Source organism: Pan paniscus, chromosome 16, assembly GCF_029289425.2.
Source record: "Pan paniscus chromosome 16, NHGRI_mPanPan1-v2.0_pri, whole genome shotgun sequence".
Classification (NCBI taxonomy): Eukaryota; Metazoa; Chordata; class Mammalia; order Primates; family Hominidae; genus Pan; species Pan paniscus.
Window position 1 is genome coordinate 49605814 of NC_073265.2, and position 70677 is coordinate 49676490.

A 70677-nucleotide genomic window follows, 5' to 3' on the forward strand; every position below is an offset into this window, starting at 1 on the left:
AACAATTTGAGCAGCAAAAAAAGTAGTATTGGATTATAACCCAAGGTATAAAATAAATATCCAAAATATCCAAAGTCCATAGTGACATAATAACTGAATAAATAAATAAGAAAGAAATCTCTTGCTCAGAATTCCAATAATTTGTGTAGCTACTTCACCTCCAAAGAGGTGGATCATAACTCCCTTCTCCTTAAGTGTGGGCCGTACAGTGGCTTCCTTCCAAAAGGTACAGCATGGAAGAGGGACAGGGTTCCCCTGCAGTGGAGACACATGACAAACACTGCCTCAGCCAGATGACCAACATTAACTTCGCTAATGACAAATCATGTCAATAGGATGCCCCTTGATATAAGAGGATGAAAATGGCATTTTACCTCTGTGGTTTTCTTCCAAAAAACATATTACCCCAAGCTAATCATGAGATAAATGTCAGACAATTCTCAATTGAGAGAAATTCTACAAAACAGATCAGTAATCTTCAAAATGTCAATGTCATTACAAACAAGGCAAGCCTGAGAAACTGTCACAGACACAAGGGGCCTAAGAGACGTGACATCTAAATGTAGTGTGATGTCCTGGATATGATCCTCGATCAGGAGAAGGACACAAGGGAAAAACCAAGGACATTAGAATAAACCACGGGCTTCAGTTAATAATAGTGCATCAATGTTAGGGTATAAATTGTGACAAATGTATTATACTAATATACCATGTTAACAGGGAAAACTCGGTATAGGGAATATAGGTATTCTGTATTATCTTCACAATAATTTTGTGAATCTGAAACTTTTCTAAAATTCAAAGTTTAGTTTAAAAAATGATGCCGGGCATGGTGGTTCATACCTGTAATGCCAAGGCTCTAGGAGGCTGAGGCAGGAGGATCGTTCGAGCCCAGGGGTTTGAGGTTGCAATGAGCTGTGATTGCGTTGCTGCACTCCAGCCTAGGTAACAGAGCAAGACCCTGTCTCTGACATTCTCCAATTTGTGCATACAAAGCTAATGGGTAAATTTTCTTCCATTTTTATTAAAATCCTGGTGCATCCACTCTTGCAGAGATGTTGAAGTAGGTTTGGATCCCGCCTCTTACTAGCCATGTGACTCTGGGAAAGTCACTGAGCCTCAGGCCTCACACCAGTCAAATGGGAATTCAATACCATGAACTATATCAAGCATCAGTGCCTGGCACCTCAGAACATGTAACCTCAGAACGTTGCTTTTATTAGCTAGCTCATGTGGATTGGACAACAAAACAAATGTCTGGGTAGTAAATCAATTTAAATAGAAAACTCAGAATGTACAAAATTCCTACACTGAGTTCTTCATCGTGGATGAGAGAATAAAAAATTCTTATCTTAACCCATCAAGCTCCAACATCAGCTCCAGAAAAATATTCAAACCATTATTTACTCCAAGTCCAAACAGTATCTTTCAATGAACAGAAAATCCTTCTAGTGGAAGAGATTTGAGAGTTTCTTCTCAATCTGCTCAATCTGACTCCTGGGCTGTCCATACAATTGGGGTCTTTAGAGCCTGGCTCTAACTTTGCCCTGAGGCCAGCCCTTGGAGAAGGCACTTCTCTTCCTTTCTCTCCATCCTTGCCCTTGTGCCTTTTTTTTCTTTGAGACAGAGCCTCTCTCTGTCACCCAGGCTGGAGTGCAGTGGCATGATCTCGGCTCACCGCAACCTCCACCTCCCAGGTTCAAGGGATTCTCATGCCTCAGCCTCCTAAGTAGCTGGAATTACAGGCACCCGCCACCATGCCCAGCTGATTTTTGTATTTTTAGTAGAGACGTGTTTCACCATGTTGGCCAGGCTGGTCTTGAACTTTTGACCTCAAGTGATCCACCGGCCTAGGCCTCCCAAAGTGCTGGGATTACAGGCGTGAGCCACTGCGCCCAGCCTCTTGTACCTTTTTCGCTCTGACTTTCTTTTTTTTTTTTTTTGAGACAGAGTCTTGCTCTGTCACCCAGGCTGAAGTGCAATGGTGCCATCTTGGCTCACTGCAACCTCTGCTTCCTAGGTTCGAACAATCCTCTTGCCTCAGCCTCCCGAGTAGCTGGGATTACAGGCACGCACCACCACACCCAGCTAATTTTTGTATTCTTTTAGTAGAGACAGGGTTTCACTATGTTGGCCAGACTGGTCTCAAACTCCTGACCTCATGATCCACCTGCCTCGGCCTCCCAAAGTGCTGGGATTACAGGCAGGAGCCACCACACCCGGCCTCACTCTGTCTTTCCTATGGCTCCTTCACGCCTCCTCTTCCTGAATCCCCTCTATATCTCTCTCTTCTGATATAGATGGATCGGGCATTCCCTGTTTCATCTCTGCTCCAGATTCAGGTTCTGAGGAGGCGAAAATGAAGTAGACTCAAAGACAATCAAACTCTATCCCCTGAGAAGATTAATGTCCACTAGCAAGCCTTCTTCTTACTTGCTGTTAGGCTAAGAGGGTATGTGTGCCCATCTGTGCCTTGAGGCCAGATTCCAGGAAAAGAGGAAAGCAGAGATACAAGGAGGGAGAAAAACCCATCACTGTACATGTCACATCCCGAAAATATTTTATGCATAAAATTGAGGCATAATACCTGCACACATATGATTAAAATTTCCCACTAGCAAAACTGCTGGTTTATATAATAAATATAAAATGGATCATTATTCTGTGATGTCCCCAGAAGTGAATGGCAGGGACTTAGTCACAGAAACAAGTGTGAGAAGAACTGCCTGGACCTGTTGGGTGAACATGTCCACGTGGAAGAGAAACTATACAGCCCAGGCTTCCTAACCTTCCTAGTATCTTCTAATATTGTGGGGCCAAAACTCCCCTGAATGTAGCTGGCTCAATGTTTCCTACAGTTTTTGTTACCGTTGTTTAATCACAGTCATAGTTACATGGCTCCAGGAAGTGAACTTTTATCCTCTCCCTCAAGGAACTGCCCTGTGTTAGGTAACCAAATTAATTGATTTTCAGGAACAAGAGGCACTGGACATCATGAATATTATTTCTCACCCATCATCAGACTACATACAGTCATCAACTTCATAAGGTCCAAAATTGATGGAAACAAAAAAACCTGCCTCACTGCCAAGAAAATAAATGATGTTGCTGTATAGGCAACTCATTAACACCTCCCCTCACATCACCTAAGGTCGAAACACTCTGTACGCTTCCCAGAGGGCTCGCAGAGTCAGGTCTTGTGGTTCACTGACAGAGAGAAAGGCGGCAGGAGGCACATCCGAGGCTATTAGACAAGAGAACCAAGGAGGTTGAATCCCCAAATGGAAACAGGCCCGAGAAGGAGATAAGCCACAAGGCATCCCTGGAATGATTGTCCAGTGTCCTGCTGGATTCTGCCAAGGCCAAGCAGCGCATAGCAGGAAGAGTCTTTCCTAGGTCCACGGGGCCCAGTCTCTAATCGTACACTACAATATGACATATATTATAGATGTGGTAATATATTACATGTATTTATTTGTTTTAGTAAATGCTTCCTTTATACTAAGAACTATACCAGTGACATTACATGTATTGCCTCATTTAATCCTCACAACAACCCTACAGAGTAGATACTATTATTCCCAGGGGAGCAAAGCCATAAGGAACACTAAGTGGGGAGACCCTAGGGAAAAGATTCAGCTTAAGAGAACTCCCAGGCTTCCACTGGGGTTCAAGGGTAACAGCCTTTGTTGCAGGTGAATCCAACCCAGAGACAATCATCCTGACTGTCCTATGGCCTCTCACTGGGGACTTATAGCCCCACAGGTGGTCCCAGACCCTGTGGGGACCCTGCTGGTCTTCGACCCAGCAGGCTAACCACTGAGCACCTTTAACCCTATAGGCTTTATTTGGTGGAGATAGGAATTGATTGATTTATGTATCCCTCAGAGATTTATGTATCTCTGAGGGAGAGTCCCTCAAAACTTCTAGTATCGAACCCAGAATTACATTATAAAATACATCCAAAGTACATTAATGACCCACCTTATCTGGCTCTTCCAGTTAAATGCTTACTTACATTCAGCCTCCGGTTATGCTACACACTTTCTCATACCCTGTTCAATAGTCCCCGCCCCACGTTCCCTTCTTTAAGAGCCATATTCTCTGTTGAAGAAATGATAAATGAATATAAAATCAAGTATGCTAAAGGACTGATGGATCACCCCTTCCAATTATTTTTTTTTTCCTGAAGACAAATCTTAATGCCAAGACCAATGTCAAGGGGGGAGTTTCCGGCAGATATGGATGGATGGGGGAAGAGAGGACAAGGTTGTTATCTGGTCTTTGGACTTGCGTAGCACATTCTTTGTGCCAAACAAACAACTTGTGTCATCATCTCTGAATTCATCAGTGGCAGGCAGGTTATTTATAATAAGGTGAGGCAGGCAAGGGGTTGCAGCAAATGTTCTAAGTAGGAGCAAAGAGTCACCAGCAATGATGGAAAGACAGCAGAGGTCCTTGGATAAAGTGATGGGATAGTCCAAGCACCGGGGCAGGGCCCACCCTTTAAGAAATTGCTGTCCCTATTGTGCAAACACTCCTCCAAGAGGGAACTGAGCAGAGCAGGACAGGGAATGACAGGAGGGGTTCTGGGGCATGGGGAGAAGGGTGATGCAAGAACAGGGCTTCCAAGTAGCTGGGAGATGAGGTCAGCTCCCGGGGCATAGCAGTCTCAGCCCCAACATGACCGGGGTTATGAGAGGGGGAAAAAGCATGAGCCCCAGGCACAGCTCACCCCTTCCCTGAGGGGTAAGGAGGCCAACAGAGTCTCGGGAGCAGCAGGAGGCACAGCTGAGTCAACATTCCATGCCCAGGCCGGGATGAAATGAGGGAGGGCCAGGACTGAATTTCTATGTGGAGTTCTGGAGGCCTTGGCCAAAGGAAGAAATAAACAACACACAGGCTAGGAAGAAGGCTAACATACCTTACCTTACTCTGTGTCTGTCACTATGAGAAGCCAGGTGTCAATTACATGGAAACCTCATATTACAAAAGAAATGGCTGCCCCCCCCCTCCCACGCTAGTGCACACCTGTAGTCCCAGCGACTCAGGAGGCTGAGTGGGGAGGATCATTTGGGACCAGGAGTTTGAGGCTGCAGTGCACTGTGATCATGCCTGTGAATAGCCACTGCACTCCCTCCTGGGCAATACAGCAAGACTGTGTCTCTAAGGAAGAAGAAAAACAGAACTGGCAATTATGTCACTAAAGAGCTGAAAAGTTTTGATTCTACTACCTCTTTCTTTGCTTCATCTATGCTCTGAAATCATTTTCTGTGATTTCTTTGTTTTCACAGCAGTTCAAAATACAATATCTGGGTGCAAACTTCATTTTCCTTTCCTCGTTTTATGACTCTGATGGGAACCTGTGTTCCCTACTGATATATAAAATTGCATTAACTTAGGCTCTTCAAAGCACAAAGTTAGCTCTAAATTATGGGGCCCTGAGGTGTCTGAAATACTTACTATGATTTGTCTGGGAAACATATTGTAGGTATAAAAAGTCAAAAAGAAAACAAAGTCAGGGGGTACCCATAAAAAGATTCCCTTCCAGCTTCCCATCGTGGGATGTGGGCTGTTCTGGTAATGCGAGAAGAAATGGTGTCAAATCAGACTGAGACTGGAAAATAGGCTTTGACATTGAGCAGGACCTCATTCCCCATTCTCAGGCCCAGTCAAGAAGACTTTTCCAGGGGTACCCAATACTGCTGTGGTCAGTTTTTGATCTCCTGCAAACACTCGACTTCCCAATCAGCGGTCAGACACTCCGGGTGATATGTAGGGGCTGGGCACCATTTCCCATCACCTGGGAACTTCCTCTTTCCATCTCTGGAAACCCAGCTCTCCCAGGGAAAGGCTGTTTGCTTCTCTCTTTCACCCCAGAGCCCACTCCTTTGAGATAATCCAGGTATATATCCTGGATTGAACTAGACATTGAAAAACCAAAAGCCACCTTAACTCTCCCATGGGGCGAGGAAGGCCTGACTGTGGCTGCCTAAACACCAACTCCTCTTTGAGAAGGGGGAGGAAAAACTGCCTCTTGTTCTTTCTGATGAGCTTTCTGTCAAGGAAACAAGAGCTGATTCCCAAATGGGTCATCTTGCCAATTATATTAATAGCAATCCGTTCCAACTGGGGTTTCAGGTGATTTCCGTTTTCTTCTTCACACTTTTCTGTGTTTTCCAACTTTCTGCAATGATTATATAATCCTCTTTTAAGAAAACCATACCAAAAAAACAACAACAAAAAAATCCAGCTTTATGGATTGCCTCCTCATGCCTGTAATCCCAGCACTTTGGGAGGCCGAGGTGGGTGGATCACTTGAACTCTGGAGTTCGACACCAGTCTGGGCAACATGGCAAAACTCCATCTCCACGAAGAAATACAAAAATTATCTAGGTGTGGTGGTATGCACCTGTAGTCCCAGCAACTCAGGGGACTGAGGCAGGGACAGCTTGAGCCTAGGAGGTCAAGGCTGCAGTGAGCCATGTCCACACCACTGCACTCCAGCCTGGGTGACAAAGCAAGGATTTGTCAAAAAAAAAAAAAGAACAAAACAAAAAAGGATTGCCGCCCCTAGAAACTTTCCAGGTGCTTCTCTTGGATGCAATCAGCTACTCTCAACCCCCAAGTGCCTGTGCTTTTCCCAATCACAGCCCTTGTCATTCTGCTTGGCTGGCTTTGCCTTGTTCTTACTCTCTCTTATCTCCATATCCCTAGTGCTTTGTTCAGGGACCAGCACATAGGAGGTGTGTCTACTGAATAAATGAAGACAATGAATGAATACATGGATTACTGAGGACCAATATTACCTGCAGAACTATAGACTTTAACAAATCTTCATAGTCATATATCCACTCATGTCTATTCAGACAAAGGCAATTCATTGAGACCAAGATGGTTCTCCAAAACCCAAGACTCCATGGTAAAATTTGAAATCTGGCGATCTCGGAGTAACAAAGACTTGTTTCAAACATTTCTCTGTTCCTAATCCAAACTCCTTGTTATTTCTTGGATTAATTAATCTTTAGACATTTACTTGAAAGCATAATTGCCTTGGGCTATATATTAGTTCATTCTCACACTGCTATAAAGATACTACCCGAGACTGGGTAATTTATAAAGAAAAGAGATTTAATTGACTCACTGTTCTACATGGCTGGGTAGGCCTCAGGAAGCTACAATCACGGCAGAAGGTGAAGGGGAAGCATGGACCCTCTTCACATGGCAGTAGGAGAGAGACGTGCAAGCAGGGGAAATGCCAGACAGTTGTAAAACCATCAGATCTCATGAGAACTCAGTCACAGGAACAGCATGGGGGAAACCCACCCCTGTGATCCAATCACCTCCCTCCCCCAACACGTGGCGATTACAATTGGAGATGAGATCTGGCTGAGGACACAGAGCCAAGCTGTATCAGGCTGTAATGGATTACAGCTGAGAAAGTTCCAATTTGACCTCACCTACTGTTTAAAAACATCAGCCACCCTCACAGCCAGGTTCCAGTGGCATTACATGTTTTTTCTGGTTTGTTTCTTATTAGTGGAGACCTGATGGTTCAACTACAGGTCAGCAAGGGGGTCAGGGGTGCGTTGGAGGAGGGCCACGATCATCCGTAAATATTTAGCTCATTTCCTTCACTGATTTTAGGGGCACAAGAAAGTCCTCTTGTACCCCAACCATTCATTTCCTAACTCTTCTCATGCCTGTACTAGGAGGACAAAACTTCCATTCCAAGATGGAAGATAGGGTGGGTCCTGCAGACTCATCCCAGGGAAAAGGACATGGGCTAACAGCCATACCAAGGAGTAGCTGGGAGATGCCCTTCCCAGAGCAGTAAGGAGGCCACCAGAGTCCTGGGAGCAGCAGGAGGCACAGCTGTCCTACAGACCCCGTAAGGAGACCAGGAAGACTTAAGTCTACCTTTGACTCCCTCCCAATTTTGCCCAGAGCTTGCCTAGCTTTTGCACCGAATGCAGGCTATTTAAAGCTGGAATTGTTGGGTTTGGATTTCTATCAGAGATTTCTATCTGGTTCCCTCTCCTCTAACACTCTACTGCGAGGAACAAGACCGAGAGGCCTGATTAGCGACACAGAGCTGGGAACAGCACAAATGCAAAAGAGGACTGGCAAAGTGTTTTTGTTTCAGGGGAAAGTGTTTTTGTTTCAGGAAACCTGCTGACATAGGGAATGCTTCTGTTTTTCTGCAGAAATGCTGCCTTCAGTGGACAAAATTCAGCCGCAATCAAGCTAATTGAGTGCACAAATGTAATATTTTTCCAGGGCACCTCCAATTTAATGCTTGATGAAATTGTGTCTTTCGCATATATTTACAAAAGCTTTTCTTCATCCAGAAATGTCTGTTAAAATTGCTTATAGATGCTGAGATAGCAAATCACTCTTCTAATGTAATGAGATAAGTCATCTCTATAAACTTTGCTTGCTCAAATGTACTCGCATAAAAGAAATCAGGCTACAAGCTTTTTTCAATAAATAGAATGAACAACTAGAACTTGATGGCTGTAGCATGTTCTGCCTCATTGCTAAGGGATGTTTAAAATTGCTCGCACTCTCTCTCCTCGTTCTCGCAGCAGAGTTTTCATTTTGGTAGTTGATGGAAAAAGGAGGTCAAATAAACCGATGTGGATAAGAAGCCAAAGCCGTTTGTCAAAACACAGGGAGAGGACTGGAGGCGGGAGTCATTTAAAAACTAAAAATTGATTTAAAAGATTTCTGTCCTCAAATCATTTGTCTTGCTAAATGTAGCCAATTTGTGAGCCTGGTTTTCCCCGCTGTAGCTATATTTACTAATAGTTTATACCATGGGAACTTCACATACTGGGGAAGATTCATATATACAGCCATTTGTGCATAGACCAGTAAAACTGGTCTGAAGATCAAGTCCATGGAGAAGTCAAGACCTTTCGAGGTTCACCCATTTGTTTCTCAATAAGATTTGCCTTCTAACTTTTTTAACTGGAAAGGCAACTCTGTAGCAAAAGGCGGAATAGACCATCTCACACACACCTAGGTCACAATACAGGGCTGTCATGTATGGCTGCACAGGTTGTGCACTGCACAACACCAAGGGAGATATCATTCACATAGACTACAACAGGATGAGTGTTCTCTGGGGTTGTGCAACATGATGGCTCTGCCCAGCCCCACCAAGGCAGGGAGAAAAAAATCATGTTCTTGATCACAGTGTTATAGTACAATAAGTTTTCGTAGCTACATTGCATCAATTACCTTTTATTCCTCAAAGAATAAAATCAAAGTTCTTGTTACCAACTCACAGCCTGCCAGGTACCCTTTTCCTTCTCTTTGCAAAGTAAAATTTCTGGGGAGAATAAGTCAAACCTCCAGATGGTTCTCTTTATTCATGAAACAGTTTGGACAGCTTGACTGAAGAGGACAGGCTGAAATCCAGAAGAAAATGGGACCAAAATTCAAGTGCCCTGGCTGTGAGTTTTGGAAAACACTGGACTGCCATTGCTTTGTATAGAGGAAAGACAGTAGACAGTGTTTGAAACAGTTCTCCAAGCGCCTGTCCTACGTTGGCCTGCCCTTTCGACTTTCCCACATACCTGTTGGCCACACCAGTGGCCAGACTGTCCTGGGCACAGTGGGAGCATAAGTTTCCCCACATTCACCCCATGGCCTTGTCTGCTCCACACCACTGCTCCCTTTGCAGCCTGAAACACACGTATGATTGAGAGGTAACAATGCCTAAATGTTCACTGATCTGAAACATTGCTCCTGACAGCCTCTGCCCAGCCCTATCAATTCTGAGTTCAATATAATTTGGGGTTAATGAGAAAGGTCCTGCTTCTTAGGCAGTTCCTTGAACTCTGCCCCAAGCACACAGAACAGTATATTCTGTGATTTGGGGCATCCATTTTAATATGTATAGGCAGGACACATTTGATAAAATACCTGATTTTTGCATAACCTGCTTTTTAAGGACTATCTCAGGGGCCTTTCACGTACGTTATGGGCCACTAGTGACCCAAGAGCCATGCTCCATCCAAATTTCCATCTAAAGTTTGCCAAAGGGCCAAAATAGCAGCCAATCAGCTCACGGATGTATTTGGTTTGGTCAATGCCATGTTGTTACGACTGTTGTTTGAATTGAATTTGAATGCCTCAAGCAAAGCAGGCATTCCCCATTTTCCCCAGATTCCCCACTTCTGTCCAACCTGCCCATTTCATACATTCATTTCCATTACCTACCTAGTCCCTGCAGATGACTGAGTGGGCCCTGCATCAGCCAGGTGCCAAAAATGAGTAGTTGACACACCCTACACTAAGGAGAAGGGTTAGGAGGAGGAGTCAACTTCCCCTCACTCCCAGCCCTCTACCCTGCTTAGGGGGAGCACTTGTATAAAAAGGAATCTGCAGAACCCAGTACCAGCAGCCTGGGGACAGCACCTTCACATTTATGAACACAGATAGATACATATATATACATGCGTATGCAGTCTATCCATGAAAATGTACTGGAAACCAGGCGACTCCAGGGAAGGCCACTGGCTAGTAAGGGAGAGACATAACTTTCACTGTACAGAAAGAAGTCTCTGAACTTTTTGACATGTGTACCATTGTATCAGCGACCTGTCATTCATTCCCAGACCCCTAAGAACCTGCATGGAGTGCTTTCTCCCAGCTGTAAAACCTCACCTTAGATTTTAGTGTGCAGCTCAAATGGTTCCTTTTCTCTATCATCTTTCTCAATCCTCCCAGTCAAAAGAAATCCCTTCTCCGTGCTCCCCATCGGCTTGTGTTGGATCTCCTTTGCCAGAATGCTGTAGCCTGCCCCACCCTGCCCCACTGCTCTCTCCAGTTTGTGGCTGCCCCTGATGCTTATTTTCACCTAATTAACCTGTAGAAAGATAAGCAGATGAGGGGTCCCTCTGGGATCCGTTTTCTCCCCCATAGGTCCTCTCATGCCCTGGGCATGTACTGCTGCCCAACAGAACTTTCTATCGAAATGTTCCCTACCTGCGCTGTCCAGATATACTAGCTGCTGACCACATGTGAAAGCTGAGCATTTGAAATGTGGATTGTGTGACTCAGGAACTGATTTTATTTTATTTTATTTCATTTAAATTTAACTTAAATAGCGACGCTTGGATAGGGGCAACCATACTGTACAGCTCAGTCCCAGAGCTTTCTTCCTACAGGGACAGCCTCACCAGCTGAACCCCAAGCACGTTTAATTTTCAAACAATTCAGTTGAAAGCAGGGCCACAAAGTACGTGTTTCTAAAGTACAAATTCAGTTTATTCATCTGTTTATGACACAGTACACAGGAGGCAAAGTGTTTCACATCATAGACTTCACTTCCAACTCCTTGGAATGTTCATTTCTTTGGCTTACAGGAGAGACTAGACAGGAAGGCCAGGCAATGCTTAGGCAACTAAAATGAGGTTGGGGGTAATGCTAACGTCACCCTCACAGGGATGGCCACAGGGACTGTTATTCGCAAGCTGGTTTTGTAGACCTGTTAGCTGGAAGCATGGTGAGCACCATTTCTGGACGCTCAGGCCGTGTCGGGCTTCAGTCGTCTCCACCACACAGGTACAGCAGCGCTTTCTGGTAGTCGCCCTTAGTGTCTTGCTACAATGGCCCAGGAAAGAAAAGAAACGCGGTATCAGAAAAAAGCCCAGACTCCTCAATAACACAGAAGTAGCCTCAACGCACAATGAAGCTTCTCCCATGACAAAGAGAAGACTCTGCAGGAGACCTGCCCTGACACAAAGGCCTGGAAGGCCACACCCAAACCATTGCCAGGGAAGCCTCCAGGAGTGTGGTCGGAGGAGGTGCTGGGGAAGACACTCAAGGCTCCTTAGGACTGTGGGGTGGAGGGAGTGCTGAGGATTGACATAGGTTAGTGACCAGGGCTGTTCTTACTGCAGCAAGGTCCTACAAACACCCCAACTTTCCTCTCTCGTCCTCGTCTTTCCACAGAAAACAGGGTACTTTCCTAGCTCACTCTCCTATTTCCTGCATTATTAAGGTCAAGTGGAAATAAGCTGGTGAGGTGAGGAACAATTACTAAGAGTCTAACTGGTCCTTTGACTTTAAACATGTGCCCTAATAAACCTGGCTACAAAAAATCCAGCTCTAACTTCATCCTTGCTAACCATGGGCATGCCTTTGGACATCTGAGGAACTTCTAGAAATGGGAGTTGCAAGGGCTGTCTGAAATCTACATAGTGGTACCACTGTGAATGCGATCACTTCCTTACTGCAAATGCGACATCACATCAAAACAGACAGATGCTAAACTGATTGGAGAGATGGGAGTTCTGAGTAACTGAAAGTTGTTAGGCCTATCCCAGAGGATTTTTCAAGGAATCAATGCATAATAAAAGTAAAATGTGGCTGGGCGTGGTGGCTCACGCCTGTAATCCCAGCACTTTGGGAGGCCGAGGCAGGCGGATCACGAGGTCAGGAGATCGAGACCATCCTGGCTAACACGGTGAAACCCCGTCTCTACTAAAAATACAAAAAAATTAGCCAGGTGTGGTGGTGGGCGCCTGTAGTCCTAGCTACTTGGGAGGCTGAGGCAGGAGAATGGTGTGAACCCAGAAGTTGGAGGTTGCAGTGAGCCGAGATTGTGGCCACTGCACTCCAGCCTGGGCGAGAGAGCAAGACTCCGTCTCAAAAAAAAAAAAAAAAGTAAAATGTAACTGATCTTCCAAGCCTCTTCGGGATGTCAGCAAGCCTTGCAGGATCATCGTCATGAACACCGATGATCATTGTAGAGTAACAGATGTGAAAAATATAAAACATCTGCCTGATTCTACAAAGTCCAGGACAAATCACAAATGGTGCTTTCAAAATAAATCCCTGATAGTTGATGACTAGCATCTCTTCCCCAGAGAGTCAGAAAACAGAAAATCGCCATTCTGTCATCATTCTGCCAGGCCACCTGCCGGGGCCCGGGGTGCTCTGGACGGCAGGGCAGGCTGACACTGCACCTCGGGCTTACCTGGATATAATAGTACAGGGACTTGCCGTACTTTCTCTTGAATTCAGACCTAATTTTCAACATGTCCACTTCACTGCGGGAGACCATGATTCTGATCAGGACCTTATCTCGCGTCCCCTTGCCCTGAAAATCAAGTTGATATTTGTTACATTCACTGAGAATGTTATCGTTAAAGAAAGCGTCTACAGGTTGAGCATCCCTGATCTGAAAATCTGAAATCTAAAATGCTCCAAAATCCAAAACTTTTTCAGTGCCGACATGATGCCACAATGAAAAATTCCACATACAGCACTTAACACAAACTGTTTCATGCACAAAATTATCAAAAGCGTTGTATAAAATTACCTTTAGGCTATGTGTGTAAGGTCTATATAAAACATAAATGAATCTCAAGTTTAGACTTGGGTCCCATCCCTAAAATATTTCATTATATATATGCAAATATTCCAAAATCAAAAATAAATCTGAAATATAAAACATTCCTGGTCCCAAGCATTTTGGATAAGGGATATTAGGGCACAGTGTACACTGCCTGGGTGATAAGTACACCAAAATCTCAAAAATCACCACAAAAGAAATTATTCATGTAACCGAACACTACTTGTTTCCCAAAAACCTATAAGAAAGGAAAGACATAGAGAGAGAGGGAAAGACAGAGAGAGAGAGAAAAAGAAAGAGAGAAAGAAAGAAAAAGGGAAGGAAGGAAGGAGAGAGAAAGAGAGAAGAAAGGGAAAGGGAAAGGAAGGAAAGGGAGGGAGGGGAAGGAAAGGGAGGTAGGGGAAGGCAGGGAGGCAGGAGAAGGCAGGGAGGCAGGGGAAGGCAGGGAGGGAGGGGAAGGCAGGGAGGGAGGGGAAGGCAGGGAGGCAGGAGAAGGCAGGGAGGCAGGGGAAGGCAGGGAGGGAGGGGAAGGCAGGGAGGCAGGAGAAGGCAGGGAGGCAGGGGAAGGCAGGGAGGGAGGGGAAGGCAGGGAGGGAGGGGAAGGCAGGGAGGCAGGGGAAGGCAGGGAGGGAGGGGAAGGCAGGGAGGGAGGGGAAGGCAGGGAGGCAGGGGAAGGCAGGGAGGCAGGGGAAGGCAGGGAGGGAGGGGAAGGCAGGGAGGGAGGGGAAGGCAGGGAGGCAGGGGAAGGCAGGGAGGCAGGGGAAGGCAGGGAGGCAGGGGAAGGCAGGGAGGCAGGGGAAGGCAGGGAGGCAGGAGAAGGCAGGGAGGCAGGGGAAGGCAGGGAGGGAGGGGAAGGCAGGGAGGGAGGGGAAGGCAGGGAGGCAGGGGAAGGCAGGGAGGGAGGGGAAGGCAGGGAGGGAGGGGAAGGCAGGGAGGCAGGGGAAGGCAGGGAGGCAGGGGAAGGCAGGGAGGGAGGGGAAGGCAGGGAGGGAGGGGAAGGCAGGGAGGCAGGAGAAGGCAGGGAGGCAGGGGAAGGCAGGGAGGGAGGGGAAGGCAGGGAGGGAGGGGAAGGCAGGGAGGCAGGGGAAGGCAGGGAGGGAGGGGAAGGCAGGGAGGTAGGGGAAGGCAGGGAGGCAGGAGAAGGCAGGGAGGCAGGAGAAGGCAGGGAGGCAGGAGAAGGCAGGGAGGGAGGGGAAGGCAGGGAGGGAGGGGAAGGCAGGGAGGTAGGGGAAGGCAGGGAGGCAGGAGAAGGCAGGGAGGGAGGGGAAGGCAGGGAGGGAGGGGAAGGCAGGGAGGCAGGGGAAGGCAGGGAGGCAGGAGAAGGCAGGGAGGCAGGGGAAGGCAGGGAGGGGAAGGCAGGGAGGGAGGGGAAGGCAGGGAGGCAGGGGAAGGCAGGGAGGGAGGGGAAGGCAGGGAGGGAGGGGAAGGCAGGGAGGCAGGAGAAGGCAGGGAGGCAGGAGAAGGCAGGGAGGCAGGAGAAGGCAGGGAGGCAGGAGAAGGCAGGGAGGGAGGGGAAGGCAGGGAGGGAGGGGAAGGCAGGGAGGCAGGAGAAGGCAGGGAGGCAGGGGAAGGCAGGGAGGGGAAGGCAGGGAGGGAGGGGAAGGCAGGGAGGCAGGGGAAGGCAGGGAGGGAGGGGAAGGCAGGGAGGGAGGGGAAGGCAGGGAGGCAGGAGAAGGCAGGGAGGCAGGAGAAGGCAGGGAGGCAGGAGAAGGCAGGGAGGCAGGAGAAGGCAGGGAGGGAGGGGAAGGCAGGGAGGGAGGGGAAGGCAGGGAGGCAGGAGAAGGCAGGGAGGGAGGGGAAGGCAGGGAGGGAGGGGAAGGCAGGGAGGCAGGGGAAGGCAGGGAGGGAGGGGAAGGCAGGGAGGGAGGGGAAGGCAAAGAGGGAGGGGAAGGCAGGGAGGAAGGGAGGAAAAAAGAAAGAAAAAAAAAGACAAGACAAGAAAAGAAAGAAGAGCATCTGGGAATTCCAAACACAGCAGGCTGTAGTCAGCACAGACTCCCACTCTATGCCACCATTCAATAAATATATACTGAGCACCTACTACTGCAAGGCTCAGTTCAAGCAGTCTGAGTTTCCATATGTAACAAGAGGTTCCTGACTCTTGCAGGCTTAGAGGGGAAATGCCAACACATTTCTATCATCGCTCTGTGCCATTTCTAATGATATGTGCAATAAAGACCACTGAATTTACTTCCAGAGCATCAGACCGAAGGCACCAAGGGGTGCTATTTGATATGGAACTCAAAGACAGATGGCAGAGGCAGTGCAGACAAGGGAGATGTTCCAGAAGGAAAATGCAAAAGCCTAGAAGCCAGAAAACACATGGCACATTTGAGGTGTAGAAAATGGGATGGGTCTACGGGAAGAGGTGGTTCGTTTAGGGAAGGGTTGTGGGGCTGTCTTTGGGGTCTGATAGACCCAGGCTCAAATCTGTCTGTGTAACTTCAAGCAGGCTGAGGTATTCTGAGCTCCATCTCTGCATTTATAAAGAAGATAATCATATAAGCCTCAGAGGTTGTTTTGCAATGATTTAAGGTAAAATAGTAGCACATGTCCACTGTATAGTGGGTGCTTAATAATCGCTCCCTTCCTCGCTTGTCTTGACTCTGGCAGTAACAGGAAGAAATCACTGAGAAACCTGAGCAGGGATCAGACACGACTACCATGTCGCATTTTCTCTCTCCCATGGCACTTTACTTTCTGTCTGTACGCAAATACGTGTTCAAGCAGCTGAGAGAGAGAAGACAGATTTGTGGTTCTCTCAGCTGTCAAATACAACCACAGCTGACTAGTGTGTTCCTGCAACCACACAGTGGGGTCCCCTTCCTCCATCCATGAATCAAGGAGACTCAATTTGGGACCCAAAAGAAGAAAAGCTGAGTGTGGAAACACAGCTCTCTCAGCCAGCTGCCCTTACCTTCATGGAGTCGTACAGCCGATCAGCAAAATACAGGGGCTTGTTCTGAATGCACTGAACTGTGGAGAGAAGAAAGGGAGTCAGGGCTGTAGCTACTCTGGTCTCTCCTCTACCAATGAGAGACGATGCCCTGGCCCTGGGCCACAAACCAGAAGTGACCTAATGCAATGGAAAAGGGCTGCAAAATAGGACAGGCTAAGGGAAATGTAGAAATCCTCTGCAATACTAAGTTCCACCACGGTTTTAAACCAGGGGTCTCTGAGGCCTGCAGAACCCAAGTGCATACGTGAGTTTCCACAACACACCCCTCTCTCCTCCTGTTCTCTTACTCCTCCCTGGCAGCAATCTGTTACCAAGTTAGGCCTTTCTTCAGTTTTATATTCTTAAATCTATACAATTAAGACTGTAAAACTATCCAAAGCATGCATAGAAGCCACACCTCCCAAACACATTTGGATTAAGAGGATGGCCATCTGTCACTTCTGCTCTGGTAGCTGATGTCTACCAGGAATGGGGGCCACATTCACTTACCCAGGTTCAGGAAAGCATTTTCCAGGTCTCCTTTAACCTCTTTCCTGATGCTTTCCAACATGTCATAAGGGCTGTAACTCTTGTACCTATCAAATACTGAGGAAAAACAACAAAGAGTTATCAGATCAGAGCCACTAGTCAAAGCTGTCAATGATCACCCACCTAATTTTATGCACCATAATTTTTTTAAAAATTGAGGATGATCATAGCATCCTAGGAGCTTAGAGGTTGCCACGGTGACGAGAGCCAACATTGGCCAAGTTTGTCGTGGAACAGCCATACCACCTGTCCTGAATGGCACTGCCCAGGCCACATATTTGGACCATCTCTATCTCCCCTGAGTGGAACCCATTCCATCCGAAAACCACAGGAAACAGTACAGAGCATGCACCAAAGTCCACTACTTCAACAAATAATAGCAAGACAAAATGATCATCAAACAAGAAGGAGCTGCAGAATAAAGCACCAAATGCAGAAACTATTTGCAAGAGAAAAGAATCCAGAATGGGAGAGAAAGGTGAGGGAAAATGGGTGAGCCTATGAGAGTGCCAAGCGGAGACAGAACCTCATTCTGGCAGACTCCATCCCAACATGGACATCCACCCAGCCGCCCCAGCCAGGGCCCCAAGGCACTGAGACTCCCTCAGCACAGTGCCCACCTTTCTGGAGGTGGGGCACGCTCCGCTCGGTCATGATGCTGATCCACTTGGGAACATCAGTTCCTTTCCTCTTCACTCCAGCGTCATAGAGATCCTACGAGTACAACCAACCAGGAAAAGTTAACTACACATCCAATGTAACGTCAAAAAAAATGTCATGCAAAAAAAACAAAAAAAGCTACACATTCAAAATGCCAAACGAGGAAAGATGATTATACTGCAGACATGGGCAGAGACCTACTATGTAGGTCAAAAGTCTTAATCACAAGCAGTCTTCCTTAGGCACAGATGGATACCACATGAGACTGCAGATAGTTCGTGAGGTCTGCTGTACAATCTCCTTCCTTGAATAAGAAAGGAGGGACCAAGAGCTTGTATTCATATAAAGAAGGACAAGTAAATGTTCATTAACACATCTGGCCCTCCTCCCTTTGGGCACATTTAGGGGCAGATAAGCTAGCAGATGTTTACTGGACAGCTACAGACCAGGCTCTCATTCCCAAGCTTCTCAGAGACTCAGGGAGTGATGGAGCTGGAAAAGGAGCCCATCTCATCTCATTTTCAGTTTCTGGAAAATTTAGGGGCTACAAGTAGCCCTAACAATGGCAGGGAGGGCAAGAGGAAGAAAGGCTTATGCAAGGGTAGATATTCATTCCGTGATCTTCCAACATCTAGGAATTGCAAAACCCAACTTCTATTACTTTATTTAAACCCTTCTCTACTACCTGCTAGAAGTGCCGTGTGGAATATATTGAATTTTAAAACTAACATTAATTTAAATTAATTTTTTTCTGCAGCTTTTATGACTTACTTTGAGATAATCGTTGTCCCTCTGAGTAAAGAATATAGTTCGTTGCAGTCTGAATAAGCTTAACAAATAGTTCTCAGAGATAATGGAACTAGAACTGGCAAAAGTCTTATTCAGCCAGAAAAGGACAGGTCTCTGCTCGCCTCCCTTTCTCCCCCACCACAACAGAGCAGTATGCCATCCTGTCCCTGGCTGTGTCTTCTCCACCTTCTTCTGCTTCCCACCTGCCTGCCTGATTGTTATGCACAGCCACATTACACTCTGCAGAAACTGAAGCTTCCATACAAGCAAAGCCTGAGTGAGCATATGTGAGTCACGTATTGATTCTGTAAGTAACACCAGCATTATAAGAGAATGTCTTCTAATAAACATTGCTGTCAGACTACGGTGGGTTTAAAATATGGCCAGAAATTCTTTGAGGTTCCTCCCTTCCAAAGGAAGAGCCTAATCCCCTCCCACTGAGTGTGGGCTAGACTCAGTGACTCACTTTTAATGAAAAGAGTATGACAGCAGTGCAAGGTGGGACTCCTGAGGTTAGGTCATAAAAGACACTGTGGCTTCCTCTTTGCAGATTGCTTGCTCTGGGGAAAGCCGGCTGCCATGTCGTGAGGACGCTCAAACAACCCCATGGAGAGGCATATGTGGAGCAATTCTAAGGTCTCCTACCAACAGTCATGTGAAGTGCACCATCTTGGAAGCAGATTCCCTTGACTCAGTCAAGCCCTCAGGTGACTGCAGCCTTGCAACATTTTGTCTGCAACCTCAGAAAAGACCCTGAGCCAGAACCATTGGGCTAATCTACTCCTCAATTCCTGACACACAGAAACTGAGAAATAATACCTGTTTGTTGTTTTAAGCCACAGAGTTTGAGAGTCATTTGTCACACAGAGTTAAATTACTATATAGACTATCCAGAGACTTACCAGAAAACAAAAACTCAAACCAAAAAGCTCAGCACTTACCCGGGCATCTTGGTCAATCAGTTCATAATCAATGACAGAGCCATCCTCTGCTCTTCTACCCTATGGGGGAAAGAAAAAGAACTTCAAATCCATTTCTTTGTGTATTTTAAAACTGAAAATGTTTTCTCCCCAGTCCATGTACGCCATTATTTAATTTCCTAAATAAGTATCCACGTAAGATTTTTCTTACTTTGAAACCTAGATGGGGCCGGGCGCGGTGGCTCATGCCTGTAATCCTAGCACTTTGGGAAGCCAAGGCGGGCAGATCACGAGGTCAGGAGATGGAGACCATCCTGGCTAACAAGGTGAAACCCTGTCTCTACTAAATTAGCCAGGCATGGTGGCACATGCCTGTAGTCCCAGCTACTCGGGAGGCTGAGGCAGGAGAATCGCTTGAACCAGGTTGCTGTGATCTGAGATCATGCCACTGCACTCCAGCCCTGGTGACAGAGTGAGACTCTGTCTCAAAAAAAAAAAAAAAAGAAAGAAAGAAAAGAAAAAGAAAAAGAAACCTAGACCAGTCAAGGAGTGGTAAAATCATTGAGCAAGGAAGTGGGGGCTGTGCCTTGCCATCAACAATCCCCCGCTTGGTACCCAGTCCTGGCCTACACACCTTATAGAATCCCTCTCCCCATCCCCCACAAAAAGCTGATGAGATTTAGCTCTTTCTCACAGAGAGCTTGCGATGCAGATGGAGGAATATGTGGAAACAAATGTAAAGCAGCCCGGGAACCCACGGCACTAGAAAGACACAAAATGCGGGAAGAGGAAGAACTCTCAGAGGGCAGAGTCAGCAAAGAGTGTGAACGATGGGCCCGGGCTTAAGCTGAAACTTCAAGGGTCAGTCAGATGCAGCTAGCCAAGCAGAGCGGGAGAGCCAGCTGGCACACGAGGGATGGCACAGCACACTCTCGGGTAAGTAAGGAGCTGCCCTGTCAGAGCAGAGCCGAGCAGGAAAGATGAGCAAAGAAGACGCAGGGAGGGTTTTGAGGACCTTTCACAGCAGTTAGGAGTTTAAATTTGATGCAGCAGAAATGGGGTTTGAACAGGGGAGTAAAATGGTGAAAGTGTATTTCACAGAGATCCGTGGATGGTGGTACATGGGGCAGGTGGTAGCGAAGAGAGGAGAGCCAGGGAGAATGGCATAGGAGTTGTTGCAGTAATGGAGATGTGAGTGGGCCGGACGCACTATCTGTCATTTGTCATCAGGGTTCCCAGGGTCTCTCATCCCTCCCCTGGCACATAAGTGTTAAGCTGCACGCTGGCCAGAACTAGGGATTCACAGGGGAAATGCCCCTTCCTCCATGTTAATGTGTTAATATTAGCAATCAGCTCCACAAAGACAACTCCACCCCAGACAAAGGACTATATGGGCAAATTCTTCCATGAGAAGTAAACGCAGTGAAAAAGAAACCAGAAGGTCACTTCCCACTGGGTCCTGCATGACCACAGATAGAGGCAAAGTGACCTTCCCTAAGTCACACGGCCAAGGCTCTCGCACATAAATCCAGGCCAGGACTTGAGAGCCGCCCATCCCTTCTCTGGCTCCCAAAGTCCACTTGTCCATGAGGTTTTGCAGGATAAGAAATCCTATTATACAAAATTGACAACTCTGCAGCGACAGTGCAAACCCACTTTCAAAAATGCAGCTGAATTTCTGATGCAGGCACAGGGGATTTAGTTAATTCACTCCAAGTATAAAATGAGGTATGTGACTTGCCTTCGGAGGAAGCAAGGGCAAAGAAAGAAACTGGGAAACCAACCTTTGCCAGGGCAACCATCAGCTTGCGGAAGTCACCAGATGTGTCCGAAATAATGTCTTTCTCCAGATCAGTCTTGTACACTTGGAGGAAAATACATCTGGTTTTATGCTTTCTGCCTGTGTAGCCAACCATCCACCCCAATCTCCCCATTTCCCACTAAGACTCTGAGAAGCAGAACAGCTACGTCAGCTGGACATAGCCATTCTCCTTAACCCCAAACAGAGGAAGGATTCACTAGAATGATTTTCGCCCTCATGAAATCAGAGCCAGAGTTATTATCCATGACAGGGGGCAGCAGGGCTAGATCAAATCAGGGATCCTCAGGCTCACCTTTGATTGGTGACCTCTCGTGTAGTTTAAATACTGGCTCCCAGCCCTCCTGACTGTGAATACTTGTTCTGAACATCAAAAAAATTGGAGGTCTACACACGCACACACACACACACACAATTGTGCTTTACTGTCCACTGAGAAAATGCACAATGGCAAAAACTACTAAGAATTAAACAATGCTTTTGAATGAAATTATATTTCAATATTCAAAATAGCATCTATATTGAAATACAGTAGCTAGAGAAGAACCGTAATGTTCCTAATACAAAAAAAGATAAACGTGTGAGGTGATGGATATCTCAATTACCCTGACTTGATAATTACATATTATATATAATACATGTACCAAAATATCACATGTACCCCCAAAATATGTAAAACTATGATAATATCAACTTTAAAAAGTAAAACAAAAAAGAAATGCAGTAGCGATGTAAGTTGCATTGTTTATTCCCCTCATAGCCTTCTATGCTGCTAAGTGTGCACCAGTCCACAGGGGTCTCTTGCTGTAATTCTTCAATTATCCACAGTCCAGCGTTGGCAACCTCTTGAGCAGAGACTGAACAGCGCCCAATAAGTGGAATCCATATATAATACTTGCTACTTCTCCTCATCCAATCTTTTTTAAAAACAAGTTTTGTTTTCTCTCCTTTCCCTCCTGTCTTCTACCCTTCTTCTAACACAGAAGTTCTAGTGGAATGTAATAATCAAAATGCAGGCAATGAGGAGGTGAAGGAGAGAAACTTGGACCACAGCCAACCTTGCCTGCATAGTCAAGGTGGCAGGCACTTCTGCACATCACTAATGCAGGCATCTTAGCCCGAACTCTAACCCCAGTGGCCATGATAGAGTCACATAAATTGGGCTGAGAGGATGAATCACAGGAATCAAGCTACTCACTTTCCTTGTAGACTCTGTTAATTTCCTGCAGCTCCTGGTTGGTTCTGGAGCAGATGATCTCAATGAGAGAGTCCTCGTCGGTTCCCAGCCCCTGTGAACCAGGAAGCATGAACATCAGCAGGGAAATGCTTCCCCACCATTAGCCTACTCCTCTGATCTCCATCAAGTAAATTGCAAACATGGATTGGGTCTGTTAGCATCCTGCTTTCTACATTCCTTCTGAAGACTATACTCTATCCCTTAGCACAAAGTAATGGTATTTTCTATTCCTTTAAAAAATGCTTCACCAGAGCACAAGATGTTGGAACTGGCATGTTTGAGTTCAACTGTTAATATGTTTTTTTTTTTTAAGTAGTGAATAGGGGCTGGGCACAGTGGCTCATGCCTGTAATCCCAGCACTTTGGGAGGCCAAGGCAGGCAGATCACGAGGTCAGTAGATCAAGACCATTCTGGCTAACACAGTGAAACCCCATCTCTACTAAAAATACAAAAAATTAGCTGGGCACGGTAGCGGGCGCCTGTAGTCTCAGCTACACTGGGAGGCTGAGGCAGGAGAATGGCGTGAACCCGGGAGGTGGAGCTTGCAGTGAGCCGAGATGGCGCCACTGCACTCCAGCCTGGACGACAGAGTAAGACCCCATCTCAAAAAAAAAAAAAAAAAGTAGTGAATAGGAAGAGGCAGCAATAGAATATGCCAAAATGTTAAAACTGGCAATTGCCTTTTGCTGTGGGTATATAAAGTAACTTTTTCTTATTATTATTTTTCACTTTCTACAATAACCACTCACTATTTTAACAGATGAGAAATTTCTTTGTTAAACAATTCTCGCTAAAATAAAGGAATACAGAAATTTTATGTTGTCACTTGCAGCCAGCATTGTTAGAGTAAGTCTTTTTACCAGGCAAAGGTATAGTTAAGAAAAAATTTTTAGCTTCACCTCTTTGAAATGTAAAATTGGGTTAATGTTAAAAATTTCATTCTTGTCCTTCCATTTTTGCTTGATAATTATGCACTCTTCAGGCACTTTAGGGAAGCAAAAAGAAATAATGAAGTGCCAAATAAACCTAGACACCAACACTTTATTAAGGAATAAGAATTTGATGGGTGATGTATTCAAATTTAATATATACACTTTTGAGCATGTCAGATAGCTTGAAAGGACTCAATGAAACATGTGTTTCAAAGCTGGCTTCATGATCAAAGTCAAGATTTAATAGTCAGGATTCTTTAATACTTGTCTTTCCGAATATGGAACTATCACTTTGAACTAAGTAGAATTACAACTGTTTAAAATGTAAATCAATTATAAGGTGTTAATACACTAAGAAACTTACTTACCCACATGGAAAGTGTGTCAGCTATTAATTAAACTTATTAGAGGTTATATGCCCCTGAAAAAGTAGTTTGTATAATATAAGCTAAGCCTCAGGTTAATGGTTAATTTTGAATTTTATTCTTCATCTAACCTTTGAGCCAATGGCTCTTCTTTCTGAGTTTTTAATCATGATTTGTAGAGGTTCCAACAAAGCCAAAAATTCTCCTCTTGTTAGCAAAAGGTCCATACAGCATTCTACACAAATGTTATTAAATGACTACCGAGTATCTTTGAATATTTTGAGAGGCAGTTGTTCAATCTCAAGGATGATAGAAATATAGTCTAAAAATAACACACATTGGGAGAAATGTTATATCCTGATATTGTAGAATTGCAAGACAGGCAGAATAATGTAAGATGTGTTTCCTTCCATCACTGATATACCAGTGGTAACATCTGAGAATTCCAATAGTGTTTTTATGTCTACATTCAAAGGTGACCTTGGCAATTTCCAAAGCCCGGCCCAAACTCTCCACAGACTGTCCACAATTCCTATCACAAGGGCAAATTCTACTGTAACATATGGCAGATACTGCCACCAGTACTGCCAGAAGTCAAAACAGATTTTTTTTTTAAGCATAGTTCAGTTAATGTCACTTCAAGCTTTATGGATTTTGGACGGGTATTCAACTGTGATAGCTAATGGAATAGCTGGCACAGGGTCAAAGCTTCAGCATTTAAAGCACCTTCAATTGGGCCCAATTACATAGATTACAACAGTGACTGACAGCTCAAAAAGGTCTGTTTCAAGTCACTAATACCTAGTAATAGATACCAGTAAAGCCACACGAATCACAACTAAATAGATTCTTGATGAAAATAAGATAAACTGATCTGAAGTGTTGATGGTCAGAAGAAACCTAGGAGAGGCTGACTCATTCCTGCCTCCAAAGGTCCACAGACTCGGTTTTCAGGAGCGCTATTTTTATCAACCAGGATCATGAAATGTTGTCGACATTTTATCATTCTTAATGACGTCTTTTCTGCAGTACAGCCTACTTAGGAAACTCAGACAAGTCCGCTAAAATAAATTGAGCATAGCTTGGGCTAAGCTGAAGAACTAAAGGAAGAAAGAGACTTAACAACAAATCTTACAGCAGCCCTGAGCTATCAAATTCCAGGCTTTGGAGATGCCCAGTGTCCGAAGCAGCCTCACTCTTGTGTTCTCTGGGAAAAGGATGACAACTGAACTGTGACATTAGCTCTGGTGACAGGCTTACAGCTCAGACTGTTCATAATTCAGGAACAGTGGCATCAGAGAAAACACACTCAGACTCAGAATAAAAAATCAAGACCAATGGTTTCCCTCATCTACAGCACAGACTTTACCCAGGTATATCAGCAGAGGGCAGTGTCGGACTGTTCAAATGCTGCAGACCCACACTAAGAAAAGGGTCCAAATGTGTTGCAGTACAACATACATTAATGTGTGTGCATCTATTGCATTTATATAAAACTTGATGTTGGCCAGGCGCGGTGGCTCACGCCTGTAATCCTAGCACTTTGGGAGGCCAAGGTGGGCAGATCACCTGAGGTCGGGAGTTTGAGACCAGCCTGACCAACATGGAGAAATCCCGTCTCTACTAAAAATACAAAATTAGCTGGGCGTAGTGGCGCATGCCTGTAATCCCAGCTACTCGGGATGCTGAGGCAGGAGAATCTCTTGAACCCGGGAGGCAGAGGTTGCAGTGAACTGAGATCGCGCCATTGCACTCCAGCCTGGGCAACAAGAGCAAAATCCATCTCAAAAAACAAAACAAAACAAAACAAAACAAAAAACTTGATATTTTAAGGATGCACAAAGTTCAGGAGGTTTCCAATCTAGAGTTTTTACTTAATTTAACCTAAAATTCCAGGTTCAAAAGAACTTTACAAAAGAAAAACATAAAAGATAACGTGCATTGAGACTTCACAGTTACTTTCTCACAGGTACGATTCATCATCCAGAATTACCCCTTATATGCACTATGATGTTCTGATTCTGCCCGAATTTGAAACAAATGGTACTGACAGAGAGAGTATGGGAGGAAGAAACACCCACGAAAGGATGGGCAGAATTTGCAAGCTTCACTTAACAAAAGCTATGAGTTTTTTTTTTCTTGCCTTAATATCACAACATATCTTTTTAAAGGAGGAAGTGTAATCAAGGAAGTAGTTTTCCCAAATGGTATTCCAATTGCCCAGGTGCTGAGTAGTAGCAGCTGGTAACCGACTTCTCAGCATCATGAAATTTCTTTACAGTCTTAAAACAAGTAATTGAAATATTTTTGGTACAAATCCTGAGACATATAACTTCAGTTCATTTTTAAAAAATGGTTCCAAATGAGAATTCAACAAAACTGAAAATCACCAAATTACACTCAGAAAGCTGTAATTCACAAAATTAATAGCAGATTTGACAGAGATGACATCTCACACGCATTTACCTTCATGGAAGCTTTTAGCTCAGAAGCGTCATACTGAGCAGGTGTCTTCAATAGGCCCAAAATCACCGTCTCCAGGTGGCCAGATAAGGCTGACTTCAGTGCTGATGCAAGTTCCTTCAAGATAACAGGCAATCATAAGGAAAATATTTATTTTACTTTAAAACTAGTGAGTAAAACAAAAGTAAGAGGGATCTTTTTGTGAAGCAGGTTGTGAGTCTTTGACCACTCTGGAGTCTTGGGTCAAACGCCCTCAACTGCATTCCCTTCAACAGATCCACATCTCAGAAACATAAACATCAGGCTTTGCTTCAACGAAATTCCTTAAAATCCAAGTTAATTTTGCCGTCTTCCCCGGTCAATAAAAGGAAACTGGAGTCGTATGTGACTCCTAAGAAAGCTGTGAGAGTGCAGGCACTTTGCAATATGCTTGAAAGCAGTAACACTCCGTGGAAGGCAGGACGCTTTCCGAGATCAAGGCCCCTGCTAAGAAGGAGATGTTTGAGCAGACAGCCTCCTGGCAAGCAGATCTTGTGGCCTCCCGATATACTGTAAAAGACGTGGGGGCAGCCATTCCAGCGGCAGCTCCTCAAAGTCACCAGAAGGAACCAGAGGCCCCAACACAGCTGGAAGTGAGGTCATGAAACTTTCCTATGCAAAACACTTCATCTAATACTGAGAAACTATCTCCTTGTCCACACCAAACTCTGACGGTGTTTAATGGAAGTGATAGGAAACTAACACCCCCGAATCGGCCCCCTTGAATTCCCTGCTGCATGTAATTTCTTAAGGGTTGGATCCACTGTCACCATGAACACAAAAATTTGTCAGACGTCTGGTCAGCACCCATGTATGTAGACAGACACCCCAACTCAATGTGGCTTTTAGCGATGCTTCCTCGAGCTAATCTTCCTACAAATCATGGCTGATGACGGAAGCCTCCTACAGAAATAATGTTCTTCTTTTTGCTTCTTTCTTTTTCTTCTCTCTCTTCTTTCTTTCCTTGCTTTCTAAGAGCACCTGTGGCATCTACAAAGCTTAGCCCCTACAGGTACTTGCAGGCTACGAGAGGTGATTTGCAGCCTGCTTCAGAGACAACCATCCTGAATCATTCGTAGATGTCAAAAGTGTTAGAACTGACATGGATCTTAGAAGCCACCTGGCTTTCACCACCCATTTTCTCCTGCTTCCCAATGTCCCGGGAACACACGGCACTTAGGAGGGGACTGTAAAAGCAATAGCTCCCAATTATAACACCAGTCTCCCAGTTTGGAACTTTGAGGTTAGGTAACTCCAAACTTAGCCTACCCTTGACACTCCCCTCTACCCATTCTCTATTCAAACCTCAAATAGCATTTGGGCACCTACTGACTTCTTCCATTTCTATTCTAAACTCCTTATGGGCGTTCAACTTCCTGTTTCTCACAATGTCCAGCACAGAGCTTTGCATTTAACAAAAACTAAACAAAAACTCCAGAAATGTATGATAAATCAAACATAACCCTTCCCTGTAAGGAGAAGCCTCGCATCTGGCGTCTGCTAGAACATGAAAGAATCGTAAAAGCAGCTGTCTCTCCCAGCTCCTCTCCACTCTGCCAGCCGGGCCTAGGTTCTTCAAGCTCATCACCTGGGCAGCCGCAGCCCGTATCCCTAAAGAACTCTGCAGCACAAATCTTCCTTATTTCACAAATTTTCTTCTTTATTTCACAAACAGCCGATTGTTTCACTTGAAACTATCTCAAGTAGTTTACATATCTTTTATAAAAGATACATAATTCTCCTTGGCCTAAGGCTGAGAGTCAAGAATTAGTAGGATGGTGAGCTGTCCCCAGCACACAGCAAAGCCTGTGAGATCTTGGGACCTCATCATAATTCTGGTAATATCTTCCCTCCTAGAGGGTACGTGGGAGCTTTGTTCTCCATATATCTAATCTAAAACCAAGATCTAGGTTTTGGGTGTCGTGGCTTATGACTGTAATCCCAGCAGTTTGGGAGGCTGAGATGAATCATTTGAGTCCACATGGCAGAAGTTGCAGTAAGCCGAATCACACCACTGCAATCAAGCCTGGGTGACAGAGCAAGACCCTGTCTCAAAAATAAAAAAAGTTTCAGGCTTCTATGTGTGTGTGTACACACCCAAATGTATTCCAAGACCATACTCTGTGACAGCTGAAAGATCAAATTTTTTGCATGCTGTCCAGAGATGAGCCTTCTGCTCCACTGGGAACTTGGCTCTACCAGCTCACAGACCCCTTTGGGAAGCTGGAGAAATAAAACACTCCCCTCTATGCCTCACTACACAAGATTAATACACGTCTAGTGAAAGAAGAATTTTAATGCACTTGAGATGAAAGAAGCCAAATGCTTTCCTATTTATGTCCTTTCCAACCGTTTAGAGTGCGGGGGATGGAAGTGTAGCAAGGCTTGACCTGCAACTCCCAGGACCCTGCTGGTCATGTCAATCCCAAGGGCAAAAATGTCTCTTCTAGAATCCTTCCAGCTCACCTCCACTGTGGCTACGAGTGAAAGCCATAAGTCAAACGGGAGCTGCAGGAAGCCACACTTACTGCACTGTCCAAGAATAAATCAAAAGCTTTTAATAGCAAGACGTTAAAAATAAAGCAGCACGTCCTTAAAAATAAAATTTCCTACAACTGACAAAATAAAGGACGAACACGCACTGGTTGTTTCTTAACCACTAGTGGACAAGCAAAGGGAAAAAGCACACAAAGACCCTTTAAATAGTAGGAGCATGGCATGTTGAAGATAGCTTTGCAGACCAAATGAACTAACAACTAAGCCCACTCGTTGCAAAACGCTTAAGAATTCAAGCGTATATTTTTAAAATGAGAGGAGCTTGTTAGGATCAACACTCAGTAGAGGCTAGTATCCTAAAATTAAATTAGAAACATCTTATCAAGAACCAGCAGAAGTCATAAAGATGAAATGAGTTGCTACATGTACAAAACTGAGCACAGTGCCTGGCCCAAAGTAAGCACTCAATAAATGGTGCCTGTTGTTGTTATTGTTGCTGTTCCCTATTCCTAACTTTCTATTCCCAGAAGCTCTCCCTCCAGGTAGCCTGGGTTGGGGGAGGGTACTGTCCTTACACAGGAGCTCCCAAGCACTCTAAAGCAAGCGTGACCATCTGCGCTCTGCCTCCTCTCAGATCAACGGTGGCATTGGATTCTCACAGAAGCGCGAACCCTACTGTGAACGGCACACGCGAGGGATCTATGTTGTACACTCCTTATGAGAACCTAATGCCTGATGACCTGAGGTGCACGCGCGCGTGCACACATGCACACACACATGTGCAGTGACTCTTACAAGGATTTAAGAAGAAAATCTTAGATATCCAAGAGTCCCAGAAGTCTTTTGCGCATGAGAGCCACAATTCATGAAAAGAAAAAGCAATGTCTGAGGAAACAAAAATTCAACAAGAAATGCCCTCCATCCCTGGAATTGCCTGTACCTTTTTGGTCCTTCTCTGGTAGGCGAAGGCAATATCCTGTCTCTGCGCATTGCTGCGGTTGGTCAAAATGTTGACAATGGTGACCTCATCCACACCTATGGAAATACAAGTTGTTAATCGTTACTCAGTATACTCTAGTATTTTGGGCTTACATAGAAGGTGTCAAGCAGAGTTTTTCAAACTGAAGTTTATATACTGTTTTCCAAACTGAAATACCCAGACACCAAGATTTGTTCTATCTCTTTCGTCAGCAGCCTCTACCCAATGTGTACACTCTCTTTCCTTTTTTCTTGAGAGCCTCAAACCTCAAGCTTAAATGGACCTTTTAAATATTTGTGGTTTAAAAACTATTTTATTCATAAATGGGTTTCTGGAATCAACAGTAGGAGGTGCATATGTGGGGCTTTGGCAGTCAGATGGAACAACAGAGATTTAGTAGGATTTTAAATGAAGGTCCCCAAATTGCCATTTAACTCAGGATTTAGTAGAGAGTAACTGCAAACTGAATTAATAGAGATAATTATTTATACTTATTGCAGGATTATGGCTATATAAGCAGCTAGGTATAATTTCTATAATTATAAAAACTGTCATGACAAATGAGTCAGATTTAATATGGCAGTTGTATTTTAATAGCATAATTGATTAATACAATCATACTTATTGAAGACAAAATTGTTTTGTAAGGAAAACAAACGTTCCACTGCCTTTAATCTTCAATAGGCAATTTTAATAATCAATTTTATAACTTTATTAAAAAGAGTAAGTGTTTTAATCTAAATTAAATCTAAATTGGGAGTTTTGAGGTGCCACCAAAATATTTTAGTACCTATTTTAATTGGAACATGTGTATTTACAAAGATAAGCGATGCCTTCTGGTGTCTGCAAGTTTCCAATTTCATATCAGAAATACTCCTAACATGCCATTTAACTTAAGAAAGCACAGTTTGTAAATTCAGAATGTGAAAAGTCTCTCTCCTGACTGATTATTAACTTTGCTTAATAAAAGAAACAATCTTTGCCATAACTGGATAGGTAACTCTTGGGTGAGAGAGTAGAGTTGCTAAACCTACAAAGTCACTTGCAAACTACAAATGGCTTGGCCTGAAGAAAATCAGAGGAGTCCTGAAGAAACAGAAAGGTCAAAACTGTAACGCTTGAGACAAAGACAAACAGCAGATTGACAGAGGAAGTATTTTGAATTCTCAAGTGTGTTAGATCAAACAGTATAAAGTTAGAATTTCTGGGTATAAAAATAAATAACTTTTTAAAATGTATATGCTCATTTCAAAGCAAGTCCATACCAATATGCTTGCTATCTTAACTGTAGCATCTATAACTTAGCTCTCATTTTTATAGTAGCCAAGGTAAACATAGAAATCCAATTGCTGGATATGAGATTCAGCTTCAAAGATGCTTATTTCAGCATTGTATACAATATTGAAAAGTAAAGTAGGAAAAACACCTGTGTCCAATAAGAGGCTGATTAAATGTTCTTTTTTCCATATAATGGGATACTATGCAGTCATTTAAAATGATGGCGTAGAAGTATTAATTAATGTTGGAAAATATCCACAATATAGGTACTGTTAAGTTAAAAAAAAAAAAAGGTTGCAAAGCAGTATGCTCTGTATACTCTCATTTTTGTAAAATGTGTATGCACGTATAAGAAAATACCTAGAAGTCTCTATATCAAAATTTTAATAGTGATCATGTGAGTGATAGGATTATGTATAATCTTTCTTTTGATTATCTGTACTTTCAAAGTTCACCATAATGACCATAAATGGGTTTTTTTTAATACCCAGTGAGTGGCAGGCAGTCATTGCTCCAGAATCGACTAGTGACTTCACTTCAAGAGAGTCCCTGTATAGCTCTAAATACTTCAGTTAGAAAACACACTATGCATGGTAATTAGGAATTACATCTATATAATTCTCTTCAGTTTCCAAACATCGTAAGACAAGCTATGTTACTTAATCCTCATAACAACCAAGAGGGGATAGCTATTTCTCTTTCTATTTCATAAGTGGAGGCTCTAAAGCTCAGAGGGACTGCAGCCCATCCCTGTATGTGTTATGTGTGTAAACATTTGTCCTACTGGGGTCTCAGCTTCTATATCTGCACAAGAAGGGGGCTTGAACAAAACACTAATGGATATAATTAAGCTTTAACTTATATTTTGTTTCAATTAGGAACCGGCAGAAGAGATTGATTCAAAGACTCTAAAATACCCACAAAGTGGACGTGTGCCTGGGCTGCTGTGCATGCATGCCTACCATGCGTGTTCGCTTGCTCGTTTGCTCCCTTGCTCTGTCTCTCAAAATTCTATGGCTCTAGCTTTGTATTAGGAAAACCACTTGTTTATTAACGTGTTTTGCCTTGTACTTAATTTTATTACCCACAACTGAAAATACTGAAGAACCATCACAAAATACAATTCTATCCTCTAACCTCAATTCTAATACTTCCAGAAGTCAACCTAGGGGTCGCTGGCCTGAAGGCATACCAAGAACAGTGACCCATAAAAAAGTATTCTCTCTTAAAAACAAATGCAAAGTCTGTGTTTGGGTCAGAACGTGGTTCTTGGCCCCACCTGCATTAAAATCACGTGAAGCACTTATTAAAAACACAGTCCCTTAGGCTGCACCTGAGAACTACTAAGGAAGGCTCTCTAGAACTTGGGACCCAGGAAGCAGCACTTCAACAAACTCCCTAGTAATTCTTTATTTGGGAATCACCAACAGAAATGGATACCCATGGTGGGAAATGGAAATGTCTCTAGAAATCTACCTATCTAAAAGACTTCTATGTCACTTCTACCAACTGCTTTTGTGAGGTACAGGATCGACTACAATTTTAGGAAAAGAAGTGCTTACTTTTGTCCAAACAACCCAGGTAAGAAGTAACATCTAAAGAGTTCACTCCACAAGCCGCAATGCAGTCCCGCACTCTTAGCCAACGACACAGCTTTTTGCCCTTCTTTCCATAGCAGCTAAGTGTCCAGCCAGCACAGATAGAATTTAATCCAATTATCGGAGATCCCCATAAAGAGCCTGGGTGGTTAACCTGAATCTTACCTAGGAGGCAGCAACAACCATAGTCTAAAGGAATCAAAATGTATTTTACCTAAATTATTTACCAAGCAAACAGCCAGCTGAGATGCAGTATCTAACATGCTGGGACTTTACAAGTGAACAGCCGTAATGCATTGCACAAGTGCTAATGCCACTAACTACAAGGAAATGAAATGGAGGCTGTTTCTGCAAGCATAAGATTCCCCTCCTAGCGCCCTGCCCAAGAACCTCACCTGCATCAGCTATTTCTCCCATACCACTGTCTGCATGTTTCAAATTGAACTGGAAAGAGGAAAAAATCATGGAGCCAGGATCAACTAACTGCCTAGTCAAAGCCACTTAAGTCATGTCCTATATTGTAATACCAAATACATGCATCTGCAAATGGGATTGAACCATCTTATCTTTAGAACACTGCTGCTTCCTCTTGCCCTGCTATTGTAATTGGTGAGGCCATTTATTCCTGTGAAAAATTGTTCAGTACAGGTTGAGGCTGCAAGGGTCATCCGGTTACTCACCATTTCTACCCAGGATGCAACTGAAGGACTCGGACGGAACCTTGAATACCTATGTCAGCACAATCACCATCAACAATGCACAACCAGTGCCAGGACACCAGAAAAGCTCTAAATTGAATACAGTGCCAGAGGCCCAGGAGATGGGGCTCTGCCTCCCTTGATTTATACTCTCTGACCTCTCGTGTTCCAGTGCTTAAGGAAGCGTTTGCTGGGCGGAAGGGCACAGGGTCTAAAGAAACTGTGTGGGTGGGGCGAGGGCATAAAGAAGAAACAGAAAACCTGAATATCACTTTCTTTTCCATCCTCTTCCTCGTGTGTCTGATATGAGTGATCACAAAGTCATCTAAGCAAAGGCTCTCCCCAAAGAAGAGTGATGTGGATAGGGTGATCCCACAGAATATGGGTGAGAACATGAATTCTGTGATCCAGGCAGATTTTTTACAATTTTTTTTCAAAACTAACAGAAGTTACAGTTTTCCAACATTGGTGAGGAACCAAGACACAAATGTATTTGGCTCCTGATAAGAAACAGCACAAGGAAATCTTTAAGCATTTACTCGTTGAACGAAAATAGCCAACTAATCTAATTAGCTAACTACAACAATATTTTCAACACCTGGATCGTGGGCACCCCCCCCCCCCAGAGGTCAGTCACTGTTCCAAATGCCAGTCAATCCGAAGCAACAGCTTTGCCAAGGGAATGCCACGGGGAGGTGTTGCTGACAGCAAGGTGCCAGTAGAAACCTGGGGGTCCTGGGTCCCATAAATCATTCACCGTATTTTTCAAGCACAGAGAATATTTGCAGTTTAAAATGATGGCTGGATCCAAAACCACAAAATCAGCCTCCTGGAGTTTCCTCCTCCTCTCTGCGGGTGGAAACCCCAAGTCAGCTCAAGCGCCTGGCATTCCATGGAAAATGTGTGTCTTTATTGTCCATGGCAAGGCACCAACAGCCGTTCTGAACAGGATGCTGACTCACATCTGCCGAGACACACTGACTGCACAAAGAAAATGGATTTCATTTGTGTTTGATGAAGGTCTCGGGAGAGTGGGGGTTGACTTGGAAAACAAAGGAAAACTGTCCAGATCCTCTCCTTACCTAGATTATGGGGAAGACCACGACTTGACTAAGATTACTGAGCATACCAGTATCAAAGCTGAGAAGAAATCATCTTTACAAAAAGAAGGTCAGAGGCATGCCACAAAGAGAGGACAATGCCACAGAGCTATGGGTGTGTACACGTGGACGTAGTTCATTTATTATAATAATAGTAACCTTTTGCCGGGTGCGGTAGCTCACGCCTATAATCCCAGCACTTTGGGAGGCCAAGGTGGGCGGACCACGAGGTCAGGAGTTTGAGATCAGCCTCACTAACATGGAGAAACCCCGTCTCTACTAAAAATACAAAATTAGCCAGGCTTGGTGGCACATGCCTGTAATCCCAGCCACTCGGGAGGCTGAGGCTGGAGAATCACTTGAACCTGGGAGACAGAGGTTGAGGTGAGCCAAGATTGAGCCATTGCACTCCAGCCTGGGCAACAAGAGCGAAACTCTATCTCAAAATAATAATAATAATAGTAACCTTTTACTGAGTACCTACTATGTGCGAGGCATTTTTATCAGATGCCCATATTCTATCACGTACTTCTCACCACACCCATCTGAGGTGGGTGCCATTGTCATCCCGGTTGTACTAATGAGGAAACCAATGCTCATAGAAGGCAGAGACTCACTCAAGGTCACACAAGCAAGACACTTGCAGGGCTGAGATTCAAACCAGGACTAAAGACCCTGGCTCACTGCACTGGGCAACTCTGCCTCCTGTGATAGAAAATTATGCAAAACTTGAAAATAAAGCAAGAGGAAGACAGCATATCCTTCAGGTATGTGCTGGAGCACTATCTCACAGGCCCAAAGACTCCTGCTCAAGGGACCTGCTCTTACCTGACGTGCTACTTACTACTGATTTGGGCCTACACTCTGTGGGGTTACATGTTAACTTGTAGATTTTGGTCCAGTAGAAAAGATAACCCCAAAGGTTGTGGCTTCACTGCCCTATAGGACATTAATGGTCTTGTATTCAGCTCAACAATCTTTCCTTTTTTTTTTTTTTTTTTTTTTTTAAACAGGGTCTCACTCTGTTGACCAGGCTGGAGTACAGTGGTACAACCATGGCTCACTGTAGCCTCGACCTCCTGGGCCCAAATGATCCTCCTGCCTCAACCTCCTGAGTAGCTGGAAGCACAGGCACTCACCACCAACACCCAGCTAATTATTAAAAATGTTTTTTAAGATGAGGTCTCCCTCTGTTGCCCAGGCCCTCCCAAAGTGCTGGGATTACAGACAAGAGCCACCACACCCAGCCTGGCCCAACAATCTCATTCCAACATTCTTTTCTCAACACTTACCAACAACCAGTATCTCAAATTCCCTCTGAACCAGCCTTACCTCAATGCATTAAATGTTTAATATATGTTTATCCTATGAGTCAAGTTTGTACCTTTTTAAAATTATACTTTGATACTTTTTCATACCACACTCCACCATCTAGCTCCTACAAAGGATATGGGACAATAACGTGTCAACACGTGTAGAGAACTGGGCTGAAATTTTTACATACAAATGCACTTACATTTGGTAATCTGTAGATAATGATTTGCCACCTGGTAATAATGCATGGCCACTAAAGGGATAACCCAGTTGAGGTTTTTTTCCAGCAGAAAGAGCTAGAAGACTCTCTTCTGAAGAGAGACATGAATAACTCAGCAAAGGGAGGAAGTCCTTCCCAACAAGCCTGTTAGGCCAGCCAGTCATCCATCTACTGAGAGAGGTTTTTAGGGAGAGAAAAGCTCCCCTCTAGCCACAGGACTACCCAAAAGCACCTTCAGCCATGGTGCTGGCTGGCCCGGAACCCCTGCTGTCAAAGTTGCCCCTCTGGGTCATCCAGCACAAGCGAGCACTGTGTCTCCAGAGCGTCTCTCATCAAGACAGGACACCCAGCAGGCTGACAGATGCCAGGGGAGGCCTCTGGATAAGTAGCAGCCACAATATAGTGCTTTGGAAACTCCAGGGGACTCAGACCTGTGAGATCCTGGGGCACATTACTTCCCTTCCTAGGCCTAGGTATCTCACCCCTATAGAACAGAGATAATGATAATACTTATTTTACCAGGATGCAGAAAACACTGGCTGAGTTAACGACTAGAAACACATCTACTGCCTTCATTCAGCTTCTCTGTCACAAGCCTGGCCCCTGCCTGCATTTGAATTTCTGCCTGTGAAATATGGGGCAAAGAAAGATAGAGAACATTTTTGCCATTGGCACACATGGATGAGTAGTCCAGTTACATGACAAACTCTGGCAGCTGCCAAGAGATGGGAGAGAAAGTAGGCATTGCACAGGGTGAAATGAGGCAGGGGAGTTTGGTGCCTCTCCCAAGTCTGGCACAGCTGGGGCACACAGTCTCAACTCGGGGAAAGTGTAGTTTAGCTAAGTGCCTAAGAAGTGGTTTTGGTCCAAAAATCAGATTTCTTCTATTTCCATTCTGCTTTGATCTCACTTCAGCTGAGTTCCTTAGAAAGGATTTAAGGTATCATCGACTTGGTAATCTCACCGGCTGCTTTAATAATCTAGAACCTTGTCTGCCTTCCATGCAGAATTATATTTCTGAAACAAGCTACAAGACCAGCAGGAAAACACAAAGTACACCACTGCTCAAGATTCAAATCAAATCGTCAGTGAAGGAACATGTATAAAATGCAAGCCCTGTATTGTGCTCTGCTACTCTGTCAGCCTCATGGGACAGAAAATTAAAAAATGTGAACAGATGCGAGAGAAACCAACGCAGCCACCCTTAACTCACTTGATAGTGGAGAACTTTCTTGGCGTTGCTGACACCAGATTAGAATCTGGTTACTGCCATTGTCCCTGGGTGAAACTGGTATTTGGATTTCCTCAGGGAAAAGAGCTAACCGTTTTTTAAAAAAAGAAAGAGCTGAAGAGAGGCAGGTGATGAAAGCTGATGCTTACAATTAGAAAGGCACCAGGGACTCCTTTTCCAGTGTTTGATAGCTACGTGGCTCAGGTCTGGCACCTACATAGCTACATAGACAAATATCACTACAAAGAAAATCTGTGCTGGCAGAGTCACAGGGTGGCTGTGACTCAGCACTGGCCTCTTTGTTCCCAGCACTGCTGTAAGATGAGAAGTCAGTCTAAAGTAAACTTGAACACAGAGAGAAAGGCCTCAGCAACTGGGAAGGGTCCGTTCCCTCCCGTTCCCTTCCAGGAGGGTGAGAAGGCCCTAGGCTACATGAGTCACAGAAGAGCTCACACTCAGACCTGCTCTTGTTGGTTTAGCTCCTCACTTGCAGCCCTCTGTTAGAGGAGAGAGGCTACTTTTCCCAGCCAGTCTGCCTCCTGGCACCCTCAAGAGAATATATTTCTAATTGTTCTGCTCAGCCAAATGAATATACCTGGTGTGCAGGCGAAACCAAAAATATCCATCCTGGCTTGTTCTGCAGTGGCATGGGATGTTAGTCTTTTGGCCACAGAAATCTTAAGCAGTTCTATTTTTAAAGTATAAGAAAAAAATAAGTGCAAAACTTCGTGCAGTTATGCTTCTATACTTGCGCTTCTGAGAAAGGGGGAAAAAAATCACCCACTTTTGCATCCCTTCCGGAGAACACAAATACTGCTAAAATCAAAACTGGCAATAATAATAGGGTAATTCATTACCCTCCCCTTCCAGAGAGAGACCAAAGCTGTACCAGTTTATTGGCACTTACACTAACTCTGGGGTTGTGCTGCTGCTAATTACAATCTATTTTCTGGAGTTTAGATTCATCCTTTTCTAATTTAGCTGACTTTCCTTTCTAGTTATTTGGACCCATATGGTAAACCATTCACAGCTGTGTTGTACACGCCACAGTATATATTTAACCCAAGGCCAATCTAAACCAAGAGACTCCTACAGATTAAGTCTCAGCAACCTCTTGTTAATTAAGCAGTATTACTACTTTTGCATGACTTTACTCAGTTTCTAACCAGACATAAATTAAGGTAAGTCGTTGCATAGTCTACCTCAGGACGGAGCATACATAAAACAATCCTGCATTTGGTTTAGGCAGCACAGGCAAAAAATACTGAGATCCCTTCAAACTAGAAACAAAGCAGACTTATTTTGATTTTAGCAGTATTGTGCTTCTCCCCCCTTCTTATAAGCACAATAAACGAGTATGTAGAGTATGATGAGAACACAGACCAAGAAATAGCTGGTTCTGCCTTCTCAGAGAAAGCTTGTTGATGCTGTGCACTGGCCCAGGCTGAGAGGTGAATGGGAACTGTGCGGATGTTTGAGGTGGGGAGGAAGGAGGCTACACGTTCCTCAAAGAACAAAGGCAGAGGCATGCTCTGTAGAGGGCCGTGAACAGAGCCAGAGATGAGGCTAGAAAGATAACTCTGTAAAGGCTGAAGCAGGGAGGTCCCTTAGAAGACAGATGCCATAGGCCAGGCGCAGTGGCTCACACCCGTAATTCCAGCACTTTGGGAGGCTGAGGCAGGCGGATCACCTGAGGTCAGGAGCTCAAGACCAGCCTGACCAACATGGAGAAACCCAATCTGTACTAAAAATGCAAAAAAAATTAGCCGGGCATGGTGGCACATGCCTGTAATCCCAGCTACTCGGGAGGCTGAGGTAGGAGAATCTCTTGAACCCGGGAGGTGGAGGTTGCAGTGAGCCGACATTGTGCATTGCACTCCAGCCTGGGCAACAGAGCAAAACTCTGTCTCAAAAAAAAAAAGAAGAAGAAGAAGACGACAGATGCCATAACAGCTCACAGGAGAGGGGTGACAAGAGTTAGGGGAAGGGGTGAATAAGAGCTGCCTCCCAAGCACTGGAAAGTGAGCCAGGACAGGTATTTTTGGTTTTGTCTGCACACCTGGAGGTATATTCATTCAGATGAGCATAGCAATTAGGAATAGATTCTCTCGAGGGGGCCAGGAGGCAGACTGGCCGGGAAAAGTAGCCTCTCTCCTCTAACAGAGGGCTGCAAGTGAGGAGCTAAACCAACAAGAGCAGGTGTGACTGACAGTTCATCTGTGAGAACAGCCTTCGTGACTCCTGCAGCCATGCCCTGGCCATGGCAGGCAGTGCCCCCAAACAGGTCTCTGACCAGCTCTACCCTCCTCGCCATCATCCCACTCCAGGCCTGCTCCTGTGCACCATCCGTGTACTCGACAGCAGCTGATTAAGCCTCCTCCAAGGTGGCCTGCTCCCAGCTCTTCTTCCTGAGAGCACACAGACCACAGGGAAATCAATGGAACATTACATGGAGTGGGTAACGTCCCGGCACACTCACACACACGTGTGTACACACAGCTACCCCCGTCTAGGAGAGAAAGAGGGCCAGTCATCGTCACATGGTCCTTTGGCTTTTGTTTCTATCAATACTTGAGGTTTATACCGTGTCCTTTGATGTCAAGGAAACACCAACTACTTAGTATTGTCTCTTCCCGATGAAGGGTTAGAGGTGGGAGTGGGGCCAAGGTGTGGTGTAAGCTTCTTAATTACACTTAAGGTAAAAGGCATTCTAAAAAAAGAAGGTAAGATCTTAATTAGCTCATTTTTAAGTGGTTTTAGTTATCCAGTATCTAATAATATCAAGGAGAAGGAGGAAGGAACAAAAGGGTTGTTATCCTTTCCAACTAATGACTTCATTTTTGTTTTTAATTAAGTTTACTGCCGTCCACTATGAAAGTAATACAAGTCATCATAGAAAATTTGCAAAATACAGAAATACAGAATATACTGAAAGCCCAAGAAAGGAAAAGGAGCAATTGCCCACAATTCCATATACAGGCATACCTCAGAGATACTACCGGTTCGGTTCCAGACCATCACAATAAAGCAAATATAGCAATAATGCAAGTCACACAATTTGGTTTCCCAATGCATATAAAAGTGTGATTATATTATATTAAGTGTGTAATAGCATTATGTCTAAAAAACACATATCTAAATTTAAAAAATACTTTTATTTCTAAAAAATGCTGGCACAGAGACAAAGTGAATACCATTGCCACAAATCTTCAATTTGTAAAAACCACAATATCTACAAAGTGCAGTAAAGGAAGGATCATGAAGTGACATACGTCTGTTTCCATTGCTAATGCCTTTTATTTTTTCTTTTTTGATTAAAAGAAATCATAGGCCAGGCCTATGATTTCACACCTGTAATCCCAGCACTTTGGGAGGCCAAGACAGGTGGATCACATGAGGTCAGGAGTTCGAGACGAGCCTGGCCAACATGGTGAAACCCTGGCTCTACTAAAAATACAAAAATTAACCAGGTGTGGTGGTGCATGCCTGTGGTCCCAGCTACTCAAGAGGCTGAAACAGGAGAACTGCTTGAACTCAGGAGGGTTCTGCCAGGAGGCAGAGGTTGCAGTGAGTCAAGATCATGCCACTGCACTCCAGCCTGGGCAACAGAGTGAGACTCCGCCTCAAAAAGAAAAAAAAATGGTTGTGGTTGTGATCACATAGCATATACCATCCCATTTCTATTTCTTAATGCAACTGACACATTTAAGGTGAATGGATGTTAAAATGAGTGTTAGGGAAGTTACTGTGGTGATGACTGCACAACTCTGCAAATACACTACTAAACACACTGAACTGTACACTTTATATAGGCAAATCGTATGGCAGATTAACTGTATCTCAATAAAGATGTTGAAAATTATTGACAAACTTTATTTTTCCTATCTACATTCTGCAGACATTCTATGTAATACAGAGAGTTACACATTATCTATGTAATATAGTTTTACTTATTTACTTAATGATTATAAGGAAGTATACCTCAAGACATACTTCCCAACTAAAAGATTTATCTGGTCTTTCACTACCATAACCAATGCTAATATTAGCACTGAGCTCTTATGAATATCATATTCTTTCTTCGCAATAGTTCCTAAAAGGATTTAGGGTTTTAATAATGCCAACAATCTAGAAATTATTTTAAAGGACCAATGCACTTGCAAAACCTACTTACTCTCTAAAATCACTAAGCATCAAAAATAAATAAGTAGGCTGGGTGCGGTGTCTCATACCTGTAATCCCAGCACTTTGGGAGGCTGAGGTCAGCGGATCACTTGAGGCCAGGAGTTCGAGATCAGCCTGGCCAAGATGGCAAAACCCCGTCTCTACTAAAAATACAAAAATTAGCCAGGCATGGTGGCACATGCCTATAGTCCCAGCTACTTGGGAGGCTGAGGCATGAGAATAGCTTGAACCCAGGAAGCAGAGGTTGCAGTGAGCCGAGATTGTGCCACTGCACTCCAGCCTGGTGACACAGCAAGACTCTGTCTTAAAATATATATATAAATAAGTAAATAAATAAATAGGCCAGGCGCGGTGGCTCACGCCTATAATCCCAGCACTTTGGGAGGCCAAAGCGGGTGGATCACGAGGTCAGGAGTTCAAGACCAGCCTGCCCAAGATGGTGAAACCCCGTCTCTACTAAAAATACAAAAATTAGCCAGGTGTGGTGGCGCACACCTGTAATCCCAGCTACTCGGGAGGCTGAGGCAGAGAACTGCTTGAACCCAGGAGGCAGAGGTTGCAGTGAGCCAAGATCACGCCACTGCACTCCAGCCTGGGTGACACAGTGAAACTCCATCTCAAAAAAATAAATGAATAAAAATAAAATAAATAAAAAGTGGACCTAAGTGAAACTCACTGAACATTAAGTCTGCGGGAAAAAAAAGGAGATGGAGAATCTAAAGCTAGACCACAAATATGAGACTTAACAGAAGTCAGTAAGACCACAGATGAACAATGTTTTTCATACCTGAAAATAATTCAAGGCAATGAAAAAATCCATTCCTCACAGGTGGGTGCTACAACATTATGGTGCCTAAGAACACAGGCCTAGGGGTGGACAGAGGTGTGTTCAAATCCCAGTTTGATCCAAGGCCAAAAGACCTCAGGCATACTAATCCTGACTTGTATCACCCAAGGCCTGGGGATGACAGAACACTACATCAGAGGTTACTTTGAAGTTCATCTAAGATGAATGTTCCTGAAGTGCCTGGTGCAATATCTGCCCACAATGAGCGTTTTATAAATAGTTGCAATGATGATAATGTCAGCTGCTTTTGATCAAACTGGAATGTCGGAATCTAAATCTTAGCCCTCCAGACATTTCTGTCTAAAAACTACAGTATTTTTCTACTAACTCCAAAAGGCCTGAAGGTATTTTTATTACCATGAGAGTTTCAGCTGTGACCAGAGTTCATTTGCGCAATCTTTACATTCCAGTGCACTAAGTGCTTTCTCACGCAGGGACAAAAGAAGTCTTTGTCCCATGCTTGTGAAAAGCACCATCTTTGCTAGATGAGTTAACTGCTAAACTTAGGGCTGCTGCAATGACATGCTCGGAAACCACATGAATCTAGGCACATCCAAATAGTGAAATAGGATGGGTTTTAGGAAAGCAAACCACATGGATGTGTATGTGCATGTGTGTGTGCATGTGCTTGTACGTGTGTGTATTTTAAGGTAACATATTTTGAGTACCATCTATATGCCAGGCATCGTGCTAAATGCTTCATACTTTACAAGAATCCCGTGAGGTGGGAACTTTCATTAGCACCCCTTTATAGGCAAGGAAACTCAATCTTAGCAAAGTTCCGTGTTTTCCCCGAGTCGGGTGGCTAATGAGTGAGTTGTGGAGCCAGCATTTGAACCTGGGCTCACACACGCTCTCATCCACTATGCTCCACTGACTGGAACTGGCTGTAGTGAAATAAGCCCTGCAGATTTTAGTTTAATTTTCTGATTAGTAACTTTTGGCAAGAATGGTCATTTAAATGCACCAAAAAAAAAAAAAGAAAGAAAAAAGATTGGGCTGGGTGGGATGGCTCATACCTGTACTCCCAGCACTTTGGGAGGCCAAGGCGGGCGGATCACCAGAGGTGAGGGAGTTCGAGACCAGGCTGACCAACATGGAGAAACCCTGTCTCTACTAAAAGCAGAAAATTAGCTGGGCATGGTGGTGTGTGCCTGTAATTCCAGCTATTAGGGAGGCTGAGGCAGGAGAATCGCTTGAACCTGGGAGGTGGAGGTTGTAGCGAGCCGAGATGATGTCCTTGCACTCCAGCCTGGGCAACAAGAGTGAAACTCCATCTCAAAAAAAAAAAAAAAAAAAAAAGATTTTTTTTTTAAAGCTCTAATTTGGATGCTTCATTATTCTGCCCTCAGCTGTGCAGACAATCATCTGGGGGGTGGTCCACAGCAACTGCAGAACATAAGGCTTCCCCAAGGCAGATGATGCAAATAAATCCTCACATCTTGTTAGAACCATAGAACGTTAAGTGGATTTTTCTACTCTACTTCCTGTCTCTGGAAACAAGGTCACCAGATTCTACAAGGTTTTAGGAAAGGTGACCATGTAATGTATCCTCCAAAATAAGACAGTTCTGAGAGTGAAAGGTGCACTATTAGTAAATACGCAGGCATAAACCAGGACGTCATCCTAGTTATAGGTTCCCAGGTCACCCTGGTTGAGGTTTCTCAGTCTTTCAACGAACCGTATGTGAACTATATAAGTGTGTCAGTAAGTTAAAACGCTGTACATAGAAGAGAAAAATGTGACATGGCTCTTCACCAGGGGCACGAACCAGCAGCAGCTCTAATTGTGCTGGGTCACGTCTGCATCCCAATCTGGCCTCATGGTGAAAGGAAGTGCTTTATCCAAGGGGGGAAAAGTGGAGAATCACAAAAGTCACCACAAGAGCTGCAATATTTTTCAGGGATTCAGGGGATGGGACAACCCCAAGGATTGCTTAATTCATATAAGCCCAGAAAGTCTGAACATCCTATTTTGTAGACCCAGAAAACAATATAATGACCATAAGAAGCTCTTGCTCAACCCTAACCAATTAGCACTATATTTGCTTTATTTCAAGAGGAAGGCTTTTACGCCTCCTGGTCTCCTCTTACTCATCCTAGAACTTGAGGAAATACACTCATTCTGACAGCTCTTCTAATTCCAGCTCCAGGCCTAAGGAGCAGCAGAACTTACAGGGGTTTAAAAACAAAACAAAACAAAAAAAGTCTGAATTTTTCACTCTCTAGATCAATCTAAGAGCTATGCAGTAAGATTTTCCCAGCATTTTTCCAGCAAATGTAATTAAATTAAAGGGGACTTGGAACAAAAAATGCCCTTAGGGACCACTATGACCAACTTCTTCCTTGCAGAAGAGGGACTGAAGCCTCAAAGTGAAGAGCTGCACCCAAAAGCATACCCATAGGACCAGATCTGGCTCCCAGACTGATTCCTTTTAACCATTACTTGGTTAAAATACTATCTCATGTTGTACATCTCTCCAAAGAGAAGAAACGGGGGGTGGGGGAGGAAAGAATGGAAGGGAGGGAGGAAAGGAAAGAAGGGAGGGAAGGGAGGGAGGGAGGGAGGAAGGAAGGAAGAGCAGGAAGAAGGGAGAAAGAGAAAGAGGGAGAGAAGGAAGAAAGGGAGAAGGGAGGGAAGGAGAAAAGGAAAAAGAAAGGAGGGAGGGAAGGAAGGAAAGGAGGCATGGGTTGAGCTAGGTCTGGATCCACTCCATTAAAGCTCGATGACAATTTCAAATCGCCAATGTATGGCGATTTGAGGGAGAATAAAGAGACAACCAAAAATGTCTCAGTAAGACCCTGACAAGAAGAGAACAAATGTATCACCTACCTTTGGTCTTGATGGCTGTTTCAATGTTCAAAGCATCCCGCTCAGCATCAAAGTTAGTATAGGCTTTGACAGACCCATATGCGCTTGGGGGTGTAGAGTGCTAAGGTTAAAAGATAAACATATTCAAATGACACACATTTAAAATCCTCTTGTTGAAATAACAATTCCTAATATGTTTTCCTATTGTTTCTTTTAACAATTCAGATCATTCTCATACCAGGTAACTACGTAGGTATTAACACACCATCACACTTCACGCAAGCAATTTCATTTTTTCTAATAAGAATTCTTCAAAGGCTCAGCTAGTTTAGAATATGCTGTCTCAATTTCAACTTTTCATCCTACTTTTAGTGAGAGATCAAAAGTAGACAATGCAAAGCTGGAGACCTGAAGCCAGCATTTACTCAGGACGGCTCTGAAGACCATTAAACTGGGCTGGCAACAATTCGAAATAAGCTGAAAATGTGGAAATGCCTCAATGACAAGGGTGTTTAGCCAAGTTTCTGCTACAGGTACATGAATTTCTACTGGGCCAGTGTTGCTGAGCTTACAATTCAGATAAATGAGGGAAGCAGCTTCTCCCACCTCTTTACTTTGGTCACCACTGTGGCACCAAGGTGGTCTGGCCAGACGGCCCACATCCTCCTTGTGTTTCCCCCCCTCTCCTCTGTATCCTTCCCTCTGCCTTTAACACCATCCCTTGTGCCTACCACGCTCCACTCTTCCTAAGATTTCTTATTGCCTTTTAAACCATACCCTCTTCCTTTCCCAATGCTTTTCTTTCCTTTTCTTTCTTTTCTTAGGTAGGGTCTCACTCTGTTGCCCATGCTGGAATGCAATGGTGTGATCATGGCTCAGTGCAGCCTCAACCTCCTGGGCTCAGATGATCCTCCCACATCAGCCTCCTGAGTATCTGGGATTACAGGCACCTGCCATCACACCGGGCTAATTTTTTCTTATTTTTTGTAGAGACAGGATTTCGCCGTGTTGCCCAGGCTGCTCTTGAACTCCTGGGCTCTAGTGATCCTCCCATCTTGGCCTCCCAAAGTGCTGGGATTACAGGCGTGAGCCACCACGCCCGGCCTTTCAGTGCTTTTCAAAGCTCATTATCCTTCCTGATCTGACAGATGGGAATCTCCCATTCCAGATTGAGGTAAGGACAATGGCGTGCTTCTACGTCAGTTCTCCTTTCAAGGTATTAACTTCCCTCCTTCTTTGAAATGCTCTTATAGTTTTCCCTCTCCCTGCTACCCAGTCCCAAAGCTAAGGGCAGACAAAGAGGATGTACATTGTGGTTGTGGTTGGCTGATGGCTGGTGGAGGCAGCATCACTGCCCATCCTCAACATCAAGGCTCCCATCCTGCAACCCACCCCAACCCCCCCAGCACATAATGCCCATATAATGTGATGACTTGGCCTTGGCGCAGTTTCTGTGAAGAGTGAAAAGGCCAAGATCCATGAGTTACTTCTCCACCCACAGGCATCACATTATAAACCACCCAGCACCCACGCCATTCCATTTTATTAGCACGGAGACTGTATAGGTGAGCATCTAAGATGCCTTCCTGTATCTGGACGACTCCCAGGAGAGGCCAGAAATCTAAGTTCAGCATTTGACAAATGTTTCCAAATGCACTTGTGAGGACTATCTTGGCCAAATATTAAATCCAGTTCATATTTATAACCTGACATGCAATGCATTATCAAAGTATGTTCCATCTAATTTTACCACTTAAACTTTCCAGTAAGATGAACTTGATGACACGGAGCACACATTCAGGAAAAAGGCAAAGTGCTATTTTGAAATACTCAGTGTGTTTGCTATGGTAGCTATAAAATGTGGATGAAATCTAAGGAAAAACATTTTCCCATTTATTAAGAGTGCCATCAGTTATTTACAAGGCAGGCAGTCCAGGCATTGAGCCATATCATGTATGACTGCATTTACCAGGAGATATGTCGTCTTGTTCCAAAAACAACAGTGAGGGGGAAAAGTTTTGTGTCATTTTATAGTGTCTCTGGAAATGAAATTAAATCGAGAATTGAACCTATTACCTATAAAATCCACTTGTCTGAAATGAAATTAGTGAGACAAAGTTATCTTTTCTTTCCTTAAAATAATGGGGAACATGTGACATTTTCTATTTCTGCCCCACCTCTCCACACATAACAAATATACTAGAGTAACTTCAGAGGCTACACAAAAAGCCCTCTTATAAAACCTGATAGCAAATACAATCTAAGTCCATTAGAGAAACAAATTATTTAGCACCTGAATTTGTCTGACCTCAACATGCAGTTTGTATTGTTCCCAAAAACAGCATGCACACGTTTCAAGAAGAAAAAAGATTTTAAAAAAACTCTATAGGCTTTATACTCCATACAACCTGCGCTTTCACAGGCTCCATTAATTTGAACATTTTGATGGCAAGTACCATGAACAATACAAAGGGTCTTGCACCATGTGACCCAAGTCACTGTCAACCCTCTGTTGAGTGATTCATTGCATTTTAATTTCAATCAAAAAATATTTTGAAAGATCTGTCGGATATGGCTACAAACCAGTATCAGTGCTGAGTTTGCGTAAAAGCCATTTCTGCCAAGATGACCTGGAAGATGTATAGTATCATTAGCTATTTTACATATTCATAATTTATATTCCACTTGATTCTAAAAGTATTTGAAATAATTTTAACTTCACATATAGCTTAAATTTTTTAATTGTAAAAAAAAGAAACAAATGCAACAGAATTTCTAGGTTCACATATTTCCTATGAAAGAAAATTCAGTTTAGTTCTAAATTCCCTAATAGCCACAGAAAAAAAGGAAACAGATGAATTATAATAATTTCATTATATTCTTGGTTTTTTAAAAGAAATATCCTAGCTTTTTTAGAGAAAATATTTTCCAGGTGTGAAATTTTTTAAAGTATAGGTCCTCGAGCCAGGCATGGTGGCTCCCACCTGTAATCCCAGCACTTTGGGAGGCCAAGGCAGGCAGATCACGAAGTCAAGAGATCAAAACCATCCTGGCCAACATGGTGAAACCCGGTCTCAAATAAAAATACAAAAATTAGCTGGGTGTAGTGGTGCATGCCTGTAGTCCCAGCTACTCGGGAGGCTGAGGCAGGAGAATCGCTTGAACCCAGGAGGTGGAGGTTGCAGTGAGCCGAGATCACGCCACTGCACTCCAGCCTGGCAACAGAGTGAGACTCCATCTCAAAAAATAAATAAATGAATAAATAAAATAAAAGTATAAGTCTTCATCTGGAATAACTTCCTGGACACTGTAAGAAACCCAAAAGATGCAGAATTATTTTTGATATGGCTGTGGCTTATGCCAACCAGTAATAAAATCCCAGGACATGACATTAAAAGTCATGTACCATCATAACAATTATTACCAATGACATGCTAAGTATGGCAGAATAAAATTCCAGCCATTCCAGTGTCACTAATTCTGTCCAATTTTAATGTGAGGACAAGAAAAGTTTCCAGTGCCATGATATTTCCTTCAAATTGAACTACTAGGAACAGCTGAAGTATTGAGAAAGAGGAGAACCAAATGATGACTGTCTGAATTGTCCCCATCTTCCTTAGATGTACAAGGATAGAGAGTAACATGGTTATCCAGAGAGATGTCCAAGTTGCAAAAATTATATAAAGTGAAAGTGATATACTTACATCACCCTCCAAGCTGAGCTTGCACAGGATTTCGTGAACAGTAGACATTTTGAAGGAAGCTGGAAAAAAAGTACAACAAAAAGTCTTTATGAAGAGGCTTTCCTTTACTCTGAAGCACAGCGATTCATTATGCTAATTTCTACTCCTCGGACCATTTCCTCTGACGGTATTAGAGTAGTTTTTGCAAACAGATGCAATTCCCATCTTACGACTGTAAAAACTAAACCTCAGAGATGGTCTGCCTTGGGTTGGGATGGACTACTAAACTAGCCAGTCTTTCTCTTCCTCTGTGTAAACAGAACCTGGGGAGACTGATTTGTGAATGCAAAAACAAAATGTTCCCCATGGCTAATGCAACCTGTTCAGACCGGATAAAACTGAGTCTTCTACTTCTCATAAAAGGTGATGGGCTTGCCAAACCAGCCACTACTTCTGTATTTCTCACGAGTAATTAAACATATTGAGAAGGACCTGAAAGCTACGATGTGAATCGAAATTAGTAGCATTTTCATGTTGCCCTAATTCTTAATTGGAACCTTTATTATTACCCATAATTACTTTCTTAGTCCAATGATACTTGGAAGATATTAAAGTATTTATGAGAAAGACGATGGACAGATTTTCTGACCTTAACTCATTCCATAAAGGACTGAATCTGTTGTATTTAAGATTTGAAATGGTTGAAATGAAGTCATCTTCCAGTTAATATACTTAATGGGGCGGCAAAACAATAGCCTGATGAATTGGCTTTCCAGCTTTGCAATCATACAGTTCTCGGAATTGATACACCCAATCCCTGCCAATAAGGAGTGCTCAATTGGTGGTAAATTTATCTCAACAGAGACAAGACAGGTCATCAACATAATCACCCCAAGAATAAAGAAAATAGAGTAGAGCTGCGTCCTGAAATAGACAGGAACGACATTTAAGTTGCAGCGACTCCTGCTTTGGTCTCTTTGTGCTTAATATTCTTTGATCAAGGAAACTGCACACATGCAAATTCAGCTTTCTATTCTCTTCACTTTGTTTAGTCTAAATATTTTCATAAAGCTGGTTTGGCGAGAGTATGCGACATAGATATTTGCTAACTTATAGGAACATTCTGGACTAAGCAGATCCCAGGCCTGGTGTGGGAAGAAAGTGGGGAAATGTAAGAGGAAAGGATTCGCCTTTAGTTGTGGTGAAGGATGTATTTTTGCAAGATTCTCATCCTGGGCTCTCCCCCAGACCACTACTCTCTTCTTGATGTTCACAGAAGCTTTTCATGCACAGCGAAAAGTCAGTCAAAGACCTTCCACTTCCCCCACACTCACAACTCTCAAACAGCCTCCCCACCCCAATTTGTCCCACCGTTGGGGCATAATTCTGGTTTGTAAAAAGTATTGCTCTAGAAATAAACTGTGGTACATTCAGACATGGAATATTATTCAGCACTGAAAAGAAATGAGCCATCAAGCCATGAAAAGACACAGAGGAACCTAAATTGCACATTGCTGAGTAAAAGAAGCCAACTGAAAAGGTAACATAGTGTATAGTTCCAACTTCATACCATTCTGGAAAAGGCAAAATTATGGGGACAGCAAAAAGATCAGGGATTCAGGGGAGGGGATTATTAAGGCACTGAAATGATTCTATATGATATTGTAAGGGTGGATGCATCCATGTACAACACTAACAGTGAATGCTAATGTAAACGATGGACTTTGAGTGATAATGATGTGTCAATGTAGGTTCATCAGTTCTAACAAATGTACCACGCTGATACAGGATGTTGACAGTGGAAGCTATGCGTATGTGGGAACAGGGGAACATGGGCATTCTTCGTATTTTCCGTTCAACTTTGCCATGAACCTAAAACTTTCCTAAAAATGAAGACAATCGGCCAGGTGCAGTGGCTCACACCTGTAATCCCAGCACTTTGGGAGGCCGAGGCAGGCGGATCACGAGGTCAGGAGATAGAGACTAGCCTGGCCAACATGGTGAAACCCCATCTCTACTAAAAATACAAAAATTAGCCGGGCGTGGGGGCGGGCGCCTGTAATCCCAACTACTCAGGAGGCTGAGACACGAGAAGAGCTTGAAACCAGAAGGCAGAGGTAGCAGTGAGCTGAGATCACACCACTGCACTCCAGCCTGGGCAACAAGAGCAAAACTCCGTCTCAAAAAAAAAAAAAAGACAATTTAAAATAGTCTTGCTCTGTAGCAGAACCATCCAATACAGTAGCCACCAGCCTCATGTGGCTGCAAAGCATCTGAAATGTGGTCAATTCAAACTGAGATGTGCTATAAGTGTAAAGGACATATTGAATTTTGAAGACATAGTATGAAAAAAATACATAAAATCTCTCATTTATAATTTCTTTCTTGGTAAAGGCAGGGTCTTGCTATGTTGCCCAGGCTGGTCTCGAACTCCTAGGCTCAAGTGATCCAAGCACTGAGATTATGGGCATAAACCACTGTGTCCAGCCCAATAATTTATATATTGATCATATATTACAGTTACAACTATGATATGTTGAATATATCTTATTTCCATTTAATTTCCTTTTTCCTTTTTCCATTTTTTTTCCTTTTTTTTTTTAATGTTTCAGTAGAGACAAGGTCCCACTGTGTTGCCCAGGCTGGTCTTGAATTCCTGGGCTCAAGCAATCCCTCCGCCTTAGCCTACCAAAGCACTGAGATTACAGGGGTGAGCCACCACACCTAGCCCTTTTTTTTTTTTTTTTTTTTTGTCTGAGACAGGGTTTCTCTCTCTGTTACCCAGGCTGGAGTCCAGTGGTGCAATCATAGCTCACTGCAGCCTTGATCTCCAGGACTCAAGAGATCCTCCTGCCTCAGCCTCCCAAGTAGCTGGGACTACAGGCGTGTGCCACTACACCTGGCTTTTTTTTTTCAGTAGAGATAATGTCGCGTTACGTTGCCCAGGCTGACAGTCTTCTTGACAGAGCAAGAAATCTCCAACTTCAACATGGACCAAGAAACATTCTAGAGGGTCTCATCAGTATCCCTCAGCCCGAGAATTACCGAAGCAGAGATGAAACTCCTAGGATGGACATCAAACCACCCAAGCCCTGGCCTCAACTATCACCCCTGGACTCAGTCAGAACTGGACCAGGTCTGCAGCAGGGGATAAACTGTTGTCATCTGCTGTGCAGAATTCTAGTCTCTACCATAAACAGGCGAGAAATAAAAAATGCCAAACATAAAACAAAAGCAATACCAGGGAACTAGCAAGTCAGAGTTGCAAACAGAGTTGTTTCCACTTAGAGAGTATAGATTAAATTCCACTTGTTTATGAAATCAGGTACCTCACATCGGTTCCGATGTTTAGAAAATCTCAACTAGAGGCACGGTAACTTTTTATTGTGTTGTTCTTTCAAGTTGTCTTTCCAGCTCTGAGCTTTGTAGACTGCTGCCTACCCGTGTCCCACATGGGACTCCCCAGTACTGTGCAGATCAAAGACAATCTGATAGGCTTCTTTACACTCTCCATTCATGTTAATTCTTCTCCCACAGCCACAACACCTTGAGGAGACTGTTAAAAGCCCCACAAATCTTCCTTTCGGTTTCACCATTCATAACTGTGCTGCTCTTTCATCAAATCAGTCCTGCATGCCACCACCAACTAAATCTCCCCATTTAATCTTGTCAAAATCATTTGACGTCATTCAAAATCGTCCTCCAGCAGAGCCCAGCCTTCAAAGATGAGCATCAGAATCCTGTAAACAGTAAACAGTTCCCTCTGTTTACTCCCCAGCTAAAGTAGACTAGGGCCAAAATGTGACTTGCCTCTCCGCACTCACCACTACTTCAGTATCTGCTCCAACAGGGTCACCACGACCCCTACTCTACAGAACTCTATCTTGCCTTTCACTGCCAGGGCACTTTTTGATACTTCATTCATCCATTCGGCAGAATGTTTTAAGTGCCCTACACGTGCCAAGTATTCAAATGGTGAATGCATAGGTACAATTCAAAGCAGTAGAGAGTATATGGTTGACCTCATCTTCCCTACATAGTCCCAGTCCCCCTACAGATTTCAGATTATCTTTACATAATGCAGGTGCTAAATCAACTTGAAAACAATGAGTTGCTATTTTGCATAACATTTATATTATTTATAACCATTTTGCAGAAAAAAAAAACAAAACACAAACATCACAATAACCACAAAGTCACACTTACCACAAAGCAGTATCTATGAAATTTGACATTATCCCATGCAGGTGCCTTTTGTATCCATATAAATATTTCCTACTTCATGCGAGTTTAATGGCAAACATTTTCACCCTAGAAATAAAATATGGCCTCTTTCCTCCCATGCCGATAGCATTCCGGAAAACATGGTGAACATTCCTAAAACCCACTGGGCTTTCTGTAAGAAGTGTGGCAAGCACCAACCCCACAAAACAGCACAATACCAGGACTCCCTGTATGCCCAGGGAAAGCAGCGTTATGACAAGAAGCAGAGTGACTATGGTGGGTAGACTAAGGCAATTTTCTGGAAAACGGGTAAAATTACAAAGGAGGTTGTGCTGAGGCTTGAGTGTGCTGACCCCATCTGCAGATCTAAGAAAATGCTGGCTGTTAAGACATGCAAACATTTTCAACTGGGAGGAGATAACAAAAGAAAGGGCCAAGTGATCCAGTTCTAAGCATCATCTTTTGTTTTATTATGAGGACAATAAAATCTTGAGGTTATGTCCAAAAAACAAAACAAAATAAAAAGAAATAAAATACAGTGCTTGCTTCTTCACTCCATCAAATCCCCTAGCAATGCAAAGTCATTTTGCATATGATCTATTATTCGCTGGAAGGAACAGTTGGCTTTGCGATTCACTGTTTGTTAAAACATTAGTTTAATATAGCATATTTGACTAATGAGAATGTGTCAGTGTGCTGCTATCCTTGAAAGCAGGAAAAGGAAGTCTTGGCAGTGCTACTGTAGGTTACAAACACTGGTAATACGCAAGGAATTAATCAACGAACCCATACCAAGCATACGCTGAGCCTGCACTATATTAAAGGATATAAAAGACACTTATAAAACTGTGAAATGCAGACTTCCACCCTGCAGGACCTTTGAGCTCTCTTCCCTTCGTGCCTCTGTGACACACTGAGAGTCTAGTCCAGGGTCACCCAGTGAATTAAGTAGCTGAGGCAGGGCCAAAACCCAGATCCCCAGACTCCTGGGCCAATGCCCTTTCAACCTCACCACAATGGTTCTTTATTCCAAGTGATTAAGACACAGAGAGAAAGATCAGTCATCAGAGCGGGATTAGTTAAGGGCTTAACAGGGAGGTGCTGTCTGCCTAGGCTGAGAAGGGTGAATCACCACGGGAGGTTCCAGCCAAGAAGCAAGGGGGAAGGCCTGGGGAGAGGCGAAGAGGAATAATGCCCCAGGGTGGCAGAAGAACAAGACTACAGGCTGGAAAATGAGCCACGTCCAGTGGGGTGCCCTGTGGGGAACCTAAAATATAAGTCTCTGAATGGTGCAAAGTTAAGCTTGCCTATGGAAATACTGGGGAACCTATAAGCCAAAATGATTGGGACTCAGTACTCATATTTATCTATTCACCAAAACATTTGCTCTGGAGGCAGAATTTTCTTACTGAAAACAACTACTCTGACTTCAGCGTACTTACTGTTTTGAATGAAAATAAAAAATAAAGCCTACATGCTGTATGAGACAATTTCACCTCTACTCACTCCTCATCACCGTATAAAACTCATAAACCCATTAAAAACAGAACCACTACTCCTTTTCTGGCAGACTTCTCTAAAGAACATGAAAATGGCAGTTTGCACCACTCTTTCCAACACTTCAACCTCACCCAGCTTGCCGACTGGTTTCAACTCGCCAACAAGAAAAAAAAAAAAAAATCAGCAAATTCAATCTGTTGATGAGCACATCTACATACACATCAGTGCCGTGCCTTCCATTCCCAGGGAGGGCAGGGTCACTAGACAACATCATTAAAATGACCCTTTATCAGAGAACGTTCTTCTGTTTAAGGAAATAAACTAGAGGTACAGGGAGACTCACTGATAAGAGCCATACCCACCTCAAACTGGTTTAAAATCATTCACCACTTGGGTAGGAAAACAGGTCACTTGGCCCCACCCTAATGAAAAGAACAGTTTCTTCTGCCTTGAAAAGGCTGATAAATGAGACTGTGAATGCCTGGCTAAAAAAGCTCACAGTGCAAGGCTGATCATTAATGAAATCAGTGCAGTTATTGAGAAACAAGTCATTTACATTTAACATAAGGACTATATTATTTAGGTTGGTGCAAAAATAACTGCCATTACTTTTAATGGCAAAAACCACAATGAACTTTTGTACCAACCTAATAATTTAAGGGTTTGTCCTTATTAAAAAAAAAAAAAACTCTATAGATTTTATTGTATTCTACTGCTTCACTACGAAAGTGCAGTTACAAACAAAAAAAGGACAAGTGAAGCAGTTTTAACTTCACTCCCCAAAAGAAGAGCAGAAGTTTACAAAAAGGTTAAAACAAACAAACAAAAGAAAACTTAAAAGTCAACACTTCAAATAGTAAAAACACATTCTACTGAACTGAATTAAGAACGAGTTCCAAAAAGCCCAAATGTTAATCTGAACAAACAAAAACATACTGCAACAGGGCTGGTCTGCACAGGCAAATCTGAGTCTAATCCAGAAGTTTTGTGGACACACCCACTTCACAGTTTAAACGTGGAGTGTTGATGTGTTACCACAAAACAGATTCTTAGCAACCATGGTGAATCAATCAGGGACTGATGATTCAAATGAAGATTTTAAAGCAAAAATGGGTAGAGGTGGGAGTGTGGAGAGTTGGGTTTCTCCATCAAAACTCTTACTGTACACAGTCCTGGACACACAGTCTACAGGCCACACTGGAATTTTAAACTAAAAAAAAAAAAAAAAAAAGCATGTACTGGGTGAGGAGAGGGGTTCCCACTGTACTCCATCCTCCACCCACCTACTGCATCTTTATTTAACAGAACCTTTTTGAAAGCAGATATTCTTCTCCTTGGTTTTATGGTCTTGATTAATGACTGAGTCACAGGGCCAACTCATTCCCCAGAATTCCTGGAATTCGGCCCAGTGACCTTGATCAAACTGAGCAGGAGGGACACACAGCACTTGCTCCAGCTTGTCTCTTCTGTGGCCTGATCTGAATCAATATTTGTTTGCTCCCTACTGACTTGTTGCAGCTTCATGCTCTCACACAGCCTCTCTCTGCTGGTATCCTGATCTGGGGTTGGAGTGGGTGGAAAGAGACCGGCAGGAAGAATGATGTCACTTGGCGTGAAGCACTTTCAGGGTTGGGAAATCCAGGCCTTCAAGTCTACAACTCAATTTCAGTGTTTTATGGCCCACATATTGTATTTTCAACAGGGCCTGGCCGCCTACAGAAAAAAGTCTAATGTCAGCATTCAAGACCTTCCACACTGTGGACTTACCTACCTTTCCTTAAATATCTTCTATACACACATACATGCATACACGCATCCTGCACAGAAGAGTTAACTGGACTGTTAACTCTTCTCCAAACACGCTCAGCACTTTCTAAGTTCCCTCCACCAGGAACCTCAATCTTAATTAGCTGACATCTGAATGAGTCTTTAGGATACAGGAAATCATAAATGCCGCCTTTCTCACACACCCCTCCTTGCCCTGTGCTTCCGCAGCTTTTTGTGTGTCTGTGCAACATTAGGGTTACATGTGTAAAGTCTGTCTTCTGTATTATCCGCCCACAGGGTTTCCAACTTAACTCCCTCCTGTTTCCTCATAGGTCTGAGCACAGTGCCTGGCACACGATAGGCATTCAATTTCATCTTGGGATGGTTTACACACACTGGGTCTTTCTATATTAGAAAGTCTTTTTTTCTTCTTTTCCAACACACTCTCCTTCCTCAATTTTCTCTCTCCCTCAGACTGGACATTTCAAATGCAGTTCCAGTTCCGTGCATTCAGAGCTGGAGGCTTAAATCACCAACTTCTGCAAATCTTAGCAAAGCCCAGCAGGTCGCTTCAGGGCAGCCTCTTATCAACATATAGCCATGCCCCCCACCTCTGTACTGTCAGGGATACTTGGGTCCTAGCTCTGTCCATAGGACCACATGGGAACGTAACCTACAACTCCTAGCAAGAAGGCAGCAAAGAGGCAGGATGTATGAGTGGCCTTAGGACTCTGATTTCCTCTGAGCTGTGAGTGTATAGCCTGGGTGTGGCAGGGAGACAAAGGACATGGACAAAGGGCTCCATAACACAGTCACTTCCTAGAATAAGAAATTTCTACACCACACCTGGGGTAAAACTCAGGCCACTTTGGTGCTACCGACTTGTCCTCTAACAAGGTTGAGCTCAGCTGGATTAAAAGCTTCAGGGTGGGCCAGGCATAGTGGCTCACGCCTGTAATCCCAGCAGTTTGGGAAGCCGAGACAGGCGGATCACTTGAGCTCAACAGTTCCAGACCAGCCTGGCCAACATGATGAAACCCTGTCTCTACTAAAAATACAAAGATTAGCCCGGCATGGTGGTAGGCACCTGTAATCCCAGCTACTCGGGAGGGTGAGGCTGGAGAATCACTTGAACCTGGGAGGCGGAGGCTACAGTGAGGAGAGATCGTGCGACTACACTCCAGGCTGGGTGACAGAGCCAGGCTCCATCTCAAAAGAAAAAAAAAGAAAAAAAAAACAGCTTCAGGGTGTACCCTAGAAGGGAGATTTGGAAGTCATCTGGTAGAACCACCCAGAAGGACAAATATGGGCATCTCCTGACCCCTACTGCTGACCTGTCCCTCGAGAAAGTAGATGAGGACTGCCTCTGGCAACAGCAGAAGAAAAAAGATACCAGGCAGTGAATGGGTGGAAAGAATTTTTTTGAAGGACTGGAATTTCCTCTGGTGTGGCCTACAACTAGAATAGGGTGTGGCACCAGGGAAAGTGAAGAGGATTCTCATGTGAAAAAAAGAGGAACATTCCATTTCTATTTAATTCTCACAATTGAATCTGGAAGGCAGCTTAAGACACCATAATTTTAAGCAAAACTTCCCCGAGGTAGGTAAAATGTGAAGTTTAGGTCTGTGGAACAGCTGGATTAAAGGGGAAATGAACTCCCACCAAGTTTAGAAACTAGTATTAATTTGGGAAAATATAAAGTTTAAAATCCAACAATTCACTTATTTTGTCTCTTTTCTTTCTCTCTCCGCCAGATTTAAGGTCTAAAGAGCAGGGATTTTCTTTTTGGTGGGGGTCTGCTTTGTTCACTGCTGTATCCCTAGTGCCCATAACTATGAGTGGAACACAGTAGGTAATTAATATTTTGTGGAATAAATGGTTGTTTAAAGCAGCCCACTAGAGCCTGAGACTCCTTTTGTGACAATCCCGCTCTCCTTTAATGAAAAATGTCTCCGCAGGCTCCAGGGTCTGCACAAGCAAAGGGTGAGAACAAAGGCTCCAGACAATGCATTAGTGCCAGATTCTAGGCCCAATGGTGTAGGAAGAGCCTACAGCCCTCAAAATCAATAGCAATTATAGAAGCACATCTACTTTGCCAGGAAAACTACTTAAATCAGAAATTAGCCGGGAAACTAATGGCCATGACTGCGAGCCTAATGTCAATCAATACCATAGTTTAATAGCTCAAAGACACAAGATGCTAAATATTGAGTCTCCAGTGCAAGACTGAGCTCCTAATCAAAGTCAGTGAGTCAGCAATATTTCCTGGGCATTTACCACAGGCAGTCTAGTTGGCACTGCGGGAAATTACAAAATCTAAACGGTCTCCAAATCACAAACCTCCAATTGTAAAAATGCACATAGATGTCACATCCTCCCACTGCAGATGCAAGGGACACTTTTGGAGAAACCCTTGACCTTTAGATAATCGACAGACTTGGAAGAAGGGAAGAAATTACTAAGCAGGACTCCTGGCCCTTGCCCATCAAGGGTACCTCTGCTGCCCCAGTCTTACCAAAAATCTTCCTTAATATTGCCTGAATATTACTGCTTTACGTTCTATAAATTATAGATCTGTTTAGGTGAACGAGGGTTCTTTATTATTATTATTTTATGTATTTATTTTTTGAGACTGGGTCTTGCTATGTTCCTCACATTGGCCTCGGACTCAAGAGATCCACTAGCTAGAGCAGCTGGGACTACAGGCCCACGACCACGCCCAGTATCGTTGTTTTTTAAATAACAAGACTCCTCTCGGTTGCTGAGGCTCTTAGGACCATCAACCATTCCTAACTTAATGAATATCGATTCAATCTGCTAGTCTCTAGCTGGATGCACGTCCGCCGAAATGGGAAGGAGGAAGGAATGCAGCGTAACTGGACCGGCCTGGATGGCTGTTGTAATGCGTCACGGAAGAGCCAGAAGAGCGTCTCTAAGGAGGTGGAAGGTGGAAAAAAGAAAGTGGAACAGGGGCAAAGACATAATTTTCCAATTGAAATAATTTACTCAGCGTCAACCTTAAAGCTAAAAAAAGTTCCAGAAAAATATTTCAGTGATTTAGTCTTCCTACACACACATTGCCCCTCACTACCCTCCACCTCCCCACCACCAATCCCATAATTAGGCAGTGCATGTTAAAAAGGTCTTTCAGGGCTAGCCTGGGAACGTCAGCACCTTCTGCAACACTGTTTCAGTGGGAAAGCGCATTCTGCATTCCAAGTCACCAAGTTCCAGACAGGCACAGTAGCACACACGTGTGAACAGAATCCATCAGTATAGTCTGGGGCCCAGGCCTTTGCACACCAACAACTTAAGGTTCTTGGTAATGGCCCAGTGTGCACCCATGAGGCCACTGCTCTTTTACACACGCACTCAGAACACCCACAGCTTTAAAACGGCAATGTTACTACAAAAATAACACTTTGCATTTGCACAGCACTTTGTTTTTTGTGTACTTTACACATTTATTACCTAACGACTGTGTTTTTTGAAATCTCCAATAACTCTGGGTGGTGGTAAGAATAGGCATCCTTAAGCCACCTTCCCAGATAAGGAAACTTATCTGTGTTCCCCTCCTTCTTCTCAACAGCCGGCTGATGGAACCCAACCAAGCCCTCCACACCAGCACTGGGGCCAGCTGCACAGAGCGGCCAGAAGGGAGAGGCCCCGGGGCCACGCCCTTCTCTCTCAGTTCCTGACTCATTGTCACATCATGGCGAGTAACAGGACAACCCTCCCCACAGAATCATGGGGGACACTACCTTCCTGAGGCCAATGTGTTCAACCAAGCGGGAAACTCTCCGGGCAGAGTGAAATCCGAAGTTGCTATGCTACAAGATAACCTAGACCAAGGGGAATAACTGACGTTTTAATGTCTTCTTTTATGCGGGGCTGAGGGGTGCCTACTCACACTCCCCCCTCTCATCTTCCCCCGCTACTTCCCTCCTGCTGGTCGGTTCAACTCCACAAGCGCGCGTTTGTTTCGAGTACAGTAACTTAGAGCAGATGGGGGGCACTTTCTAGAGGGCGGTGGAAAGCCCACTTGCTACTGCTGCGCCGGGGACCTGCGGCTCCCTGGGCGGCCACGCCCTGCCTCGGCGGCGCCTGGCGCGTCTGGAATGCGGGGCCTCCCTCCGCCCCCCTCCCCACGCCGCCTCGCCCCGCTCCCGCTAGGGCTTCTTGGGGAAGCCCGACCCCCCACCACCTCTGCCCTGCACCCTCCCGGCCCGAGCGCCGGTGGCCCCTCACCCCTGCCCCAAACACCTTGTCCCTGAGCCCCCTCCCCAAAGACTCTCCAGTGCCGGCCGTCCCTTCAGCCCCCTGCCCCCGACGGCCTCCGGGGCCAGTTGCCGGGGCCTCCCTGCCAGGCCGTACCCTTCTTCCCAGCGTCTCCGCACCCCGCTAGCTGGCGGCCCATCGCGGGCGGGCAGGGCGCGCCCCGCTTACCTGGGCCGTGCGCCGAGAGCTGAGAGCGTCCCCAAATGCTGAGCAGAGCCGGCTGGCCTGGGTGGGGCTTTTATACCCGCCACATCCTCCCCAGGCGAGGCGAGGCCCGCCCCGCCCCGCCCCGCCTCCCCCTTACACGGCCCGCTCCCACCCCAAGTCAGGGGTGACTCACCCCGGCCCGCCGGCCCGCAGGGACCGCGCCCTGGAACGCTCCCGAGCCGCGCCACGCGGGAGCGGCCCCAGCGCCCCTGGCCCTGCCCTCCGAGAAAGCCCGGCCGAGGCTGCCCCGAGGCCCACAGGGACCCCGTTTCTTCCTCCTTTCCTCATTTTACTTCTTAAGTGCCACGTCGAGCTCTCAGCCTCGGCTTGGGTTAATAAATTAACAAGACTTTAGTAGTAGACTCTGGGCTTGATTAAGTGGCTTTTTTTTTTTTTTTTTTTTTGGCGTTAATGCAATGGAGGAAAGAATTGTTCCAAGTAACATAAATCTGGACTCCCCTGAGCTGGGGCTGTTGGCATCCAGCGCCCCATTACCGTCTGCAAACATGTCAGCTTAACCTCTGGCCGCCAGTTCCCGGGGGACGCCCGGGGAGGGAGGGAGATTCGCCCTGTGCTGCAAAGCCTGGCCCGCCCCGGCCTCCGAGCGCCAGGAAGCCCCGAGCCTGGGCTGGGAGGCCAAAGCCGGGAGCCAGGATCCCACCTCAGTCCCGCCCAGGGTGGCGCCCCTGTCCCTAGCACGGCTGTGCTCCGCTTCTCTCCGCGCCTGGGGCATCTCTGCGCGGCCTCGTGGCAGGCAGTCCTGAGCGGGGTGGGGCCCATAGCTTTGAACCCAGAGAGTGTGTGTGTGTGTGTGTGTGTGTGTGTGTTTCTTGCAGCATAGCTTTGAACCCGGAGTTTCAACAAAGAACTTTCCTCTCGTCCTTCTTTCATGACTGCTGGGGTGTGTGTGTGTATGTGTGGTGTGTGTGTGTGTGTGTGTGTGTGTGTGTTTCTTGCAGCCGTTTAGCCAACTCCCTTGCTCGGTGTTGCTGTTACTCGCTCTTCTTCCGAGAGAGAGAGAGAGAGAGAGAGAGAGAGAGAGAGAGAGAGAGAGAGAGTTTCTTGCCGCCAGTTAGCCAACTCCCTTGCTCGGTTTTGCTGTTTCTCACTTTTCTTCCAAGTGTGTGTGTGTGTGTGTGTGTGTGTGTGTGTGTGTTTCTTGCAGCCGTTTAGCCAACTCTCTTGCTCGGTTTTGCTGTTTCTCGCTTTGCTTCCGTTTGTGTGTGTGTGTGTGTGTGTGTGTTTCTTGCAGCCGTTTAGCCAACTCCCTTGCTCGGTTTTGCTGCTTCTCGCTTTTCTTCCAAGAGTCACGTTGGCAACGTGCAGGCAGACACCTATTTGTTGTATGTGAGACGACACAAATACTGTATTCGAACCTCAAACTAACAGGAAAGCGACTTTGAGAATCCCAAGGATTTCTGGCTGCGTTTTTTAAACCCCTCCTTGCACACTACTTCCTGCAGCTCTTTTTCCTGGTTTTGATGATTCTGTGTTTCAATCTCCCATTTATCTTAACATCCATTTTTACTTTCCAGTTGAGCGTCAATTCACTCCTGGGAATCAGAGAATGATAGCAAGGCCAACAGACATTCAGTGCTCTGCCCACTCACATAGAGTGACACAGGCAAAGTCGGCCACAGCTGGGGTCTTTTAACCCGCCCAAAGCTTTCTGTTACCCAGCGCTTTCACGAGGAATTATACGCGATGGGCCCTACCACAGGGCCAAATAGAAAATCAAGCAACACTTTGGGTACAATTGCTGATTTACATTTATAGCTCTTCAATTTAGCCTGAAAGCTTCAAAGTCAGAAACAATGTTTATCTGCTTACTTTGTGTGAACATTTTGGAAGGTTAGGGGAACACAGGCAGACAGTAATAATGGGCACGATTCAGCCTCCCTTCTGTGTATCTCAAGATAGGTTCCACAGTCTCTTACTCCTAATCCTGCTGTGATAGGCCCTTTACAGAAGATAAAATTTAATTCAAATCATGTGGAATATATAAAAGCCATCAAATGTCCAAAAGAGTTTTGTGCTCATCTTGGGCATGCCACAAATTCTAACTTCTATAGATTTGTACAATCACCAGGCTTTGCATCATGCTAAAGAAATGTGCACTGATGTTATCATAAAAATGAAGCTATTAGACGTCATAGTTTGCTATTTCTGAGGAATGTGAGGCCAGTTCTTCCAGTATAAAAGATCTTTTATTAGTCAGAAGACTCTATTTTCCCCCCTGGTTGAGGAGAATGTTTACATCAGCCCTCAGATTGTCTGCTGTTGTCCATATTGTTCTCTAAGTGCTTGACTTTGTTTTGTTCACACTTCATCTGCTGCACTCAACACCTCCTAGCGCCTAGCTAGCAATGATAGGCACTCACTAAATGTGATAGAATGATAGAATACAATTATTCACTGAATAATAGAATGTTAAAGCAGGGAGGGGTCCTAGAGATTAAATTGCCCTATCCTTGATTTTTACTATTATTATATCTTTTAGTTGAGATCTCACACTGTCACCCAGGCTGGAACGCGTGGCATGATTAGGGCTCACTGCAGCCTTGACTGCGGAGGCTCAAGAAATCCTCTCCTCTCAGCCTCTTGAGTAGCTGGGACCACAGTCCCATGCCACCAAGCCTGGCTAATTTTTCTATTATTTGTAGAGACGACAGGGTCTTGCTATGCTGCTCAGGCTGGTCCCGAACTTCTGGGCTCAAGTGATCTGCCTACCTTAGCCTCCCAAAGTTCTGGGATTACAGGCGCCAACTACTATACCCGGCTCTTGATTTTTATATATGAAGAAATTGGAGTCCAAATAAAATCTCCTGCCCAGTCCAGGGATTAAATAATGCACCCAAGGCCCTCGTATCAGTTACTTTTGCAGTATAATAAATTATCCCCATAAACTTAGTGGTTAAACATAACCATTTACTTGCTTGTAACTCTGCAATTTAAGCAGGACACCCAGTGGGGACAGCTTGGTGCTCCTCCACAGCATGTTGGGTTGGGTAGCTTAGTTGGGGTTGGAAGATTGAAAGCAGCTTCATTCATTTGTCTGGCGCCTGAGCTGGGATTGCTAGAATGACAAAGAGCAGGCTGGGCCTTTCTCTTCCTTGGTCTTACATCCTCCAGGTTCTCCTCTTTTGCTACACCACGGTAGTCATGGCAGCCAGCCTTCTAGAAGCAAAAGCTGAAGCTGCCAGGCCTCTTGGCTCACAGGCTGTGCAAAAACAAGCAATAGGCTGGATTTGCCCTATGGGCTGTAGTTTGCTGATCCTTGTTTTAATCCATTGCCCTACTCAAGTTTTTGGTTTTGCCCTCTGATATCTAGGCTCCTCCCTTTAAGATGTATTTCCTTTTCTTAAGAATGGCCCAGGCCAGGCATGGTGGCTCACGCCTGTAATCCCAGCACTTTGGGAGGCTGAGGAGGGCGGGTCATGAGGTCAGGAGATCAAGACCAGCCTGACCAACATGGTGAAACCTCATTTCTACTAAAAATACAAAAAATTAAGCTGGGCGTGGTGGCGGGCGCCTGTAGTCCCAGCTACTTGGGAGGCTGAGGCAGGAGAATGGCTTGAACCCAGGAGGTGGAGGTTGCAGTGAGCTGAGATCACACCACTGCACTCCAGCCTGGGTGACAGAGCGAGACTCCGTCTCAAGAAAAAAAAAAAAAAAAGAATGGCCCATATTTGTAGCTGAGCAGCTCTCTCAGTCTGTTTCATTCATGCCAGGAGAAACTGAAAGGTCTAGAAACCTCTTTTCATTTTGCACTTTTTCTGTTTTAAGCTGGCAGTTGTTTCATTAATACAAGTATCTTAAAAACCATGTAGATTTTCTATATCTTATTAAGGTTCACACCATGCTCCAAGATTTATATATAATTTTCTCAAAAACTTTATTTATATAAATCTTGCTGAGATTTAATTCCATGTTCCAAGATTCACATTCCTTTTTTTTTTTTTTTAAATAGATCTCTCTCTACTTTACATGTCAGGCTGCAGTGGGACAATGCACTTAAGATTCTTAGAAGCCCTGAGATGGTCTTTGAAGTACCACGTTAAATCTTTCTTGGAGTCTTTAAAAAGAAGTTTTTGCTGGGCGTGGTGGCTCACACCTGTAATCCCAGCACTTCCGGAGGCCAAGGCGGGTGGATCACAAGGTCAAGAGATTGAGACCATCCTGGCCAACATGGTGAAACCCTGTCTCTACTGAAAATACAAAAATTAGCTGGGCTTGGTAGCGCGTGCCTGTAATCTCAGCTACTCAGAAGGCTGAGGGAGGAGAATCACTTGAACCTGGGAGGTGGAGGTTGCAGTGAGCCAGGATTATGCCACTGCATTCCAGCCTGGCAACAGAGTGAGACTCCATCTCAAAAAAAAAAAAAAGATTAAAAAATGTATAAAGAATGTCTGGTATACTGTAGGTGCTGAAAAAAGCCATAGTTATTTCACTGGCTTTTTTAGTCTTTGCAGCAGCTGGCCTTGCTGAACTCATAGTAAGACCTCAATAAATCCTTGTTGAATTCACGGGTCATGACCCAAACCACACAGAGTACTCTTGGTATGGACAAACCACAATGTCTATTTTGTTTGGAGGCATTTCCAGGGAAAAATCTGCAGTGACTTCAATGTCTCTTTCTCAGCTGTAACAGACATTTTTGACCTCAGTTCATTCTCTGTGAGACAGCCAGAATTCTCTTTCTGAGACAGAATTCTGATTATATGACCCCTCTCCAGAAACTCTTCCCAGCAGGGCTCTGACCTACCTGGGCAGCCTCATTCCCCCACATCTTCACTCTTCACCGCTCCATGTGCCACTGCTGGACAGGCCAGGCTCATTCATGCTCTGTACCTTCCTCCATCCTGTTTTCCTGCTGGAATGCCCTTTCCTGCTTTCCTCAGTGGTGAACTTTGCCTCATCCATCAAGCCTCAGAGTAAATATTATTTTCTACTGCAGAGCAAAGGCTTTCCCAAGCCCTTCAGGCAGATTTGACTACTTCTCTTGGCATTTTAAAAATATACCTCTCCTCTTGCAATTGTCACCTCGCATTGTTATTTTTTAATTTGTTGGTCTCAGCAACTAGGCAGGAGCTTCTTGGGGACAGGTATTTGGATGTTTCCTCTTTGCATTGACATTATCTTACCCAGTACCTGTTACTATCAGATTTTTCTCCATAAACGCATTACCTTGCCTTTGTTCATACTTAAACTCACCTGGCAAAAATTAAAATGTATAGTATTCAGTGTGGTGAAAATGGGCAAAATGGGAATTCTCAGACATTATCAGTGGGAGGGCAATTTGTCAGTTATCTATCAATACTTAAAATACTCATGCCCTTTGATGCAGTGATGTTGCTTCAAGAAAGCTATCTTGAAGAGAGAGCTCCACATGACCATAACAATATATGTATAAGGACATTTAGAGCAGCATTTTAAGATTGAAACACCCTAAGTGGCCATCAATGAGGCTAAATTAAATTAATTTTAGAGTATGTGTTCAGTGGAATGAAACTGCTGAAAGGAATGGAGTAGATCAATATGTTCTGACATGGACAGATTTCCAAAATATAGTGCTAAATGAAAGAACAAGCAGAATGTAAGTGCAAAACTGTGTCTTGCTGGATTGCTAAGTTACAATATGATGTATAAAACATTATGAAAACTGATTTGGCTACAGATGCCCACTCTGTCAATATCATTCCTATATTAACCCACTGGAATATTGGGATGCTTCCTGAGGTGTAAGCATCTTATTCTTAACTCAGCACATTTTACTGCATTTATACATTGGCATGTCAGAGAATGAATATTTCAAACCCTATCAGCCTCTATTGTTTTTTCCAACAGCATTTTTCCATCTAATTTTGTAGAAAATACAAATATTTAGCTGCTAAGTGTCTGTTATCAATAGAAAAAAAAACCCTAATTCTGCAATACAATACGTATTTCTTAGCCATAGAGTCTATTCAAAATAGGACAGTATTTTTCATGAAATAAAATATTTTGAGTGAAGATGAAAACACACAAAAACATAGCTGCATTTTGAATGTTTTTATCTTCATTAAGTGTCTATTGAAAGTATTTTGGGTGTTTTGAATTTTTTTTAACTTTGAATTAGTCTTCAAAGTTAAAAAATTGAATTAGTCTTCAAAGTTAAAAAATTCAAAACACCCAAAATACATTCAATAGACCCTTAATAAAGATAAAAGCATTCAAAATGCAGCTATGTTTTTGTGTGTTTTCATATTCACTCAAAATATTTTATTCCATGAAAAATATTGTCCTAACTGCTTGGGAGACTGAGGCAGGAGAATCGCTTGAACCCGGGAGGCGGAGGTTGCGGTGAGCCGAGATTGCGCCACTGCACTCCAGCCTGGGCAACAAGAGCGAAAAACTCCGTCTCAAAAAAAAAAAAAAAAGTCTCCTTTTTTTCCAGCCCCGGCCCCAGACGCTACAGCCGCCGAAATGTTGATGCCTAAGAAGAACCGGATTGCCATTTATGAACTCCTTTTTAAGGAGGGAGCCATGGTGGCCAAGAAGGATGTCCACACGCCTAAGCAGCCGGAGTTGGCAGACAAGAATGTGCCCAACCTTCATGTCATGAAGGCCATGCAGTCTCTGAAGTCCCGAGGCTACATGAAGGAACAGTTTGCCTGGAGACATTTCTACTGGTACCTTACCAATGAGGGTATCCACCATCTCCGTGATTACCTTCATCTGCCCCCGGAGATTGTGCCTGCCACCCTATGCCACAGCCGTCCAGAGACTGGCAGGCCTGGGCCTAAAGGTCTGGAGGGTGAGTGACCTGCAAGACTCACAAGAGGGGAAGCCAACAGAGATACCTACAGATGGAATGCTGTGCTCCCTGGTGCTGACAAGAAAGCCGATGCTGGGAGTGGGTCAGCAACCGAATTCCAGTTTAGAGGCAGATTTGGTCGTGGACATGGTCAGCCATCTCAGTAAAATTGGAGAGGATTATTTTGCATTGAATAAACTTACAGCCAAAAAAAAAAAAGTCAAACAGAATAATATGACTAAATTGATTCTATTTATGTTAATATTTATGTGTATTCACACATTTATGTGTATATTCATATATGTCTGCATAAGTAGGTTCATGTAAGCACATATGTAAATGTATGGAAGTATGTACACCAAAGTGATATTGGTCAGCTTTGGGAAAAGTATTTGTTCAGGAGAGTGTTCACCTTTACTACATATGCTTGTTTGCATTGTTTGATTTTTGTTAACAGTTAATAGAGACACCTTCTATAGTTTTAAAAAGAGTTGAAAAAAAAAGACATATAGCCAGCGAAAAGAAGGGCTGTCTTCTTACACTTAAGATTATGACAGGTCATGCCAGGCTTTGGGGAAAACTTGAATCTTTTTTATGGTATTTTTCATGTATATTTAAGAAAACAATAATTTAAAAATCTATAAATAGAGGAAAAGATGGACATCATAGCACTCTCTGCTGACAAAGAAAACACTCAATATTGTAACATCTCATGTGATTTTGTTTCTTCTAGTTATAATCTATGAGAATACCACTTAGGCAGAGCCAATGCTTATATATTTCATACAATGCATGAAGAAAAAAAGCTTGCTAAGCAAATTAATATAATAAATAAGATAACTTGTGGCATGAAGTTTATGGGAATGGTAGAGCACATTTCTTTGTTCATATAAGCTTTGTATTGTTTGTATTACATCTTTTATCTCTTGGTACTATGACTGTTTATGTTTCAGGTTGCACCATCAAACTAGGAGCTCCTTGTTCATCTTTGTAACCCCAGTGTGGGGCTCATAACATGCTCTCCATGTTGAGAGACCTGACGATGTTGGAGTGGACTCTATTACTGGACACTCTGATATTCATCATAGAACTCAGGAGGCTTGGGCTCTGGTCCTAGCTCCTATATAAATTGGGTGTACTTGTACATGTCACTTAAGCTCTCTGGTCCTGTTCCTCACCTGGAAAATAAGGGTCTTTGACTAAAAAATTATCAAATTCTGTTTTAGCTCAAAAACTTGATCCTTAATATGCAAATGTAATAATTTAAGCACATTAATCATATACATGCACATCTATATTGCCAAACAGAGACAAGATTTATCTGTTCACTGAAAAGGCCCAATAGGATTTCTAAATGGAAGTACTTTGAATAATAAAATTATACCTTTTTACAAGTAGATCAATAGATCATTTTTACCAAATATGATTGGCCTTCTTTCTCTGAATTCCTTTTTTGTTCAAATTAGGAGGGCTATCCCTGTGTAATTGAATACATGCATATAAAGTTGTTGCTTTCATTCAGACTCTTTGGATTGTGGGGCCCCAGCATATATTTAGCTCCTAGATTATTTAAACATATAGCTGCAATTGAGAAATATCACTTTAAAGTAAAATAAAGCTGTGTCGAATATCATTAAGATAATTATAACAGGCAACTGTTAAATGTCCATATGTTGCAAAGGAACTTAGGTTTCTAATAAAGTGAACCTGTGATAACATACTTAGGTGACTAAATATGGGTATATACACTAAGGACACACTTAAAGCTATCACTAGCAATAGAGTGCAAATATTCCTCCCCACTCTTCAGGGAGTGTTGGCAAGCAGCAAGCAGAATGGAACCCAGTTTTGTAACCCAAGAGGCCAGAGCTGGTACATGGTTGCTTTGGGAGAACATGAGAAGTTGGAGTACAGCTAAGCTAGATACCAAGGGAGAAGCCAAGGGCACTATGATCTGTTAAAAAGTCTGAAATACAAGAGCAGAATTCAAACAGAGGGGGAAGCCAAGTTCTATGGCTGGAAGAACACAAATGCAAGTAGGAGGGAAGCAAGGAGGGAGGGGACAGGCTGCAGCTGGGGCTGGGGTGGCATCCATTGCCTCTGTGACCATGATGCTGGGAGATTGGGTGAGGTTGGAATGAATCGCTGGCATGCATACTAAATCATCTCTGCCATTTCTTCAAACAATGCAAAAAAAGAGAAGAATAGGAAGGAGAAGGAGGAGGAAAGGAAGAAGACAGTGGAAGAGAACATTGTGAGGGAAGATACCGTGACATTGTGATACAGAGAGCAGTGAAGGGAGAGGTTTACACTCCTGACTACAGCATAATGACATTTTTTCACATCTAAATTTTAGTTTTTACTTTCTGAGCCAGTTAATATAAAAATACATACATAAATAAATTTTAGTTTCTTAGCATCTGGAGAACAGAATATTTTGGCCCAGATCATCTGTAAGTTCCTTGCTAGCTCTTACATTTGTAAGACCCTGCTAAAACAGTCTCAAATTCTGTAAGACTCAGTTAAAACAATCACTGAGAGATTCATAAACCAACTTTATTACTCTGGTAGTAGAATTTTAGTTCAACTACTTAACATTTTGGCATCTGGTTTTCCTGGGGTTTTTGGTAAGAAGGCCTGATTGCTTTCTAATAGGGTGGGGTCTCAGAATTGTGTTAGAAGCAAAAGGCAAACAGATGGGTAAGCTGCTCTAATCAGCTCAAGCTGGAAAAACAAACAAACAAAAAAAACAAAAAAACCTCTTTTCTCTTAAAATGAGAGGTTGGTCTTCCCCAAATTCCAATGCTCCACTCCCTGATTTGGAGATGAATCAGATGACTTCACTGGTCTTCCCCTTCTCTGATTTCTATGATTCATCAGCTAAAGCAACTAGGGAGGGGGAAAAAGAACCCTTCCAGTATTCAGGTTATATTGCAGCTTAAAAGGAAGGAATCTAAGGAAAAACTGTTAGAATTGTAAAATAATGAAGAAAGCAAACTTATAATACTCCTAACTCAGACATATTTTTAAAGAGGACTCCCTATTCTGGTAATTATCAATTACATGGACTTTGCTGTTTATCAATTGTTTTATAAATATTTTTCTATGAAATCAGTAAAAAAGAAAAAAGAACGCGTCGTACAGATAAAAACCTCGTTTCAGGCTGGACGTGGTGGCTCACGCCTGTAATCCCAACACTTTGGAAGGCCAAGGTGGGAGAATTGCTTGAGGCCAGGAGTTTGAGCCCAGCCTGGGCAAAAAGGCAAGATCCCATTGTTACCAAAAAAAAAAAAAAAAAAAAAAAAAAAAAAAAAAAAAAAAATTTGTTGGGTATGGCGGTGCACATCTGTAGTCCCAGCTACTCAGGAGGCTGAAGCAGGA

The 70677-nt window shown here is 43.9% G+C and overlaps 2 protein-coding genes and 1 pseudogene across 7 annotated transcripts; 2 read left to right on the forward strand and 1 right to left on the reverse strand.

The window, feature by feature from the left end:
- Positions 1 to 11258: 11258 nt before the first annotated feature.
- ANXA2 (annexin A2) lies at positions 11259 to 60725 on the reverse strand. Of its 6 annotated transcripts, none has more exons than XM_063596696.1 (13): positions 60634 to 60725; positions 48546 to 48604; positions 44863 to 44962; positions 29521 to 29615; positions 26049 to 26162; positions 22246 to 22336; positions 21013 to 21092; positions 19250 to 19309; positions 17480 to 17573; positions 16821 to 16916; positions 16290 to 16348; positions 12995 to 13117; positions 11259 to 11616 (listed from the first exon to the last, which is right to left on the reverse strand). In XM_063596696.1, exons 2-13 carry the CDS (start codon positions 48591 to 48593, stop codon positions 11557 to 11559), a joined length of 1020 nt encoding a protein of 339 aa, XP_063452766.1. In that variant the 5' UTR covers positions 48594 to 48604; positions 60634 to 60725; the 3' UTR covers positions 11259 to 11556. The 6 variants fall into 6 exon arrangements, with proteins under 6 accessions (XP_063452766.1, XP_003827964.1, XP_054954372.1 ...); XM_003827916.6 differs by lacking the exon at positions 60634 to 60725 and adding an exon at positions 60462 to 60531; XM_055098397.3 differs by lacking the exon at positions 60634 to 60725 and adding an exon at positions 60390 to 60506.
- LOC129393950 (large ribosomal subunit protein eL42-like) lies at positions 52849 to 53302 on the forward strand (annotated as a pseudogene).
- Positions 60726 to 66731: 6006 nt separating the features above from the next.
- LOC100988537 (small ribosomal subunit protein eS10-like) lies at positions 66732 to 67667 on the forward strand. The gene has a single exon (XM_034938340.3). The coding sequence runs from the start codon at positions 66966 to 66968 to the stop codon at positions 67302 to 67304; it is 339 nt and encodes a 112-aa protein (XP_034794231.1). The 5' UTR covers positions 66732 to 66965; the 3' UTR covers positions 67305 to 67667.
- Positions 67668 to 70677: the final 3010 nt, after the last annotated feature.

What these genes read in the sequence shown, in the direction of transcription:
- LOC100988537 (XM_034938340.3), top strand. Translation starts at nt 66,966, where the DNA reads ATGTTGATGCCTAAGAAGAACCGGATTGCCATTTATGAACTCCTTTTT.
- ANXA2 (XM_063596693.1), bottom strand. Translation starts at nt 60,432, where the DNA reads ATGGGCCGCCAGCTAGCGGGGTGCGGAGACGCTGGGAAGAAGG. An exon ending in AGCTCAGCTTGGAGGGTGAT is followed by an intron (nt 44,963 to 48,545) that starts GTAAGTATATCA and finishes TTTTAACCTTAG; the next exon opens with CACTCTACACCCCCAAGCGC. An exon ending in AACAGCCATCAAGACCAAAG is followed by an intron (nt 29,616 to 44,862) that starts GTAGGTGATACA and finishes GTATTTCCATAG; the next exon opens with GTGTGGATGAGGTCACCATT.